We start from the raw sequence: 72,089 nt of genomic DNA, 5'->3' as shown, positions 1-72,089 counted from the left end.
CATGATGAGGGGGCTGGGGGCTTCCAGGAGCCTCGAGCCATCGCCTACATCTTGGGCGGCTCACAGGCCCTGGCTTCCCACCGCATCTTCAAGCAGTTTGCGCGCAAGGTGAATGCAGCGCTCCCCAAGCCCGAAGCAATTCGCCCTCTCAGGTGGTCCAAGTGCGCCAGCACCTTCAGCTCCTCAGACCATCTCAAGTGCGTGGCCATTGCTGGCGCACTACCTATGCTCTGCTCCCCCGTCATCAGCAACGTGATCGTCACCAAGACTCTCATCGATGGCGGAGCTAGGCTCAATGTGCTGTTCGTGCAGACGTTCGACAGGCTCCAAGTGCCATACTACCAGCTTCACCCAACCAAGCCATTTTCAGGAGTGACCGACGGTTCTACACACCCGATAGGGCAGGTTTGCCTCCCTGTCACCTTCGGCGAGCGCAGCAACTACCGCATCGAGCTCATCGACTTAGATGTCGCCAACATCCGCCTACCTTACAACGCCATCCTAGGGTATCCAACAATTGCCAAGTTCATGGCAGCTACGCACCACGACTACAACATGCTCAAGATGCCAGGAAGCTGCGGCATCATCACGGTCGCGTGCCATGAGAAGGATGCGGTGTGCTCCCTTGAGCGCGCCTTCCAGGCTGCAGCGGTCGAGAACCCTGGAGACAAGGGCGGCGCCCTCCCTCCTGAGGTCGCCCCCAAGACAAATAAGCTGCAGCTAGGACAGGGGTCTCGTGAAGGAGCATCGCTCAAGGTAGCCACACTGAGCCTTGGTCCCCAGACACGACACCTTCGCCCATCGCATAGGAAGGCGCGCCCGGCGCCCCTCTCAGGCTAGGCTCGGGGGCTCTCCTCGGGAGGGCCTCAGACCTAGCCATGGTCACGAGGGAGGCACTCAGGCACCATGTGGAGGCACTCTTTAGAGCACACTTCCTAGGAGAAGGCATCAGGTGGGAGGCGCCAGGTGGTCAGGAGTTCATCAGCAAGGCAATCGAGGAGATTCAAGAAGCAAGGGTTCTGCAAGGCGATCGTCGCCAGCCACGCAGCACAGCTCACTGCCCTCGCGAGGGTAAGGAGTTCCGCATCTGCATCGACATCCCCGGGCTCAACAGGGCCGCATCTCGGCAGCTCATGTGCCCGTCTCGTGTAGGACGATGCGAGGGTCCACCTCACAGCTATGTTCGCATGCCTTTTGGCCTGCCGAGCGCGGCTGTGGTGTTCCAGTGATGCATGGGAGACGCCCTAGCGGCTCATGAGGCTAGGCATTAGGCGATCTTGGTGGAGATGGAGGAGCACCTCCAGGAGCCTCCCAGGTCCTCTGAGCCTCCCGAGGCTCGGCACCAGAGCGGTTCGTGAGGAACGACTCCGACACGCGCGTTTTTTGGCTACTTCAATGATAAGTCTCCGTCGTATCTACTTTTGCAAACACTTTTGCCCCTGATTTGGACTCTAACTTGCTTGATTTGAATGGAACTAACCCGGACTAACGCTGTTTTTAGCAGAACTGCCATGGTGTTATTTTTGTGCAGAAATAAAAGTTCTCGGAATGATCTGAAAATCCATGGAGCAACTTTTTGGAATTAATAAAAAATATTGGCGAAAGAATCAACGTCAGGGGGCCCACAGCCTATACACGAGGGTGGGGGCGCGCCCCCCTAGGGCGCGCCCCCTACCTTGTGGGCCCCTTGGACCTCCACCGACCTCAACTCCAACTCCATATATTCACGTTCGCGGAGAAAAAAATCAGAGAGAAAGATTCATCGCGTTTTACGGTACGGAGCCACTGCCAAGCCCTAAACTCTCTCGAGAGGGCTGATCTGGAGTCCGTTCGGGGCTCCGGAGAGGGGGATTCGTCGCTGTCATCATCATCAACCATCCTCCATCACCAATTTCATGATGCTCACCGCCGTGCATGAGTAACTCCATCATAGGCTTGCTGGACGGTGATGGGTTGGATGAGATTTACCATGTAATCCTATTAGTTTTGTTAGGGTTTGATCCCTAGTATCCACTACGTTCCGAGATTGATGTTGCTATGATTTTGTTATGCTTAATGCTTGTCACTAGGGCCCGAGTGCCATGATTTCAGATCTGAACCTATTATGTTTTCATGAATATATGTGAGTTCTTGATCCTATTTTGCAAGTCTATAGTCACCTATTATGTGTTATGATCCGTTAACCCCGAAGTGACAATAATCGGGATACTTACCGGTGATAACCATAGTTTGAGGAGTTCATGTATTCACTAAGTGTTAATGCTTTGGTCTGGTACTCTATTAAAAGGAGGCCTTAATATCCCTTAGTTTCCAATAGGACCCCGCTGCCACGGGAGGGTAGGACAAAATATGTCATGCAAGTTCTTTTCCATAAGCACGTATGACTATATTCGGAATACATGCCTACATTACATTGATGAACTGGAGCTAGTTCTGTGTCACCCTATGTTATAACTATTACATGAGTAATTGCATCCGACATAATTATCCATCACTGATCCAATGCCTACGAGCTTTTCACATATTGCTCTTTGCTTTGTTACTTTACCGTTGCCACTGTTACAATTACTACAAAACTGCTGCTGTTACTTTTGCTACTGTTACCGTTACTTCCATACTACTTTGCTACTAAATACATTGCTGTAGATACTAAGTTATCCAGGTGTGGTTGAATTGACAACTCAACTGCTAATACTTGAGAATATTCTTTGGCTCCCCTTGTGTCGAATCAATAAATTTGGGTTGAATACTCTACCCTCGAAAACTGTTGCGATCCCCTATACTTGTGGGTTATCAAGACTACTTTCTGGCGCTGTTGCCGAGGAGTATAGTTCTATTCTTTGAGTCAATTGGGATTTATATCCGCTGATGACTATGAGGAACTTGAAAGACGAATGAACCAAGATTTACCCCTCAACTACGAGGGGAGGCAAGGAACAACCATCTAGCTCTGCACTTGATTCTCCTTCTTTTATAAGTAAGCTTGCGACACCTAAACCCGCTTCTTCTATGAATTCTGATATGTCACATGTTATTGATGATGCCACTTCTACTATGCACGATACTTATGATGAAACTACTTCTATGCTTGATACTACTGTGCCACTAGGTGAATTCCTTGATGAACAACTTACTAGGGCTAGAGAGAATGAAACTATTGAAACTGATATTATTGATGATAGTGATGATGAAGGTTCTCCCCCTAAATATGAACTGCCTGTTGTTCCTTAGGGTTATGTTATGGATGAAGAAACTGCTAGAGATTTTCTTGCTTGCAATAATAGATCTGATCTTAAGAAGTTATTAGCTAAAGTAAAACAGAAATCTCGAAATGCTAGAATGAAATATGACCCTGCTTTTGCTACTTCACCTATCTTTGTTACTGATAATGATTATGATTTCTCTGTCGATCCTGAGATAATTACTTTGGTTAATCTGATCCTTTCTATGGCTATGAATCTGAAACTATTGTGGCACACCTTACTAAATTAAATGATATAGCCACCCTGTTCACTAAAGATGAGAAATCTCGCTATTATTTTATCCTTACGATATTTCCATTCTCATTAAAGGGTGATGCTAAAACTTGGTTTAATTCTCTTGATCCTGGTTGTGTGTGTAGCCCCTAGGATATGATTTATTACTTCTCTGCTAAATAATTCCCCGCTCATAAGAAACAAGGTGCCTTGAGGGAAATATATAATTTTGTGCAAATTGAAGAAGAGAGTCTCCCACAAGCTTGAGGGAGGCTTCTCCAATTACTTAATGCTTTGCCTAATCATCGTCTTAAGAAAAATGAAATACTTGATATCTTTTATAATGGACTAACCGATGCTTCCAGAGACCACCTGGATAGTTGTGCTGGTTGTGTTTTCAGGGAAAGAAACTGTGGATCAAGCTGAATTGTTATTGAATAATATGTTGACTAATGAAAACAATTGGACACTTCCTGAGCCAATTCCTAAACCAACTCCAAAGAAAAGAGGTGTTCTATTTCTCAGTCCTAAAGATATGTAAGAGGCAAAGAAATCTATGAAAGAAAAAGGCATTAAAGCTGAAGATGTTAAGAATTTACCTCCTGTTGAAGAAATACATGGTCTCAATATACCACCTATTGAAGAAACACATGGTCTTGATAACCCGACACGGGCAGTAAAGGTAAATTCTCTCTATAGATATGGTAAAGTTGAAATCCCGTCTGCTAAGTTTGCTAGCCGATGCTTGGATGAATTTGATGACTTTATGGCTAGACAAGAGAACTTTAATGCCTATGTTGGTAGACAATTGAAAAGTAATGCTTATATGATTGGACACTTGAGTGATTATATGTCTAGAGTTAAGGGTGAACTTAAACTCATTAGTAAACATGCTTCCATGGTTACCACTCAAGTAGAGCAAGTGCTTAAGGCTCAAAATGATTTGCTCAGTGAATTAAATAATACACATGACTTTGCTACTAGAGTAGCAACTAGAACGGGTAAAATGACTCAGGAACCTTTGTACCCTGAGGGCCACCCTAAGAGAATTGAGAAAGATTCTCAGAGAAATAATGTAGATGCACCTAGTCCTTCTAAAAAGAAGAAAAAGAAAAATGATAGGACTTTGCATGCTTCTAGTGAACCTAATGTAGAAACACCTGAAAATCCCAATGATATTTCTATTTCTGATGCTGAGACACAATCTGGTGATGAACATGAACCTAGTGATAATGTTAATGATAATGTTCATGTTGATGCTCAACCTAGCAATAATAATGATGTAGAGATTAAACCTGATGTTGATCTTGATAACTCACAATCAAAGAATCAACATTATGATAAGAGAGACTTTGTTGCTAGGAAGCACGGTAAAGAAAGAGAACCATGGGTTCAGAAACCCATGCCTTTTCCTCCTAAACCATCCAAGAAAAAGGATGATGAGGATTTTGAACGCTTTGCTGAACTGATTGACCTATCTTTTTGCGTATGCATTTAACTGATATGCTTAAAGTGAATCCTTATTCTAAATACATGAAAGATATTATTACAAATAAAAAAAGATACCGGAAGCTGAAATTTCCACCATGCTTGCTAATTACACTTTTAAGGGTGGAATACCTAAGAAACTTGGAGATCCAGGAGTATCAACTATACCATGCTCCATTAAAAGAAACTATGTTAAACTTCTTTATTTGATCTTGGAGTTGGTGTTATGCCTCTCTCTTTATATCATAGACTTGAATTGAATAAGTTGACTCCTACTGAAATATCTTTGCAAATGGCTGATGAATCAACCGCTATACCTGTCGGTATTTGCGAGGATGTGCCTGTTGTGGTTGCAAATGTTACTATCTTAACAGACTTTGTTATTCTTGATATTCCCGAGGACGATAGTATGCCGATTACCCTCGGTAGACCCTTTTTGAATACTGTAGGGGCTGTTATTGATTGCAACAAAGGCAATGTTACTTTTCATGTTAATGGCAATGAGCATACGGTACACTTTCCGAGGAAACAACCTCAAGTTCACAGTATCAATTCTATTGGAAAAATTCCATCAATTATTACTGGAGGTTTTGAATTTCCTCTTCCTACTGTCAAGAAGAAATATGATATTCTTATTATTGGGGATGTACATATCCCCGTTGAGGTAACATAGTGTTATTCGAAATTTCTCCAGTTTCATGCGATTCGGAATGAGTTTGTTAACAAGACTTGATCAACCTTGTTAGTGGATTCCTTTTGATGAGCATGAGATGGATGAAGTTAGAAAGCACAACCTTCTATACCCTTCTTTTTCTTTCTGTTAACTAGATTAAATAAAGTAAAAATAGTGTTTTCTGTCTGTTTTCTGAATTATCCATGCAATAAAAAAATAGCCCGAAAATAAAAGTTCTCCAAATGCCCTGAAAATTTAGTATGATTTTTTTTGGAATATTTGAGAATATCTGGCACTGAGAATACAGCAGGGGGAGCCAGTACCTGGCCACGAGGGTCAGGGGCGCCTACCCCCTGGGTGCGCCCCCTGCCTCGTGGGCCCACAGTGGCCCCCTCCACTTATTCCTACACCCATGCTCTTCTTCTTCCTCCCAAAAAATTCCCTATCTAGCTCAAGCATGAGTTCTAGCTAATCTTGCTGCCATTTTCGATCTCCTTTCTCAAAGCTCCTTTCACAAAACTGCTTTGGGAATTGTTCTTTGGTATGTGACTCCTCCAATGGTACAATTAGTTTTTGTTCTAGTGCTTTATTCATTGCAAATTTATGCTGCCTAGGTGACCCTGTTCTTGGGCTTGCATGTCAAACTTATATGGCCCCAAGTAGTTCTAATGCAAGATATAGTCTCTAGGCACTTGTGGGAGTAGTTGCTATCGATTTTGTTGAGTTTGGTTCACTTTTATTTCGAGTTACTAAAATTTTCAGAAATTTTTCAGAGGAAGAAATATGTCTAGGAAAATGTACCAAGGTGGTTCTTCAAGGAACCAAGGACCTAGGCTCGCAATATGTGAGCAAGACGAGGAACCCACGAGGGAAGCTTACGTGCGGCCTTGTGAATGGCCGTCAAAGGAGTTTATGGTCAAAGCAGGCATCAAGGATGAATTTGATGCATATGTGCGTAATGGTGATGTAACACCCACAATGCGGCTATATCTCTCACGTGTCGAGGCACGACTTAGATGCATAATCGCATGGTGGTTTTGTCGCAAGAAGGGTCATCTTCACACAATCCCATGTAATGAACAAGAATGGGATAAAGAGTTGGCTTACAATCGCCACTTCACACAATGAATATATAATTCATACATCATTCAGAGCACACACATAGTCCGACTACGGACAAAGCCAAAAGAAAATAAGATAACCCAACTGCTAGATCCCCGATCGTCCCATTTGGGCTCCACTACTGATCAACGTGAAACGAAACATAGCAACGACCAAGGTCTTCATTGAGCTCCCATCTGAGCTCGGTTGCATCACCTGCACTGGTATCATCGGCACCTGCAACTGTTGTGATAGTATCTGGTGAGTCACGAGGACTTAGCAATCTCAAAACCCGCTAGATCAAGACTATTTAAGCTTATGGGTAGGAAGTGGTAATGAGGTGGAGTTGCAACAAGCACTAAGCAAATATGGTGGCTAACATACGCAAATAAGAGCGAGAAGAGAGGCAACGAAACGGTCGAGAAGCTAGAAGTGATCAAGAAGTGATCCTGAAACTACTTACGCACAATCATAACACAAAGACCGTGTTCACTTCCCGGACTCCACCGAAATTAGACCATCACGGCTACACACGCGGTTGATGCATTTTAATTAAGTCAAGTGTCAAGTTCTCTACAACCGGATATTAACAAATTCCCATCTGCCACATAACCGCGGGCACAGCTCTCGAAAGTTTATACCCTGCAGGGGTGTCCCAACTTAGCCCATCACAAGCTCTCACGGTCAACGAAGGATATTCCTTCTCCCGGGAAGACCCGATCAGTCTCCGAATCAAGGTTACAAGACATTTCGACAATGGTAAAACAAGACCAGCAAAGCCGCCCGATGTGTCGACAATCCCGATAGGAGTCGCACGTATCTCGTTCTCAGGACACACCGGATAGGTTAAGCTACGAGTAAAACCAGCCCTCAAGTTGCCCCGATGTGGCCTTGCAGGCTGCCCGGTTCGGACCAACACTTAGAGAAGCACTGGCCCGGGGGGGGGGGGTTAAAATAAAGATGACCCTCGGGTTGGACGACCCAAGGGAAGGGTAATAGGTTGTTAGGCAAATGTAAAACCAAGGTTGGGCCTTGCTGGAGGAGTTTTATTCAAAGCGAACTATCAAGGGGGTCCCATAAATCACCCAATCGCATAAGGAATGCAAAATCAAGGAACATAACACCGGTATGACGGAAACTAGGTCGGCAAGAGTGGAACAAAACACCAGGCATAAGGCCGAGCCTTCCATCCTTTACCAAGTATATACGTGCATTAATTAAATAAGAGATATTGTGATATCCCAACATAATCATGTTCCAACATGGAGCAATGTTCAACTTCACCTGCAACTAACAACGCTATAAGAGGGTCTGAGCAAAGCAGTAACATAGCCAAACAACGGTTTGCTAGGAAGGGTGAAAAGGTTAGAGGCTTGACATGGCAATATGGGAGGCATGATAAACAAGTGATAGGTAGCGCAACATAGCGATAGAACAAAGAAACTAGCAAGCAAAGATATAAGTGATATCGAGGGTAATGGTCATCTTGCCTGAGATCCCGCAAGGAAGAAGAACGAGTCCATGAAGAAGACAAATAGACGTAGTCGAACGAATCCTCACAACTCCGGAACGAAACCGAAGCTAACGAAAGAAGCAAACCGGAAAGAAGCAAACAACATGGTAAACACATAAGCATAATCATGGCATGATGCACAATCAAGTATGATGCATGTCTGGTTTAATGAGGCATGGCATGGCAAAGTGCAACAAACAATACTACAAGTTAAGTGGAGCTCAATATGCAACGAGTTGCATATTGACAGAACACCACATTCGAGTTATTTAGTTTGCTCTCGTTTAGGTACACAACAATATTAAATGTTGTCAAACATGGCAAGAGGTGGAACATAAGTAAACTAACTATTTAGTCAAGTTTAAATGAGGACAGAAATAACAAACAACAATTCCAGAAAACCCTCATGTCCATATTTCGAATTTGGTACTGTTCTTCCCTAAATCATATTTTATTGTTGTTAAACAGGAAAACAAAGTGCAACAAGTTAATCTATGCATTTTCCCACCCCATTTACATATTAAGTTTATTTAAAACCGAGCTACGGTTATTTAGTTATGAAATAAAACATTTTAGCATGGCATTTAAGCAAATTAAGTGCAAACAACATTTTAAACATTTGTAACATGGATTAAAGCAACATATTATGAAACTAGATGAAATTCTAAGCATTTTACATATTTAAACCATTTTAATCCGATGAACGGTTGTGGAGTTATTAAATGCATGAAGATGGAGGGTCAATCTGTAAATATGCAGTGAGACCTGGGATAATGCTAAATTCGTTCGGCAGAAAAACAGTGAACGAGCTGCACAAGACAGGAGAGTGGATGGAGGGGCTGCTCACCCGTGGGCTCGGCCTAGTTGGGGATGGCTCTGATTACTAATGATAACGACAGAGCAGGTCGGGTTCAGGATAACTTTCGGATGCGCGCGAGGGGTCTGAGAGAGGTCAACGAGGACAAAGGCCTGACAAAAGGTCAACAGATACAAAGGGAGAAACGACAACCACGAATGGCTACGAGTTTTATGGAAACATGCGGATGCAATGCACATGATGACATGAGATGAAATGCATGACATGAACAAAATGCAAAAAAAAAGACAAAAACCCAACCACGGAGAAAAAATATATCACATAGCAGGAAATGGCAAGAGTTGGAGTTACAATTATGGAAAGTTACATCCGGCGTGTTACAGCTGATCTTGAGGACTACCATTTGACTGATTCCTTTGTGAGATGGTTTAAATTTACATCTTCGCGTAATTCTCACAATGTCCTGTTTGATCTTTATGATAAATCATATACCATGGACCTAGAAGATTTTACTACTGCTTGTAAACTCCCGCAGTGGGGCAATGTTAATGAACCTCGTAAATCTGAATATAAAGACTTTCTTACTAGTATCACTGTGGGGGAATCTAGAGAAATAGCACAAGCTACCATAGGGAGCATTCATTTTCCTGCTATACAATATTTTGCTCTCTTCATAGGCAGATGCATTAACAGTAAAGATGAAGCTTGTCACATGTGTGCTCCAGATCTTAGCGTTCTCAAGAGTGTCGTATTAGGTGATAAACAATATAACTTGGGGGCAATTGTTGCACGTAGGTTGCATAATAATGGTTTAGATGGAGACTTGTTTGGAGGGATTTATGCAACCCGTGTGGCTAATTATCTTGGTATACCCGCACATGAAAATGATAGGGAGTTGCCACCCGCTTATTTAGATTATAATGCCATGGTTAATCATCATTTTCTTGAGAGGAATGAACAAATCCTCCACTATCGACTAATCTTTGACAGACGTCGCGCTGTACATATTACTCTCCCTCCTCATGCCTTCTTTTACTATCAGGCAAAAGGAAGATATGTTATCACCAGGGAGGAGGCGAACGAGTATGAGAGGAGAACGGAGGCAGCTCGCCTCTAGGCTGCAGCTCATGAGGCAATGGCTGCCACATCTCAATACGACCCCAGTTATAACTTCGGATATCCGCCAGGCCATCCATGGGCATAGACCAACTTAGGCCAAAAGCCTAAGCTTGGGGGAGTACGTATTTCTCACCGACATTACATTCATGTTCACACACTCATTCTAGTTGTCGGTGCTCATACTTTTTCATTGTACTATCCATGCTAGTTTATTTCTTTTTCTTGCTTCCTTCTTGTGTGTTTGAACAACCTTAAGAAAAACCAAAAAAATTAGTTAGTTTACTTTCCATGCTTGTAGTAGTAATAACTAAAAGAAAACCCAAAAAGATTTCTCGTTCTTCTTTTGCTTGTTGGGAGCTTTCCCGTGTAAATAGTTTTATTTCTTTTCTTTTGTTTGGGGGTCGAGAGGAGAAGACCAAAACGAAAATGTTGAGTGGCTCTCATATGCATTATTGTTGATTTAACCAAGAGCCCATATTGCCTTGTCTTCTCCCTTGAATTGAATGCTTGTAGATTCCAGCTCAGCCCAATGCACGTGCACTATTATTATTATCCACACCGTTCGGTCATGCAAGTGAAAGGCAATAATGACGATATATGATCAAATGATTGAGATGAGAGAAGCTGGTATGAACTCGACCTCTCTTGTTTCTGTAAATATGATTAGTTCATCGTTCCTAATTCAGCTTATTATGAATAAACATGTTTGCAATGACAATTAGAGATTATAGTTGCCTATGCCATGCTTAGTTATCCAGGAGTTTATAATGGTTTACCTTGCGTGCCAACATGCTATTAAAATGGTTGTGATGTGGTATGATAGGGTGGTATCCTCCTTTGAATGATTCGAGTGACTTGACTTGGCACATGTTCACACATGTAATTGAAACAAAATCAACATAGCCTTCACGATTTGTATGTTCATGGTGGATTATATCCTACTCATGCTTGCACTCAGTGTTGATTAATTTTATTGCATATTCATGACAGTTGTCGCTCTCTAGTTGGTCGCTTCCCAGTCTCTTTCTAGCCTGCACTTGTACTAAGCGGGAATACTACTTGTGCATCCAAACTCCATAAACCCCAAAGTTATTCCATATGAGTCCACCATACCTTCCTATATGCGGTATCTACCTGCCGTTCCAAGTAAATTTTTATGTGCCAAACTCCAAACCTTCAAATGAAATTGTTTTGTATGCTCGAACATCTCATGTATCAACTAGGGTTGTCTGTATCTTCCATGTTAGGCGGGTTATTCTCAAGAGGAGTGGACTCCACTCCTCATTCACTAGAAAATGGCTGGTCATTGAGATGCCCAGTCCCATGCTTAAATCAAATCAAAATAATTACAAACAAAACTCCCCCAGGATTGTTGTTAGTTGGAGGCACCCGTTGTTTCGGGCAAGCCATGGATTGATGCTTGTTGGTGGTGGGGGAGTATAAACTTTACCATTCTGTTTGGGGACCGCCTATAATGTGTGTAGCATTGAAGATGTCGAGATCTCTCAGTTATTATGTTGACAGTGAAAGTATACCACTCAAAATGTTATTTATCTCTATTACAAAATCGAGCTCTGGCACCTCTACAAATCCCTGCTTCCCTCTGTGAAGGGCCTATCTATTTATTTTTATGTTGAGTCATCACCCTCTTATTAAAAAGCACCCGCTGGAGAGCACCGCTGTCATTTGCATGTATTACTATTAATTTATATTGGGTATGACTATGATTGGATCTCTTTTACCATGAATTATAATGTTTAGTGAGTCCTTGATCTTTAAGGGTGCTCTGCATTTATGTTTTGCGGTCTCAAAAAGGGCTAGCGAGATACCATCTTGTTATATCATATTATGATTGTTTTGAGAAAGTGTTGTCATCCGAGATTTATTATTATTGCTCACTAGTTGATTATGCCATTGATATGAGTAAACATGAGACCTAAGTGTTATTGTGAATGTGGTTAGTTCATAATCTTTGCTGAAAACTTGAATGCTGGCTTTACATATTTGCAACAACAAGAGCAAACAGAGTTTGTAGAAGTTTTTATCACTTTTAGTATATCAACTGAATTGCTTGAGGAAAAGCAAAGGTTTAAGCTTGGGGGAGTTGATACGTCTCCGTCGTATCTACTTTTCCAAACACTTTTGCCCTTGTTTTGGACTCTAACTTGCATGATTTGAATGGAACTAACCCGGACTGACGCTGTTTTCAGCAGAACTGCCATGGTGTTATTTTTGTGCAGAAATAAAAGTTCTCAGAATGACCTGAAAATCCACGGAGCAAATTTTTGGAATTAATAAAAAATATTGGTGAAAGAATCAACGTCAAGGGGCCCACACCCTGTCCACGAGGGTGCCCCCCCTAGGGCGTGCCCCCTGCCTCGTGGGCCCCTTGGACCTCCACCGACCTCAACTCCAACTCCATATTTTCACTTTCACGGAGAAAAAATCACAGAGAAAGATTCATCGCGTTTTACGATATGGAGCCGCCACCAAGCCCTAAACTCTCTCGGGAGGGCTGATTTGGAGTCCGTTTGGGGCTCCGGAGAGGGGCATTCATCGCTATCGTCATCATCAAGCATCCTCCATCACCAATTTCATGATGCTCACTGTCGTGCGTGAGTAATTCCATCGTAGGCCTACTGGACGGTGATGGGTTGGATGAGATTTACCATGTAATCGAGTTAGTTTTTTTAGGGTTTGATCCCTAGTATCCACTATGTTCTGAGATTGATGTTGCTATGCTTTGCTATGCTTAATGCTTGTCACTAGGGCCCGAGTGCCATGATTTCAGATCTGAACCTATTATGTTTTTATGAATATATGTGAGTTCTTGATCCTATTTTGCAAGTCTATAGTCACCTATTATGTGTCATGATCCGTTAACCCCGAAGTGACAATAATCGAGATACTTACCAGTGATGACCGTAGTTTGAGGAGTTCATGTATTCACTAAGTGTTAATGCTTTGTCCCATTACTCTATTAAAAGGAGGCCTTAATATCCCTTAGTTTCCAATAGGACCCCGCTGCCACGGGAGGGTAGGACAAATGATGTCATGCGAGTTCTTTTCCATAAGCATGTATGACTATATTCGGAATACATGCCTACATTACATTGATGAACTGGAGATAGTTCTGTGTCACCCTATGTTATAACTATAACATGAGGATCCCATCCGACATAATTATCCATCACTGATCCAATGCCTACGAGCTTTTCACATATTGCTCTTTGCTTAGTTACTTTACCGTTGCCACTGTTACAATTACTACAAAACTGCTGCTGTTACTTTGGCTACTGTTACCGTTACTTCCATACTACTTTGCTACTAAATACTTTGCTGCAGATACTAAGTTATCCAGGTGTTGCTGAATTGACAACTCAACTGCTAATACTTGAGAATATTCTTTGGCTCCCCTTGTGTCGAATCAATAAATTTTGGTTGAATACTCTACCCTCAAAAACTGTTGCGTTCCCCTATACTTGTGGATTATCATTCGACACCTCTTCAGCGACGGTACCAGGTGACATCTCTCTAGTTCATTCAGTCTGGGGGCGCCCCTCGGGCTGCGTTATCCCCAGGCCGTGTGGGTCCGGCCCTACGACATCTATCATTTTGCATTCACCAGGACTATCTAACCATTTATGTGAGTTTACCAATGATCGTCACCCTATGACCGCCGCCTCACGCCCCCCATGTGTTCGCTAGCTTGTACCTCTCCCGCATCGCTGCATGACAACTCGCGTCGGCACAACACTTATGCTCGGGTCCGCCCCAGCAATGCTAACAAACAGAGGGATTGAGCTCCAGTTCATGACCCACCTCGCGCACACCACCTCGCCAGGTCCTCGGTGCCTCTGCCCTATGCCCTGGGCTGCAGGCCCGCTCCGTAGGGGTTCCCGGTCTTTCCTCTCATCTAACCTGCAGGTTCATCTGTGAGTGGGCCACGGGTCGGCTTGGACAACCACCATATGGCCTCGCGAGTCGCTTGCATGTTAAAGGGGGGCCTCCCGAGCATCGCATCTCGGGATTTCCTACTGGCTCTCTAGCCCTCACCCACTGGCCTTCACCATGGCATCGTGACCTGGCATACCAGCGGCGGCTGAGCTTGCTCGAGGAATGGGTCCCGAGGACGTAGGGCACCCAGGCGAGCGGGGTAGGAAGGTGGTCGCTGCAGGCCAAGCCCAATGGTATCGCCGCAGGCGCAGGAGCAAGCACCATCTTCCTGACGGACCAAGACACCAAAAGATAAGTCCCAGTTTGCTACGGCACCAGCTTTGCTCCCCGCACATCCCGCCTCGTAGTTCTATTTTTGTAGTTCCACTACCCCTTTCGATTCTCTAGGCAGCTGCTTGCACGCTAAGGGGGACCTTGTGAGCATCGCGTCTCATGAGCTCTTACCGGACCTCGGGCCACTCACCTCCTAGCCTTGACCATGGCATCGCGACCTGGCATACTAGCGACGGCTGAAGCCTGCCTGGGGACTGGGTCCTGTCGGCGTAGAGCGCCGCGCTGCCAAGGAAAAAGAAAAGGGAGGAACCATGCCAAACTGGGATACGTGAGTTCATCACAAAATCAAAAGAAGCAACGCTGATATTGAGTACATTCCGATCTTTAGAAACCCCACGGGGGCTAATCTTCATTCCGCGTAGGGAAAGCAGCTACTAAACCCTATGGCATCGCTGGCGATGCCAGGCGGCAGCCGCAGCCGCACTCCGGCCTCGGTGGGAGCTTGGCGGCACGTAGTTGTCGTCGCTCGACTCCGAGAATCACGAAGCGCCGAGGGGGACAGCAGCAGGCCCAGCGCCCGCTACGGCATCCCTCGGGCTGTCTCTTCCGAGGTAGCATTCCAGCCGTTTGCCCTCCTCATTAAGACCTTGAAGAACAGAGTGGCCGCGCCGTCGTACTCAAAGTGGATCGCCAGGGCTCCCTCTGCACGACATGCCTGGGCGACCTCGCCCCATCCTCGTGTCATGAAGACGTCTCCAGGGGCAGCACCTTGACTTCAGCTCTGGTGGCCAAGCTGTAGCACCCAGCGTGCTATAGCCACAGCTCAACCGGTCCCCTCGGATGCAGCTCGCTGGTGAAGAACCGCGGGAGTCGGATCCAGGTGTCGGGAGGCATCACCGCCCACACCACGAACTCGCACGAGCTACCCTCGGTGTGGGTTCATGGTGCGGTCGGTAGGGCAATGGCGACCATGCCATCATCGTCGGGCGCCACTCGATGGTGCACACCTTCATCCTGAGCACGGGCGTACATGTGGAGAGGGAAGCCAGGCGGAGGCCTCGACTTCCAAGGCCTGGTCACCTCTCGCCCCATGCCGGTGTCGTGAGGTAGGCGGAGGCACTTCTTCGACGAGAGAGGATCGGGCCCCTCCCTAGGGGCTTTCCCCTTCTCGGCCGCAGAGTACCTCCTGATCGGCGCCATGAAAGTAAGGTGGAGAAGAAAAGAAGCAGGTGAAGGCAAGACGGAGGAAAGACGGGCGAGGGGCTCTGCCTCTCCCTCACATTTATAGCTAAGGGAGGCCAACCGCCGACCTCCACAACCTCGCGCCAGCATGACCTTCTGCATGACGCGTCATCCCGTCAAGTCGAACGGTTGCCGAGGCAGCATGGGGAAGCGGAGTCGTCCACGTCCCATCAATCGCCACACGTCATCAAGGCCGCAGGCGGGTAGGGCCTGTGGCGCTCCACACTTTCCATTTGGCTTCGCCTGGAAGCCAAGTCTGAGCCCGCCTTGGGCCCGGGGGCTACTGCCGGCGTCTTGGATATGGGGGTATCCAGCCCTGCCTGCCTGTGGCCCACCACGTGGCTCCATCGACGGCCTGGTGCGGCCCAGCTTTAGCATCAACAACTTAAGACCCTCTCGAGGGGCCAAGCCTCGCGAGGCGGACGACGCCAAGACCCCCGAGGGAATCGACCTCCTCAGGTTGGCTCCTGAGGGGCGGAGAGTTCTATGCAAGGTTTACCTCACGAGGATCAGCTGACGTGAGCCATGACGACCACGGCCAAGCGGACGCCAGGCGGGCGCAGAGCGCAGGTTTCCTCTTCGGTGCAAAGGAGGCAGGCCACAAGCGCGGAGTCCCGAGGAATCAGCCAAAGGTTTCCATTCTGGTGCAACGAGACCAAGACCGCCAGGACGGCAGGACGAAGGTCATCGACGAGCCCACTGCATCATCATGACCAAAGGCTTTTCACAGGTGAAGACTAATTTTTTTCAGGATAAGTTGTACTACTTGTCCCCTTTCAAATTTGGCCGTTGTGGGATCCCTTCCCGCCAACATTTGGTAAGAGGACCAAGTCCACTATAAATAGTACTAGCCACCACCATAGAGGCAAGACAAGACGAACTAGCTCACACCACACCATCTCCCTTGAGCTCAAGAACACCTCACCTCCTGAGGCCAGTTCATCCACTGTATAAGTTCATCCTCAGCCCTCCGAGGCAATCCACCAAAATGCTGGAGTAGGGTATTACACCGCAAGGTGGCCCGAACCAGGATAAACTTTTGTGTCTCTTTGTCTCTTTGAGCTTGTCGCGCTAGGCTTAGGAGGATTGCGAGTAGGCAGGCTGGGTAGGTTGAAATCTCCGCACGCACCCCAGAGTTCGAACCTCTCAAGGGTTTGCGGAACCCGTAATCCGACACCCTTAGCTTCTCAAGATGTTGCTTTCTCTGAAGAAATTCATAAGAAAGGTTCTCATGATCGGCTAAGAGAGTTTCATGATGACCTTGAAGGTTATGGAACTTAGGCTGTAGTCATTGAAGATTATCAGCTAGAGTTTGAGTTCGATCCATTTCCTCACCCAACAGGTCATTGCTTTTGTCTAGCAAATTTCGAACCTTTTCAAAAGCCTTTTGTTGTTTAACAGCAATCTTAGCAAGTTTGGAATAGCTAGGTTTGGGATTTTCATCAGATTCATCCTCACTTGATTCAGAGGAGGGATATTTGAGTACCTTGGCTCCTTTTGTCATGAAGCAATAGGAGGGAGCAAAGTCATCGTTGCCATTCTCAGTAGTGTTGGAGTCCACATTTTGTTCACATTTGAAGATGGATTTGCTGACAAAAGTAGTAGCGAGAGCTAGGCTCACCACACCAGAGTCTGACTCCTCAGATGCCACCTCTTCCTCATTTTCCTCAGGTTTAGCTTTAGAGTCCATTTCCTTGCCAATGAATGCCTAAGCCTTTTTGGAATTGCTCTTCTTGTGAGATGAAGACTTTGAAGATTTCGACGATTAGGACTTAGAAGATTTCTTCTTTTTCTTCAAGTCGTCTGAACTATCATCCTTGTATTTCTTCTTCTTTGATTCCTTCTCCCATTGAGGACAATCAGTTATGTATTGACTAGGTTTCTTGCATTTGTGGCAAGTTCTCTTCTTGTAATCACGGGATGAGGAATCTGGTATCATGTTATCACCTCTTGAAGATTTTCCAAAACGGCCACGTCTAGAGAACTTCTCGAATTTCCTAACGAGCGTAGCTAGCTCCTAGCTCAGTTCCTCAGGAGCACCAAGGCTACTGTCATAATCTTCTCCTTCAGATGAGGAAACGGCCTTGGCTTTCAGAGCACGTGATCTTCCATAGCTTGTCGGTAGAGGCCTCTCTTCTCAGCTAGTTGAAATTCATGAGTGTTTAGTCTCTCAAGGATATCGGCGGGATCGAGTGACTTGTAGTCTCCACGTTCTTGAATCATCAGCGCCAGTGTGTCAAATGAGGAATCAAGAGATCTCAGAAATTTCTTCACCACCTCATGGTCGGTGATGTCAGTGGCACCAAGTGCTTGCAGCTCATTGGAGATGTCAGTGAGGCGATCGAAGGTTTGCTGAACATTTTCATTGTCGAGTCTTTTGAAGCGGTTGAAGAGATTGTGAAGAACATCAACTCGAGAGTCATGTTGAGTTGAGACTCCTGCGTTGACTTTGGACAACCTATCCCAGATAAGCTTTGAAGTCTCCAAAGCACTCTCTCTACCGTACTGTCCTTTGCTCAGATGGCCACATATGATATTCTTTGCTTGAGAGTCGAGTTGCTTGAATCTCTTCACATCAGCGGTGTTCATGGAAGGAGTGATGGAGGGAATGCCATTTTCCACAACGTACCAGAGATTGTTGTCAATTTCCTCAACATGCATGCGCATCTTATTATTCCAGTAGGGGTAGTCCGTCCAATTGAAGGTAGGACACCCTATCGGGACCTTGATCATGCCAGCAATCGACATAGCTAAAACTCCAGGTGGTTAAACCAAAATCACATAGAACAAGGGAGTACCTTGCTCTGATACCAATTGAAAGTGCTTTATATCAACTAGAGGGGGGTGAATAGGCGATTTTTATGAATTTGTCACTAAGGAAATACTACTTCAGGAATTTCCTAAGAAACGAACTACAAGCAGCGATATAAGTACTCAGGTGCATGCATAACAAAGCAGTAGTTAGTCATCATGATGAAATGAAACATACACAAAGTACAGGTAGCGTGAAAACGGGATAAGCAGGCTGAAGATACGCTGACTGAAGAATTGGGATTGAGGAAATTGATAAAGTCTTCAGTCAAAGTCTTCAAACAGTAACGATCAAGTTCATCAACACATGAATGAGGAAATGAAAGGGTTGAGGAAATAGAACTAGTAGCTTGGTGAAGACAATGATTTGGTAGACCTTTTCCAACTGTTGTGACAGTTTCATGTTTGGTTGGAGCAGCTAGGTATTTAAACTTGAGGACACACAATCCCAGACACACAATCCTCGCTGTATTCTCCTTGAGCTAAAGACACACAGACCTCTCCCACTAACTCGTGGTAAGTCTTCAGGTGACTTCCAAACCTTCACAGACTCGGTCACTCGATGATCCACAATTCCTCTTGGATGCTCTAGACCATGACGCCTAACCATTTGGAGGATGCACAATCCTCAAAGGTAACAAGAATCGGTTCCACAGGAACAATCTCTTCAGTGATGCTCAATCACTTTGGGTTGTAGGTGTTTGGATTTGGGTTTTCCTCATTTGATGATTTTCGCTCAAATTCCTCGGAGGATGGGATGCTCTCAATGAAAAGTGTCAGTTTCTCTCAGAGTAGCCAACCAGCTAGTGGTTGTAGGGGGCGGCTATTTATAGCAGGGGAGTAGCCCGACATGATAAGACATAAATGCCCTTCAATGATATGACCGTTAGGTAGATAGGGTATTTTGGACAGCTGGTGCATAGCACATCAACAGTCGGAAATTTGAGCTCTCAAATTCCTCAGGGCTATCATGTTCCTAACTTGTAGAAAATCCACACTTGCGAATTCCTAACTCCTCAATCAGAACTGTCGGTGTTCTGGGAACGGGGGTACCCCAACTTGCCTGCTTGCGGCCCAAGGCGTGGCTCCATCAGTGGCCTGGTACGGCCCAGCTTCAACAACAACGACTCAAGACCCTCGCGAGGCGGACTGCAGCAAGAGCTCCCTGGGGGCTGCCTCACTAGGCTGGCACCCAAGGAGCGGATATATCTATGCAAGGTGCACCTCGCAAGGTTCACATGACTTGAACCATGACGACTAAGGCCTGGCGGGCGCCAGCAAGCGCAGTGTACCAGATTTCCCCTTTGGTGCTAAGGGGGGCAAGCGCAGGCACGGAGTCCCAAGGAATCAGGCAAAGGTTTCCATATCGGTGCAACAAGACCAAGGACCACCAGGATGGCAGGACGGAGGTCATCGTGGATCCCGGGGTGGCGTCACCACCAGAGCCTTTGGCAGGCGAAAACTACTTTTGTCAGGATAACTTGTGCTAGTTGTCCCCCTTCAAACTTGGCCGTTGTGGGATCCCTTCCCACCTAGATTTTGAAAGAGGACCAAGGCCACTATAAATAGAACCTAGCCACCACTGTAGAATAGGAGGTTCATCTCACCGGCTCACTTGGGATAGATCATTCAGATCACCCTACCACCTCACCAGCTCATCGAGCCCAAGAACACCTCTCCTCCAGAGGCTGTTCGTCCACTGTACTAGTTCATCCATAGCCACAAGAGGCAATCCACCACCACACTTGAGTAGGGTATTACACCACACGATGGCCCGAACCAGTATAAACCCCCGTGTCCCTTGTTCTTTGAGTTCGTCGAGCTAGGATGTGGGATCAAAGATCGAGCGAGTTGGGGAGACAGTGTTCTTCGTGTGCACCCCAGAGTTCAAACCTCTCTATGGTCTGCGGAGCCCAGAATCGGACATTTGGCGTGCTTGGTAGGAGTGCGCCGAAGCTTTGCCTCTCCGCCCGCCTCGCTTTTACGGCCATTCCGCTCCGTCGACCAGCACCCATGGCGAGCACCGCTCCTTCGGCCAGACCGACGAGTGCGCACGGCGGAGCTGTGGGTCTCCGGGCCTTCACCCCCGCCTTGCGATTGGTACAGTGGCCACTCAAGTTCAAGACGGAGATGCCGCCTCGCTACTATGGCATGACGGATCCGGCAGGTTTCCTCTAGGCCTATGAGGAGGCCGTTTGGGTGGTCGGCGGCGATGACAAGATCATGGCCAACTAGCTTCCCATGGTCCTCAAAGGAGCACTGCACGCCTGGCTTCTCAATCTGCGAGAGTCATCCGTGGCTTCCTGGGAGGAGCTGTACGACATCTTCTTCTCGCACTTCGCCGCACCTGCGCCGCCCGCCATCGTAGCCCTCCTTGGCGGTTCGCAGGCGCCACCCTCGCATCGCTATGTCAAGCAGTTCTTCCGCCAAGCGGGTGCCCCTCGCATGCAGCAGGGGGCTCCTCCTGGATGGGCGGCGCCCAAGGCCGACCTCACCTTCGACTCAAGAGACCATCCGGTGACCACCGTGAGCTTAGGTGCGCTCCCGATGCTCTGCACCCCCACCATGTGCCACGTGGTGGTGACGAAGACCCTCATCAACGGCGGAGCCGGCCTCAACATGCTCTCTGTGGAGGCTTTCGGTCTGCTCAAAGTGCCACATGGCCGGCTCCGTCCCACCAAGCCATTTTCCGGTGTCGTCGGCGGCTCCACTAGCCCCCTGGGGCAGATCTGCCTCCCCGTCACCTTCAGCACCCGCAACAACTACCACACCGAGCTTATCGACTTTGACATCACACGCATCGGCCTCCCGTACAATTCCATCCTCGGGTACCCAGCTCTGGCCCAGTTCATGGCGGAAACTCACCTAGCCTACAACCTCATGAAGATGCCGGGGAGCAGTGGTGTCCTCACTATGGTTGGAGACACCAAGGAGGCCCTGGCGGCCCTCAAGCTTGCCTTCCGGGCCGCGGAGGCGGCACACCTACCGATGAAGCAGCTCCAGAGGTACTGGGGGCTGCGCCGGCAAAAAAGAAGCAGCTCTTCACTCAAGATTGAGCCCAGACGAAGCAGGTGCCAGTTGACGAGGATGGAACGTCAGGAGCCACTTTCACCATAGGCACCAGCCTTCCCCCAGATCAAGAAAAGTCACTGGCCAATTTCCTGCGCATGAACAAGGAGGTGTTCGCATGGGAGCCCAAGGACTTGGCAGGAGTCCCAAGGGGGGTGATCGAGCACCACCTCAACGTGTGCCCCAATTTACGCCCAGTGAAGCAGAAGGCACGACGGCAGTCCACAGAGAAGCAGTCCTTCATCGTACAGGAGACTCGTAAGCTACAAGAAGCTGGTGTCATCTGCGAGGTGCGGTACCCGAAATGGCTGGCGAATCCAGTCATCGTGCCCAAGAAAGGCGGGAAAGAACGTATGTGCGTCAACTTCACCAACCTCAACAAGGCCTGCCCTCAAGACCCGTTCCCGCTTCCACGCATTGACCAGATCGTTGACTCCACCGCCGAGTGTGACGTACTGTGTTTCCTAGATGCCTTCTCGGGTTACCACCAGATCAAGATGGCAGTGCAGGACGTCGAGGAGATGGCTTTCTTGACCCCATTGATACGTCTCCAATGTATCTACTTTTCCAAACACTTTTGCCCTTGTTTTGGACTCTAACTTGCATGATTTGAATGAAACTAACCCGGACTGACACTGTTTTCAGTAGAACTGCCATGATGTTGTTTTATGTGTAGAAAAGAAAAGTTCTCAGAATGTCCTAAAAATCCACGGAGGCCCTTTTTGGAATTAATAGAATTTCTGGGCGAAAGAAATACATCAGGGGGCCTAGGGCCTGTCCACGAGACAGGGGGCGCGCCCCCCTAGGGCGCGCCCCCCTATCTTGTGGCCCCCCTGGAGCTCCACCGACCTCAACTCCAACTCCATATATTCCGTCTCACAGAGAAAAAAAATCAGAGAGAAAGTTTCATCGCGTATTACGACACGGAGCCGCTGCCAGGCCCTAATCTCTCTCGGGAGGGCTGATCTGGAGTCCCTTCGGGGCTCCAAAGAGGAGGATTCGTCGCCGTCGTCATCATCAACCATCCTCCATCACCAATTTCATGATGCTCACCGCCGTGTGTGAGTAATTCCATCATAGTCTTGCTGGACGGTGATGGGTTGGATGAGATTTACCATGTAATCAAGTTAGTTTTGTTAGAGTTTGATCCCTAGTGTCCACTATGTTCTGAGATTATTGTTGTTATGACTTTGCTATGCTTAATGCTTGTCACTAGGGCCCGAGTGCCATAATTTCAGATCTGAACCTATTATGTTTTAATGAGTATATGTGTGTTCTTGATCCTATCTTGCAAGTCTATAGTCACCTATTATGTGTTATGATCCGACAACCCCGAAGTGACAATAATCGGGATACTTCTCGGTGATGACCGTAGTTTGAGGAGTTCATGTATTCACTATGTGTTAATGCTTTGGTCCGGTTCTCTATTAAAAGGAGGCCTTAATATCCCTTAGTTTCCACTAGGACCCCACTGCCACGGGAGGGTAGGACAAAAGATGGCATGCAAGTTCTTTTCCATAAGCACGTGTGACTACTTATGGAATACATGCCTACATTACATTGATGAATTGGAGCTAGATCTGTGTCACCCTATGTTATAGCTATTACATGAGGAATTGCATCCGGCATAATTATCCATCACTGATCCATTGCCTATGAGCTTTTCATATATTGTTCTCCGCTTATTTACTTTTCCGTTGCTACTGTTACAACTACTACAAAAACCCAAAAACATTTATCTTACTTTTGCTACTGTTACCATTACTATCATACTATTTTGCTACTAAATACTTTGCTGTACATACTAAGTTATCCAGGTGTGGTTGAATTGACAACTCAACTGCTAATACTCAAGAATATTCTTTGGCTCCCCTTGTGTCGAATCAATAAATTTGGGTTGTACTTCACCCTCAAAAGTTGTTGCGATCCCCTACACTTGTGGGTTATCAAGACTAATTTCTGGCGCCGTTGCCGGGGAGCATAGCTTTATTCTCTGAGTCACTTGGGTTTTATATCTGTTGATCACTATGAAGAACTTGAAAGACGCTAAAACCAAGATTTTGCCCTCAACTATGAGGGGAGTTAAGGAACTGCCATCTAGCTCTACACTAGATTCTCATTCCGTTATTAGTAGGCTTGCGACACCTAAACCTGCTACTGCTATGAATTCTGATATGTCGCATGTTATTGATGATGCCACTTCTGCTATGCATGATGAAACTACTTCTGTGCGTGATACTACTTTGCCATTAGGTGAATTTCTTGATGAACAACTTGCTAGAGTTAGGGGGAATGAAAATATTGAAGATGCTATTATTGATGATAGTGATGATGAAGGTTCTCCCAATGATTATGTATTTCCTGTTGTTCCTAAGGGTTATGTTATGAATGAAGAAGCTACTAGGGAAATCTTTGCTTGAAATGATAGATCTGATCTTAAGTAATTATTTGCTAAATGGAAGCAGCGGTCTCTTAATGCTAGAATGAAACCTGACCCTACTTTTGCTACTTCACCTATCTGTGTTACTGATAAGGATTATGAATTCTCTGTTGATCCTGAGATTATTACTTTAGTTGAATCTGATCCTTTTTATGGCCTTGAATCTGAAACTGTTGTGGCACATCTTACCAAGTTGAATGATATAGCTACCCTGTTTACTAATGATGAGAAGTCTCGCTATTTTTATATCCTTAAGATATTTCCGTTCTCATTAAAGGGTGATGCTAAGACTTGGTATAATTCTCTTGCTCCTGGTTGTGTGCGTAGTCCCAGGATATGATTTATTACTTCTCTGCTAAATATTTCCCTACTCATAAGAAACAAGCTGCCTTGCGGGAAATATATAATTTTGTGCAAATCAAAGAAGAGAGTCTCCCACAAGCTTGGGGGAGGCTTCTCCGGTTACTTAATGCTTTGCCTGATCATCCTCTTAAGAAAAATGAAATACTTGATATCTTTTATAATGGACTAACCGATGCTTCCAAGGACTACTTGGATAGTTGTGCTGGTTGTGTTTTCAGGGAAAGAACAGTCGATGAAGCTGAAATATTATTGAATAATATGTTGACTAATGAAAATAATTGGACTCTTCCTGAGCCAATTCCTGAAGCTATTCCTGAACCAATTGAGCCAGTTCCTGAGCCTATTCCTAAACCCACTCCGAAGAAGAGAGGTGTTTTATTTCTCAGTCCTGAAGATATGCAAGAGGCAAAGAAATCAATGAAAGAAAAAGGTATTAAAGCTGAAGATGTTAAGAATTTACCACCTATTGAAGAAATACATGGTCTTAATATACCTCCTGTTGAAGAACCACATTGTCTTGATAACCCAACACAAGTAGTAAAGGTAAATTCTCTCTGTAGATATGTTAAAGTTGAAATCCCCTCTACTAAATTTCATAGCCCATACTTAGATGAATTTGATGATTTTATGGCTAGACAAGAAAGTTTTAGTGCTTATGTTGGTAGAGAGTTAAAGAACAATGCTTTCGAGATAGAACGTGTAAGTGATAATCTGGCTAGAGTTAAAGATGAACTTCACCTCGTTAGCAAATATGCTTCTATGGTTGCTACTCAAGCTGAGCAAGTACTTAAAGCTCAAAATGATTTGCTTGAGGAATTAAATAATAAAAATGACTTTGCTGTTAGAGTGGCTACTAGAACTGGTAGAATGACTCAGGAACCTTTGTATCCTGAAGGCCACCTTAAGAGAATCGAGCAAGATTCTTAGAGAAATAATTTAAAGGCACCTAGTTCTTCTAAAAAGAAGAAAAAGAAAAATGATAGGACTTTGCATGCTTCTAGTGAACCCACTGTAGACACTACTGAGAATCCCAATGATATTTCTATTTCTGATGCTGAAACTCAATCAGGTGATGAACATGAACCTAGTGATAATGTTAATGATAATGTTCATGTTGCTGCTCAACCTAGCAAAAACAATGATGTAGAGATTGAACCTACTGTTGATCTTGATAACACACAATCAAAGAATCAGTGTTATGATAAGAGAGATTTTGTTGCTAGGAAGCACGATAAAGAAAGAGAACCATGGGTTCAGAAACCCATGCCCTTTCCTCCTAAACCATCCAAGTCAAAGGATGATGAGGATTTTGAGCGCTTTGCTGAAATGATTAGACCTATTTTCTTACGTATGCGCTTAACTGATATGCTAAAAGTAAATCCTTATGCTAAGTATATGAAGGATATCATTACAAATAAAAGAAAGATATCGCAAGCTGAACTTTCCACCATGTTTGCTAATTACACTTTTAAGGGTGGAATACCAAAGAAACTTGGAGATCTGGGTGTCCCAACTATACCATGCTCCATCAAAAGAAATTATGTTAGAACTGCTTTATGTGATCTTGGAGCCGGTGTTAGTGTTATGCCTCTCTCTTTATATCGTAAACTTGAATTGAACAAGTTGACACCTACTGAAATATCTTTGCAAATGACTGATAAATCAACTGCTATACCTGTCGGTATTTGTGAGGATGTGCCTGTTCTGGTTGCAAATGTCACTATCTTAACAGACTTTGTTATTCTTGATATTCCCGAGGACGATAGTATGTCTATTATCCTTGGTAGACCTTTTTTGAACATTGCAGGGGCTGTTATTGATTGCAACAAAGGCAATGTCACTTTTCATGTTAATGGTAATGAGCATACGGTACATTTTCCGAGGAAACAATCTCAAGTTCATAGCATCAATTCTATTGAAAAATATCCAACTATTATTTTTGGAGATTTTGAATTACCACTCCCTACTGTCAAGAAAAAGTATGATATTCTTATTGTTGGGGATTTTCATATCCCCGTTGAGATAACTTAGTGTTATTCGAAATTTCTCCGGTTCCGTGTTATTCAGAATGAGTTTGTTAACAAGACTTGATCAACCTTGTTAGTGGATTCATTTTGACGATCATGAGATGGATGAAATTAGAAGGCACAACCTTTTGTACCCTCTTTCTACTTTCTGTTATTTACATTAAATAAAGCAAAAATAGTATTATTCGTTTGTTTTCTGAATTATCCGTGCATTAAAAAATAGTCCAAAAATAAAAGTGCTCCAAATGCCCTGCAAATTTAGTATGATTTTTTCTGGAATATTTGAGGATTTAGGCACTGAAATCACTGCAGGAGGGGCAAGCACCAGTCCACGAGAGTGGAGGGCGCGCCTCCCCTATAGGGAGTGCCGCTGTCTCATGGGCCCCTGGTGGCCCCCCTCCACTTATGCCAGCACCCACACACTTCATCTTCTACCCAAAAAAATCCCCATCCATCTCAAGCACGAGTTCTTGCTCGTTTTGCTGCGATTTTCGATCTCCTTGCTCAAAGCTCCATTCACAAAACTGCTTTGGGAGATTGTTGCTTGGTATGTGAGTCCTCCATTGGTCCAATTAGCTTTTGTTCTAGTGCTTTATTCATTGCAAATTTTTTTTGCATAGGTGACCATGTTCTTGAGCTTGGATGTTAAATTTTTGAGATCCCAAGCAATTCCAATGCATGATATAGGCTCTAGGCACTTGTAGGAGTAGTTGCTATCAATCTTGTTTAGTTTTATGCACTTTTATCTTGAAGTTACTAAAAGATTCAGAAATTTTTAGAAAATGTTGAGGAAACTTTTGAGGGGCTCTTCTAGCCAAGGCTCTCAGGAAAAACAAGCCAAAGAGAAGGAAAAGGCCAAGTATAATCTTCCTCGCTTAGCGGAAGTACGGTCGTGTGAATGGCCATGCGAGGATTTCTTGAAAGAAGCTGGAATTCATGAAGATTTTTTTCTTTGATCGAGACTGCAGGCCTCGCCGATTTCATCAGCGACCGAATCGATCTATATCTCTTACTCACAAATACTTTCGTGCAAAATTTTTATTATTATCATAAGAAGTCACTACCTGTAGTATCATTTCGTTTATATGATGAATTCAGAGAAATGTCTTTAAGTAATTTTTGCACGGTGTGTAGGATACCTTATGAGGGAGAATTAGAGGAACCCCTTCGTGAAGATGTGGGTGGCTTTGTTAATACTATCGCTGTAGAGGAGCCAAAGAAGGGCTCTGAGGCAAAAGTCTCTAGCATACACTTTCCTGTTTTATGCTACTTTGCCATATTTGCTAGTAGATGCTTGATTGGTCGTGGAAATAGTGGAAACTTGCGCGTTCCTGATATTATCATTCTTCAACATGCCTTGCTTGGAGACAATACTTTTAGTATGTGTGCCGTCGTTGCTAAACGGCTAGCCCTGAATCGTACAAAAGGCCCCATATTTGGAGATATCCATGCTGCACGTCTTTCTAGACATTTTCAGTTACCCATTAGGCACCTTGAGAAGGGGGAGATAAAATTGCCTCCTCACATTTTAGATTACAAGAGCATGGTAGCACACAAGTTTATTGTTGACAACGAAGATAATGTGCTCTTGTATAAACTTAGATTCAATAAGAAACACGTTGAGATTATTATTTTACCTGCGCCTCTGTTGTTTGATTTGCTTGCAGAAAATTTTCTTGTCACACTGGAAGCAGTGAAAAATCATCGAGCCCAAGCTTTTACTCCAGAACCTGAACCTGAGCCGGAACCTGAGCTGGACCCTTATCGTGCATCATCTGTCAAGTGGGATCCAGAGATGACCAGCCAGTATTATCCTGATTACACCTCTCATTACACCGGAGAGAGTATCGGCGGTCCTTGGTACTAGACCAACTTAGGCCAAAAGCCTAAGCTTGGGGGAGTACGTATTTCTCGCCGACTTTACATTCATGTTCACACACTAGTCGTCGGTGCTCATACTCTTTCATTGTATTATCCATGCTAGTTTACATTCCTTTTTCTAGTTTTCTTCTTGTGTGTTTGATAAACCTTAAGAAAAACCAAAAAATTAGTTAGTTTAATTTCCATGCTTGTAGTAGGAATTAAAATGAAAACCCAAAAAGATTCCTAGTTCTTCTTATTTCTTGTTGGGAGCTTTCCCGTGTAAATAGTTTTATTTTCTTTTCTTTCCTTTGGGGGTCGAGAAGACCGTATTGAAAATGTTTAGTGGCTCTCACATGCATGATTGTTTATTTAATTTAGAGCCCATTTATCTTGTCTTCTCTTTTGAATTGAATGCTTGCAGATTCCAGCTTAGTCCAACGCACATGCACTCTTATTATTATACACATCGTTCGGTCGTGCAAGTGAAAGGCAATAATGACGATATATGATGCACTTATTGGGATGAGAAAAGCTGGTATGAACTCGACCTCTCTTGTTTTGTTAATATGATGAGTTCATCGTTTCCGAGTCAGCTATTATGAAGTAAACATATTTGCAATAACATTTAGAGATTATAGTTGCTTGTGCCATGCTTGATTAGCTATGAGTTATAATGGTTTACCTTGCATGCCTACATGCTATTAGAATGATTATGATGTGGTATGATGGGATGGTATCCTCCTTTAAATGAATTGAGTGACTCGACTTGGCACATGTTCACGCATGTAGTTGAAACAAATCAACATAGCCTTCATGACATTTATGTTCATGGTGGATTATATCCTACTCATGCTTGTATTCGGTGTGAATTAATTTTAATGCATGTTTATGACTGTTGTCGCTCTCTCAGTTGGTCGCTTCCCAGTATTTTGCTAGCCTTCACCTGTACTAAGCGGGAATACTGCTTGTGCATCCAAACTCCTTAAACCCCAAAGTTCTTCCATATGACTCCACTATACCTTCCTATATGCGGTATCTACCTGCCATTCCAAGTAAATTTGTATGTGCCAAACTCCAAACCTTCAAATGAAATTCTGTTTTGTATGCTCGAGCAGCTCATGTTACAACTAGGGCTGCCTATATCTTCCATGCTAGGTGGGTTATTCTCACGAGGAGTGGACTCTGCTCCTTATTCACGAGAAAGGGCCGGTAACCGGGATGCCCAGTCCCATGATTCAAAAAGATCAAATCAAATCAAAATAATTGAACAAAACTCCCCCAGGGCTGTTGTTAGTTGGAGGCACTCGTTGTTTCGAGCAAGCCATGGATTGATGCTTGTTGGTGGTTGGGGGAGTATAAACCTTTACCATTCTGTTTGGGAACTGCCTATAATGCATGTATTATGGAAGATACAGCCATGTCATAGTTGTTGCGTTGACAGTGAAAGTATGCCGCTCAAAATTTTATTCAATCTCTATTTTAAAATTGAGCTCTGGCACCTCTACAAATCCCTGCTTCCCTCTGCGAAGGGCCTATCTATTTAATTTTATGTTGAGTCATCACCCTTCTTATTAAAAGCACTCGCTGGAGATCACACTGTCATTTGCATTCATTATTGTTGGTTTATATTGGGTATGACTTGACTGGATCTCTTTTACCATGAATTACAATGTTTAGTCAGTCCTTGATCTTTAAAGGTGCTCTGCATTTATGTTTTGCGGTCTCAAAAAGGGCTAGCGAGATGCCATTTTGTTATATCATGTTATGATTATTTTGAGAAAGTGTTGTCATCCGAGTTTTATTATTATGGCTCGCTAGCTGATTATGCTATTAATATGAGTAATTGTGAGACCTAAGTGTTATTTTGAGTATGGTTAGTTCATAATATTTGCTGAAACATGAATGCTGGCTTTTCATGTTTACAACAACAAGAGCAAATAGAGTTTGTAAAAAATTTCTTTATCACTTTCAGTTTATCAACTGAATTGCTTGAGGAAAAGCAAAGGTTTAAGCTTGGGGAAGTTGATACGTCTCCAACGTATCTACTTTTCCAAACACTTTTGCCCTTGTTTTGGACTCTAACTTGCATGATTTGAATGAAACTAACACGCACTAATGCTGTTTTCAACAGAACTGCCATGATGTTGTTTTATGTGTAGAAAAGAAAAGTTCTCGGAATGTCCTGAAAATCCACGGAGGCACTTTTTGGAATTAATAAGAATTTCTGGGCGAAAGAAATACATCAGGGGGCCCAGGTCCTGTCCGCGAGACAGGGGGCACCCCCCCAGGGCGCGCCCCCCTATCTCGTGGGCCTCCTGGAGCTCCACCGACCTCAACTCCAACTCCATATATTCTGTCTCGCGGAGAAAAAAATCAGAGAAAGTTTCATCGCGTTTTACAACACGAAGCCGCGGCCAAGCCCTAATCTCTCTCGGGAGGGCTGATCTGGAGTCCGTTCGGGGCTCCGGAGAGGGGGATTCGTCGCTGTCGTCATCATCAACCATCCTCCATCACCAATTTCATGATGCTCACTGTCGGTGTCAAAACCGACGGATCTCGGGTAGGGGGTCCCGAACTGTGCGTCTAGGTGGATGGTAACAGGATACAAGGGACACGATGTTTTACCCAGGTTCGGGCCCTCTTGATGGAGGTAAAACCCTATGTCCTGCTTGATTAATATTGATGATGTGTGTTACAAGAGTAGATCTACCACGAGATCAAGGAGGCTAAACCCTAGAAGCTAGCCTATGGTATGATTGTTGTTCGTCCTACGGACTAAAGCCATCCATTTTATATAGACACCGAAGAGGGCTAGGGTTACACAGAGTCGGTTACAATGGTAGGAGATCTACATATCCGTATCGCCAAGCTAGCCTTCCACGCCAAGGAAAGTCCCATCCGGACACGGGACGAAGTCTTCAATCTTGTATCTTCATAGTCTAGGAGTCCGGCCGATGATGATAGTTCAGCTATCCGGACACCCCCTAGTCCAGGACTCCCTCAGTAGCCCCTGAACTAGGCTTCAATGACGACGAGTCCGGCGCGCATATTGTCTTCGGCATTGCAAGGCGGGTTCCTCCTCCGAATAATTTATAGAAGATTGTGAACACCAGGATAGTGTCCGGCTCTGCAAAATAAATTCCACGTACCACCGTAGAGAGAATAATATTACACATGTTCAATCTGCTAACGTATTTTGTGGCGTGACGTCACACCACTACCAAGCCTTTACTAGAATTGTTTTTATCGTACCACCTCAGCGCGTTTAGCGAAGCGGTTTCCTTGGCACGTCTTGTCGAAGCGGTGATCGTGTTCCCCTTATTCCGGGATTCTCATTAATACGGACATGGGTAACCCAACCGCGCCCGTTGCCGTGCCTCCTCCATCGAAGGCGGGTTCAAAATGGGCACGGGGACGGCTCTTGGTATTCTCCCTCTTTATAATGAGACCAAGGCCCGTTCTTTTTCTTCAATCCTCAATCGAATCCGCCTCTCGCCCCAAGTTCCAACACCCAGGGCTCCAGATTCGGGTACTTTCGACCTTCGACAATGTCCGGCTCCGACCTACGAGGCCAGTGGATGCCCTCTTCCGTCACGGAAGAGGACGTGCTAAAGCTGAGAGACGCCAGGTACTTGACCTACGAGATTTCATATAGGTTGCCTGCCCGAGGGCAAGTTATTCCTACTCCCGAGCCCGGCGAGAGCGTCGTGTTCGTGTCTCACCTCCGTCGGGGTTTAGGCTTCCCGATGGATCCCTTCGTGAGGGGGCTCATGTTTTACTATGGGCTGGAATTCCATGACTTGGCTCCGGAGTCCATCCTCCACATCTCATCATTCATTGTCGTCTGCGAAGCCTTCCTCCGCACTACCCCTCACTTCGGCTTGTGGCTCAAAACCTTCAACGTGGAGCCGAAGATGATTGAGGGGCGTCAGGCAGAGTGTGGCAGGGCGGTTATAAGCAAGAGGGCCAATGTTCCATGGCCCGAGGGCTCTTTTCAGGAGGAGCTCGGCTTGTGGCAACAGGAGTGGTTCTATATCACCGCTCCCAGGGGCAGCAGGCAGAGGCCACCACCCGTCTTCCGCTCGGGCCCTCCACAACAGCTGACGTCATGGGTCAACAAGGGGCTTAACTGGGGGCCGTCCAAAGACGTACCCCTGTTGCAAGACCAGATTCAAGGCCTCCAAGAAAGGGAGATTAATCTGGTCGTAGTGGCACAGGTTATGCTGATTTGGCGCCTTCTGCCCTGCAAACGTCGCCCCCTCCGCCTGTGGGAATTTAATCCGGAAGGGCCACGAGCTCTCCAACACTTCATAGGTTTGATACCCGCGGAGATGTACAAACTGTTCTTCGGATTGCAAGAGATGCGTCTGGACTTGACCGAGGACACTGGCCTAAGCTGAAATCGCCCAGATACTCAAGTAAGTAGCCCTGTGTCTGGACATATTGTCCATTTATTTATCATGGGTTTGCCGTTTAACCAGCTATCCCTTGGACAGGAGTGGATAGCGCAAGCAAAACTAATACGGTGTCCGTCCCCCCTCCCTGAGACCACGCCGGATCCCGTGTTAGCCAAAATGTTGGAGGTTGCGCCTTCAGAGGAGGGCGAAGGGGGGCACAGGGAAACTACCACCTCTGCCAAGGAGGCTTTCAGTAAGGGGGGAATCGAGAGTCCCTCCTTCCAGGGGGAGAAGAGGACCGCTTCCGAAGACCCGGAGGCCAAGGCCTCAAAGCGGGGAAAGAAATCTGCACCGGAAGGTCCTGTGCTGGGAAGAGCCCTGGCCGCACTGTCTCCTCAGAGGAATCAGCCCTCCAGCGAGCCGTAAGTAAAAGGGGGGATTTTGTAATAGGGGACACCCCTGCTTTATTTCTAAGGGTAACCGAAGTTTTCACCTTGTAGTTCGGATCTCAGCCCATCTTAGCAGAGCTCATCTTTGGGGGACCTTCGTCCGGAGATGATGGAGAGCAAAACGCCTCCATCTGCCGCCCCGTCGGGCGGGGCGGATGACCCTGAGGTGTCGTCGCGGAGGGTCTCCCCGAATCCGGCGGGGCCGGGGAGTTCGGCACCCATTGGAGTACGGCCGGTGGAGCTGCAGGATTTGCTCAAGAGGGCGTCTAACTCAGAAGATCACCGCACTTTAATGAGTACGGTGATTGAAAGGATCTCATCCGCCGAGAGCGGGTTGTATGAGGCCGTCGGAAGTTTGCTGACGGGGTTTGAGGTACGCAAAAAATGACATACCTTTTGACAGTTTTGCACATGGAGTGCGCCCTGTATAGATAGTAGCCCCTGAGACTTGGTATGCTGTCGAAAGCGACAGCGTGCCGAGGATCATGATCTCAGTTATAGAATGTCGCCTTTCCTATGCAGTTGGCGGAACGTTCGGTGGCCAGCCGGACTGATGGAGTTGCCGAGCTGAAGAGGCAACTCGATGTTGCGGATGCGGACATCGCGCTGGTCAATAAACGACTTAATGAGTCACAGGGTAGGTGGTTGCTCCGCGGTCGTCTAGTAGGGAGCTGATGCCCGTTCCTTACAATTTTTATGCTTGATGCAGATGGTGCCGCTGCTGTGGAAGACCTTCGAGCAGAGCTTGCTCGAGCCAAGGAGCAAGCCAGGAAAAGTGATGCGGCTGCCTCGAAGGCAGCGGAAGAGCTAATATCCGAAAAGGCTGCTCACTGCCGAAGCAGGGAGGAGATGGCCGGAATGGCCGTGAAATTAAAAGATGATGCCGACCGCTATGAGGTTCTTGAAAGAGAACGCCGAGCGGAGCAAGAGAACCTGAAGAAGGCCGCCGCTGAAGCCAAGGATGCCCGTAGTGCGATGTGGGCTATGAAGGAGGAACTGCATCAGGCCGGAGACATTGCGGCTGGAAAGCCCTTTATGCTACGTAGGAAGTTCACGGATCCAAAGTATGCTCAGCTGGGCCGATTGTGCGGTGCAAAGGATCCTTATCTGGATTTGGCGGCGAGTGCGGCGGACGCAGTCGTGCACTTCCGAAGCCAGAAGGATCACGAAATGGAAGAGCTTTTCTAGTCTCAATTCCATAGTCCGGAGCGTCCACTTCCGTTGAGTGATCGGCTGGTTGAGTGGGCTGAGCTGAATAGATTGTCCGGACTTGCCATGACGGATGTGGTCGCTCATCTGTGGCCGGAAAGGACCAAGCCTCAGAGTTATTTTGGCTTGTTGCAGCAATTCCTTGGGGCGGTGCCGCATATCAAGGCGATGAAGCGGTCGGCATGCATAGAAGGTGCACGGATGGCTCTCGCCCGTGTGAAGACATACTGGGCAGAGATGGATGCCACTGCTGTTGCATCCCGGGGTTCGGACAAAAGCCGATTACCCGCCGAGCACTATTTTGAGGAAGTCCTGCAGGGCGCTCGTTTAATAGAGTCGCAGTGCTCGAAAGATGTTATGTTTAAATTACATGTATGATTTCTGAGATCATGTTTATAATGCAACGGCTTTTGATACTTGTGCGTTCAAGTATTGAACTATCTCCTGTGTGGCCGTATATGTATGAATAACCTGAAAGATGGCAGTCTTTGGCTTCAGCCCCCACGCACATGGTGCGGGGGTGTTTGCAAAAAAAAGCATTTTTTCACACTTAATCCAACGTCTTGGTCCTTTAAAGGAGGTGATAGCATAGCAAACTAGGCAACCGGACTATAATGCTTTATCACTTTCACTTAGCCATAGGAGCTCGATGGTGGGGCTACTATATAGCCCCTAGAGGCACTGCGCTCTCCGAACTCGGGGCGCGTATGTGCCTGACCGGGAAGCGGTCCTTCGTCAAAGCGGAGGAATTCTAAACATTCCAATAGTCGATGAAGTGGTTGACTAGTCTCTCGCTATACCATGACAGTAAGTTTTCCGCTTTCTCTACTGAGGTGCTCGCCCGACCAAACTAGGGCACAATCGCAGTAGTTCTCCTGGTGCCGCGTTAGCCGATGGAGCGGAACGTAAGGCAGCAAAACACAGGAGCCGGGCAAACCCAATATTTGACCAAAGACATGATTCAGAGCTGATGCATATAAGGCCTAACTCGAGACGCCGAACACTCCCTGAGGTGTTCGGTCTTTATGATACCGGGCAGAACTATGCCCTAAGCCCCTAGTGTCCAGGTACAGGCGGGAACTTCTGACGCGGCCGATGCCAAAACGCCAGCCTCCTCCTCGGTTATGGTAGGAAACCAGGGGATGTGTATCAACAAGAGACAGTAAGAAAGGTTTACGCAGGGTCTTAATCTAAAAAGAATCCTTGCAACGGGTCCCTGCTGCACGTCTGTGCCTGTGTCTCCGTTGTGCTATATCCTGGATGGGTGTAGCATGTGCTTCATCTGTAAAAGAGAAGGACTTAGTTTGAAAGAAATATCGTGCAAAAGATGTATTTAAAATAAAGTATAATTTTGAAGATGAATAAAGTTGAGCTTTATTGGCTCTCATCTTTTATACGCGCGTCCCCTTGTAAAGGGGTATGCGGCTGGGAAGCCCCTTGTTTATTTACGCCGGACTCGCCTAACCGTGTCCGAGGTCTGAATGACCTGTTTTTAGGGGCTTTGACCTGCAAGGTCGGATTAGTGTGTGGCTGTCAAGGCAGTCTCACGTTCTCCGTGGTCGAGGAACACTCAGAGTTACTCTTTAATGAGATTATGCCGCGGGGACCGGGCATTTTAAGCGTAAGAGACGCGTAATGTGGTATTGCGTTAAAGCGGGCGAAAGCTTCGCGTCCCAGTAGTGCTTGAGGGCCACTGTTAAATGGGGCGATATGGAGAGTGAGATTTTCGCGACGGAGGTTGTCGGAAGAACCGAACACAACCTCTAGTGGTACAGAGCCTGTACAATTGGCTTAAAGGCCTGTAGTCGCTCCTTTGAAGGAAGTGCTGCTACGGTGAATTTTGGTAGGGTCTATCCCCATTCTGCAGACGGTGTCCTGGTATGGCAGGTGCCGCACTATGTTTTCGTGTTATCACATGAAGTGAGTTCACTGTTTTGACTTCGAGTGGGAAAGTCTTCTGTTTTCCGGTGTGCTGCTTGTGGGGTTCATCGTCGTCTTCGATTGGTGTGTCGAGCCCCTTGCGTTCGGTGTTAAGTCGGCCGGACTGCTTGAAGACCCAACAACCATTGTGGGTATGGTTTGCAGGCTTCCCGGGGGTACTATGTATTTGACATAGTCTATCCAGATTTTTGTTTAGGTTGGATAGCTCGTCACTGTTGTCCTTGAGGGGCAGTGTTTTATTGTTCGGCCGAGAGCTTTTGAATCCGGCGTTGACCGTCGTGCTATTTGGGCCATTTTCCTTATTCCGACGCTGATCTTTTGTGCGTCGTGATTTCCCATTTCCATCCCTGACTTCGGATGTACTCGGGTCGCTGGTGCTGCATCTAGCCAGCCAGCTGTCTTCCCCCGTGCAAAAGCGGGTCATGAGGCTTGTTAGTGCGGCCATTGTTCTTGGTTTTTCCTGGCCGAGGTGTCTGGCGAGCCATTCATCTCGGACATTGTGCTTAAAGGCTGCTAAGGCTTCAGCGTCTAGACAATCGACTATTTGGTTCTTTTTGGTGAGGAACCTGTTCCAGAATTTGCGTGCTGACTCTCCGGGCTGTTGAGTTATGTGACTTAAATCATCTACATCCGGAGGGCGGACATAAGTCCCTTGAAAATTTGCTCGAAACGCATCCTCGAGCTCTTCCCAACTTCCGATGGTATTTTCTGGGAGGCTTTTGAGCCAATGCCGAGCTGGCCCTTTGAGCTTGAGGGGTAGGTATTTTACGGCATGGAGATCGTCTCCTCTGGCCATATGTATGTGTAGGATATAATCCTCAATCCAGACTCCGGGGTCTGTTGTTCCGTCATATGCCTCTATGTTTACGGGTTTGAATCCCGCTGGAAATTCATGATCCAGTACCTCGTTGGTGAAACATAGTGGGTGTGCGGCGCCCCTGTATTTGGGTGTGCCCTTGTCTTCAAACGCTCGGCGGGTTGTGTTGCTTCCTGGAGTCTTCTTTTTTGGCCCATAGATAGACCTGACCGGGTCATCCTTTTTCCGAGGATCTTTACGCTGATCGTGTGCCGGCTTGTGTGCGGCGCCCCTTGCTGCTCTTAGCCTGTCGTCTGGTCGTCTATCCGGCCAGGCGGCTTCTTTCTTTTTTGACTGCGGGGGCTCTAAGGCCTCCTCGTCAAATTCGGGCAACAGCTTGCGCTTCGGGTAGCTCTTTGCCTGGTGACTAGCGCCATATTTATCTGCGGTATTGAGTACTTTGCTCCATCTCATTCTGAGTGCGTCCTCCGCTGTTTTGAGCTTTCGCTTTTGCTTCTTCAAACTTCTTGCAGTGGCGACGAGCCTTTTATGAAGGTTCTTATGCTCTGGTGATGTGTTCGGCGTGAGATCATCTAGGCTCTTGTTTTCGCCGGGGATGGGTCGCTTGTCCAGTTCATCATGTTCGGATGGTTGCTTGGTGGCATGTTCGCCGTCCACTGCTTTGCCCTGCTCTAGGGCCGGGTCCGTATGGGTGCCGTTTTTATCGAGGCGGGACTTCGGGCGGCGCTTGCGTCACCGTTTTGGTTGTTTGTTGGGGGAGTTGTCCTTCGCCACGTCCCGTTGTTCCTCATTATCGCTTCCTTTTGGTGTATCCACCATGTATACGTCGTGAGTTGGGGTGGCTTTCCAGTGCCCGATAGGCGCTGGTTCTTGGTCGTCTCTGGCATCGTCGTCCATACCGTCGATGTCTTCGGAGTCGAAGTCTAGCTTCACAGTTAGATCGTCGATAGTGGCTACTAAATGGGTGGTGGGTGGGCGTTGAATTTCTTCGTCGTCCGCATCCCAACCGTCCTGACCGCAGTCCAGCCAGGGCTCTCCTGATAACGAGAGATACTTTAGCGAACTCAAGATGTCGCCGAAAGGTGAGTGTTGAAGGATGTCCGCAGCGGTGAACTCCATGATCGGCGCCCAACCGGATTCGATTGGAGGGGGCGCGGGAGGCTCGGAGTCCGGGGAGGAGTCTAGCACCTCGGAGTCACGGGCTTCATGAGGGACAAGATCAGTGTTTGGCTCTATCGCCGTAGAGGTTGCAGCCCCCGAGGCAGCGTCTAGCCATCCGTCCTCGATCTGCGCAGCCGGCTCTGAATCGAAGATCGGAGCGGACTCGAGTGCGGCCTCCAGGATACTGTTCGGCTGCAGAGCTAAATCATGCTTGTCGTGACAGTGCGGCAAGCTCGGCTGTGGCTCGAATCCATCGAGGATCAAGTTCCCGCGGATGTCAGCCGTGAAGTTCAAACTTCCAAATCTGACCTGATGGCCACGGGCGTAGCTTTCGATCTGCTCCAGATGGCCAAGTGAATTGGCCCGCAGTGCAAAGCCGCCGAATACGAAGAACTGCCCGGGGAGGAAGGTCTCCCCCTGGACTGCATCGTTGTTGATGATCGAAGAAGCCATCGAGCCTATCAGTGACGACATAGAGGAACTCTCAATGAAAGCACCAATGTCGGTGTCAAAACCGGCGGATCTCGGGTAGGGGGTCCCGAACTGTGCATCTAGGCGGATGGTAACAGGAGACAAGGGACACGATGTTTTACCCAGGTTCGGGCCCTCTTGATGGAGGTAAAACCCTATGTCCTTCTTGATTAATATTGATGATGTGTGTTACAAGAGTAGATCTACCACGAGATCAAGGAGGCTAAACCCTAGAAGCTAGCCTATGGTATGATTGTTGTTTGTCCTACGGACTAAAGCCATCCGGTTTATATAGACACCGGAGAGGGCTAGGGTTACACAGAGTCGGTTACAATGGTAGGAGATCTACATATCCGTATTGCCAAGTTTGCCTTCCACGCCAAGGAAAGTCCCATCCGGACACGGGACGAAGTCTTCAATCTTGTATCTTCATAGTCTAGGACTCCGGCCGATGATGATAGTTCGGCTATCCGGACACCCCCTAGTCCAAGACTCCCTCACTCACCGCCGTGCATGAGTAATTCCATCACAGGCTTCCTGGACGGTGATGGGTTGGATGAGATTTACCATGTAATCAAGTTAGTTTTGTTAGGGTTTGATCCCTAGTATCCACTATGTTCTGAGATTGATGTTGCTATGACTTTGCTATGCTTAATGCTTGTCACTAGGGCCCAAGTGCCATGATTTCAGATGTGAACCTATTATGTTTTCATGAATATATGTGTGTTCTTGATCCTATCTTGCAAGTCTATAGTCACCTATTATGTGTTATGATTCGACAACCCCGAAGTGACAATAATCGGGATACTTCTCGGTGATGATCGTAGTTTGAGGAGTTCATGTATTGACTATGTGTTAATGCTTTGGTCCGGTTCTCTATTAAAAGGAGGCCTTAATATCCCTTAGTTTCCACTAGGACCCCGCTGCCACAGGAGGGTAGGACAAAAGATGTCATGCAAGTTCTTTTCCATAAACACGTGTGACTATTTATGGAATACATGCGTACATTACATTGATGAATTGGAGCTAGTATAGTGTCACCCTATGTTATAGCTATTACATGAGGAATCGCATCCGGCATATTTATCCATCACTGATCCATTGCCTACGAGCTTTTCATATATTGTTCTCCGCTTATTTACTTTTCCGTTGCTACTGTTACAACTACTACAAAAACCCAAAAACATTTATCTTACTTTTGCTACTATTACCATTACTATCATACTATTTTGCTACTAAATACTTTGCTGCAAATACTAAGTTATCCATGTGTGGTTGAATTGACAACTCAACTACTAATACTCAAGAATATTCTTTGGCTCCCCGTGTGTCGAATCAATAAATTTGGGTTGTACTTCACCCTTGAAAGCTGTTGCGATCCCCTACACTTGTGGGTTATCACCCATGCGGGGTGTACTGTTACACTTGCATGCCGTTCGGACTGCGCAATGCCGGAATGACCTTCCAGCGACTGATGCACATCGCTCTTGGCCGCAGCTCGGGAGGAACACTCAGGTCTACGTCGATGACATTGTGGTGAAATCTCGGGAGGCAAGGACCCTCATTCAGGATCTGGAGGAGACTTTCGCCAGCCTGCGCAAGGTGGACTTGCAGCTCAACCCAGAGAAGTGCGTGTTCGGCATCCCTTCTGGCAAGCTACTGGGTTTCCTTGTGTCACACTGGGGGATCGAGGCAAACCCAGAGAAGGTCAAGGCAATAGAAGACATGAGCCCTCCGCAGACTCTCAAGGAAATGCAGAGCTCGCAGGCTGCGTGACTTCACTGGGGCACTTCAATTCCAAGCTGGGGGAGTGCGCCCTCCCGTTCTTCAAGCTGATGAAAAATAAGGGCCCGTTCGAGTGGACTTCGGAGGCTGAGGTGGCGTTTCAAGACCTCAAAAGGTACCTCACCAGCCCACCAGTGATTGTGGCGCCGCATCCTCTTGAGCCCCTAGTGCTCTACCTGGCTGTCACGCCTCATCCAGCCAGCACGACACTCGTGACCCTCCGAGAAGGGCGTCGGGCCAACGATCAGCCAATCGGCGCCACAAAGCCAGTCGAGACGATGCAACCCCAAGACGGTTCCCAAAGAGCCACGGCGGCACCCGCAGACGATCAGGCTCCATAAGATGGCCCTCCTGAGGCTGTAGTTGCCCCGGCGGGCGATCGAGCTCCTGAGATCCACCGACCTCAGGAGACGCCCCAGCCTCGGGAGGCCTCGGACTCCATCGACGCCCCCGCCCTCGTCGAGCACCTGGTGTACATCGTCAGCATGGCACTACATGATGCGCGGGCGTGCTACCCCATGCCGCAGAAGCTGCTACTCACGCTCCTAGTCGCCTCGTGCAAGCTGCACCACTACTTCCAAGGCCACCCTATTAAGGTTGTTTCGGCTTACCCACAAGAGAGGGTGCTCCGGAGCCCCAACACTACGAGTGGAACATCGATTTGCAGGCGTTCCATCTGGAGTTCAACACCACCAGGGTCATCACGGGAGCCACCCTCGCCGACTTCGTGGCAGAATGGACCGATGCCCCAGAGCTCGAAGCAGGCGAAAACCAGTCCCTCTCCCCAGAAAGTGAAGCTCAGGATGGCTAGGTAATCTATTTCGACGGTGCCTTCATGCGCCAGGGTGCGGGGCCCGGGGCCATGCTCATCTTGCCGACCCAGGACAATCTCTACTATGCAGCGCAGCTCTGCTTCCAGTAGGGCGAGAAGGTCTCCAACAACATCGCGGAATACGAAGGTTTGATCGCTGGCCTCAAGGCTGCGGTGGCCTTGGGAGTGAAACGCCTCACAATGAGGGACGACTCATAGCTCCTCATCAACTTCTCCAACAAGGTATACGAGCCGAGGGACGAGGACATGGAGGCATACCTCGCGGAGGTACGCAAAACAGGGAAGCAATTCTTGGGCATGGAACAGCAGCATGTGCCCCGCGACACGAACAAGGAGGCCGACGACATTGCCAAGAGGGCATCCCGACGCCTGCCCCAGGAACCCAGTGTCTTCGAGAAGTGGCTCTTCAAGCCTTCGAAAACCCCTCCCGCTGCAGTGACAACTCAGCCTCAGGAGGAGCTTGCCACAACACCAACCTTGGGAGCCCCCGCCTGCGGTCCGACCACAGGGGTGCGTCTTCTCAAGCCTCAGGAAGGATGCTGGACGGAAGAGTTTAGGGCGTACCCTCTTCAGGGAACCCTGCCAGAGAAGGAGGAAGACGCAAAGCGGGTGGCGCCAGGCTACTGCATACTGCATTCGGGACAATGAGCGTTATCGAAGGCGTCCAAACGACGTTTCTTTATGATGCATTTCTAGGGAGCAGGGACGTGATCTGCTGGCGGACATACATGGCGGGGACTATGGGCATCACTCTTCATCACGCACGCTCGTGGAAAGGCCTTCCACAGCGGGTTCTACTGGCCCACACCACTCAACAACGCTGTTGAGCTGGTCAAGTCTTGCGAGGCTTGTCAGTTCCACGCCAAGCAGATGCACCAGCCCGCCCAAGGCCTCCAAACCGTTCCGCTCACGTGGCCGTTCATGGTCTGGGGGCTGGACATCTTGGGGCCATTTCCAAGGGAGCCTGGGGGCTACCCTTACCTCTACGTCGCCACCGACAAGTTCACCAAATGGTCAGAAGTGGAAGCTGTCTGTACCATCCCTGCTGGCTCAGCGGTCAAGTTCATCAAGGGACTCGTGAGCCGGTTCTGGGTCCCTAATCGTATCATCACCGACAACGGCTCGCAGTTCACTAGAAACCTCTTCAAAACATATTATGCTAACCTTGGAATGCAGATATGCTACACCTCAGTAGCGCACCCCAGAAGCAACGACCAAGCTCAATGCGCTAATGCGGAGGTCTTGAAAGACCTCAAGACAAGGACCTTCAAGAAGAAGCTCGAGGCTTGCGGCTGGGGCTGGCACGACGAGCTCCAGTCTGTGTTGTGGTCCATCCGCACTGCCGCCACTAAGCCGACGGGCAAGACTCCTTTCTTCCTCGTCTACAGAGTCGAAGCATTTCTCCCTCACGAGGTCAAGCATCGCTCCGCGCGGGTCTTGGCGTTTGACGAGGCACGTCAAGACGCTATGCGGGGGATGGACCTCGATCTGGGGGAGGAACGTTGCTGCCAAGCCTCACTCTGAGCGGTGAGGTACCAGTAGGCGCTGTGGCGGTACCACTACCATAACATCTGCTCTAGGACGCTCAAGGTGGGTGATCTCGTCCTGAGGCGAGTGCTCTCCAGGGAAGGGCTGCATAAGCTCTCACCCATGTGGGAGGGCCCATTCAGGATTTCTCGTGTCTCCAGGCCTGGTGCCATGCGCCTGGAGACGCAGGACGAGATCCCCATCTAGAACGCCTGGAACATCCAGCACCTCTGGAAGTTCTACCCATGAAGCAAGGCCCAGTGCCTGTGAAGGTCTCCACTCGTGAAACTCTCACGTAATAATGAGTGGGGTTGTACACGCCCCGGAGTCTCCTGAGTGCCGCCCACGGGCCTCGGGGGCTCCCTCCCACATCCTAGTGGCAGCACTTAGCTCCGCGCTGGTGAGAAGACTAGACTAGGTGCCGGACGCGACTGTTCATTTTCTTTCTGTAGTTGGTTTGCAACCTTTTTAATGAAATTTGAAGTTCTGGCATGTTTTGGTTGCTTGGTTGAGTCCCCCTTTTTTCTCTCTTTGCCCGCTTCGTCGACTTGCGACAGGGAGGTCGGTAGTTGCCCGACACCCCTCCTCGTGCGCCCCGCGCATGGGCTGGGCAGGTGTGTCCATGCGTTGGGCTTACCCACGCTGCGGGTACACCTCACCAAAGCCCTGTCGCCCCAGCGCTTCGAATTCCTTCATCTTCGTGAGGCACCCTCGAATGGGCCGTGATTGGCGTACCCTCTAAGTCTGTGCCCCTCGGGTACCGCGACACGGTGCACTAAGCCATGATTAGCCCATGCCTACAGGCCCATGCAATGAGGAAGAAGGCACCGGGTGGATTTCTAACAAATTCTACAACTCATGGTGCCTCTCGAGGTCAGCCGCTCCCGAGCTGACAATAAGGAGGCCTCACCAGACGTCAAAAAACGCGCCCTCACGAGAAGGGAAACTGCCCCGAGCATATCAAGCTAAGTCATCCCCCTACATTCATGCGGAGCACGAACACCATAGCATAACGCAAGAACAATCAACATCGTAGCATAAGAGGTGTAGATACCATAGTTCATTACATGCCCTAGCAGGGCCCTCTACTTTTTTCAAATGCAGGAGAAAGGGAAAGACAAAGCAAAGCGTCCCGCACAATCACGGCGGCCCTCGAGGCCCTGGCTCCAAGGGCTCCCCGGACTCAGCTTAGTCCAAGTCCTATTCACGCTTCACCGGAGCATGGCGACGAGATGATGCACCACCGTCTTCGAAGCGAGCACGATGGCGTGGCGGCTGGTCGTAGCCACCGCTGCTGGAGCTCTTGTTCGCGGAGGAGTTGCTGCTGCTAAACGAACCGCGGCCGCTACCGAGGGAGAGTTTGCCCTCATCCCCACCACGGCCGTTGAGAAGGCCGAGCACGTCGCCGCCGCCACTGTCTTTAGGGAAGCACCCTGCGTAGCAACCATCTTCCCCAAACACCCTCATGAAGAGGGTCGCGCGCCGTCGTACTTGAAGTGGAGGGTGCACTGCCTGCTCAGGCCGCGTGCGCGGGCAAACGTCTGCCAGCCGCGGGCCAGGGCCACATAGCCCGCGACGGAGACCTCCACCGTGACCCATGAGGCCTTGCTGCAACAACCGTTGGTGAGGGAGTCCTGGACTAGGGGGTGTCCGGATAGCCGAACTATCATCATCGGCCGGACTCCAAGACTATGAAGATACAAGATTGAAGACTTCGTCCCGTGTCTGGATGGGACTTTCCTTGGCATGGAAGGCAAGCTTGGCGATACGGATATGTAGATCTCCTACCATTGTAACCGACTCTGTGTAACCCTAGCCCTCTCCGGTGTCTATATAAACCGGATGGCTTTAGTCCGTAGGACGAATAACAATCATACCATAGGCTAGCTTCTAGGGTTTAGCCTCCTTGATCTCGTGGTAGATCTACTCTTGTAACACACATCATCAATATTAATCAAGCAGGACTTAGGGTTTTACCTCCATCAAGAGGGCCCGAACCTGGGTAAAACATCGTGTCCCTTATCTCCTGTTACCATCCGCCTAAATGCACAGTTCGGGACCCCCTACCCGAGATCCGCCGGTTTTGACACCGACATTGGTGCTTTCATTGAGAGTTCCTCTGTGTCGTCACCGATAGGCTTGATGGCTTCTTCGATCATCAACAACGACGCCGTCCAGGGTGAGACCTTCCTCCCCGGACAGTTCTTCGTATTCGGTGGCTTTGCACTGCGGGCCAATTCGCTTGGCCATCTGGAGCAGATCGAAAGCTACGCCCCTGGCCGTCAGGTCAGATTTGGAAGTTTGAATTTCACGGCTGACATCCGCGGGAACTTGATCCTCGATGGATTCGAGCCACAGCCGAGCGTGCCGCACTGTCACGACGAGCATGATTTAGCTCTGCAGCCAGATAGTATCCTGGAGGCCGCACTCGAGTCCGCTCCGATCTTCAATTCGGAGCCGGCTGCGCAGATTGAGGACGGATGGCTAGACACCGCCTCGGGGGCTGCAACCTCTACGGTGATAGAGCTGAACACTGATCTTGTCCCTCATGAAGCCCATGACTCCGAGGTGCCAGACTCCTCGCCGGACTCCGAGCCTCTTGCGCCCCCTCCAATCGAATCCGGTTGGGCGCCGATCATGGAGTTCACCGCTGCGGACATCTTTCAACACTCACCTTTCAGCGACATCTTGAGTTCGCTAAAGTATCTCTCGTTATCAGGAGAGCCTTGGCCGGACTGCGGTCAGGACGGTTGGGATGCGGATGACGAAGAAATTCAAAGCCCACCCACCACCCACTTAGTAGCCACTGTCGACGATCTAACCGACATGCTAGACTACGACTCCGAAGACATCGACGGTATGGACGACGATGTCGGAGACGACCAAGAACCAGCGCCTACCGGGCACTGGAAAGCCACCTCATCATATGACATATACATGGTGGATATCCCAAAGGATGGGAATGGCGAAGAAACAGCGGAGGAAGACCCCTCCAAGAAACAACCCAAGCACCAGCGTCAGCGGCGCCGCTCTAAATCCCGCCACAGCAAGAATGAAGATTCCGGCAGCAGAGATAATAACACCCCATACAGTGCTGAAGACAACCCACTCCAGCAAGATTCAGCACAGGAGGATGGAGACGCCAGCCCTCATGAGAGAGGGGCAGAAGAAGAGGTAGAGGATTATATGCCTCCCTCCGGAGACGAGGCAAGCCTCGACGACGACGAATTCGTCGTGCCTGAGGATCCAGTCGAACAAGAGCGTTTTAAACACAGGCTTATGGCCACGGCAAACAGCCTCAAGAAAAAGCAACAACAACTTAGAGCTGATCAAGATCTGCTAGCCGACAGATGGACTGAAGTCCTCGCGGCCGAAGAGCATGAGCTCGAACGCCCCTCCAAAAGCTACCCTAAATGCAAGCTGCTCCCCCGATTAGAGGAGGAGGCATATGAACCTGCATCACTAGTAGACAATACGGCTGACTGACCACCCCGTGGTCGCGACAGAGAGGCCTCTAGGCCCTTCACTAGAACCGTACCCTGGCATCGCTCGAAAAGCACAAGGCCACAGGGGAGCGCTCCGGACTTGCGAGATATATTGGAGGATAAGGCAAGACAATCAAGATCGATCTATGGATCGCGTGGGCGCCCCATGATACGTGACGACAACCGTCGCGCCGGACACAGTAAGTCCGGCCGGGCCGAACAAAATAGACAAAGCTCTTTTGAGCTCCGTCCTGATATCGCCCAGTACAGAGGCGCCGCACACCCACTATGCTTCACAGATGAAGTAATGGATCATCAAATCCCCGAAGGGTTTAAACCCGTGAATATTGAATCTTACGATGGCACAACAGACCCCGCGGTTTGGATCAAAGACTATCTCCTTCACATCCACATGGCCCGCGGTGATGATCTTCACGCCATCAAATATCTCCCACTCAAGCTTAAAGGACCAGCCCGACATTGGCTTAACAGCTTGCCAGCAGAGTCAATTGAGAGTTGTGAAGACCTGGAATCCGCATTCCTCGATAACTTCCAAGGCACGTATGTGGGATCACCAGACGCTGACGACCTAAGCCATATAATTCAGCAGCCAGACGAATCGGCCAGACAATTCTGGACACGGTTCTTAACCAAGAAAAACCAAATCGTCGACTGTCCGGATGCGGAGGCCCTCGCGGCCTTCAAACATAACATCCGCGATGAGTGGCTTGCCCGGCACCTGGGACAGGAAAAGCCGAAATCCATGGCAGCCCTCACATCACTCATGACCCGCTTCTACGCGGGTGAGGACAATTGGCTAGCACGCAGCAACAACCTCAGCAAAAATTCTGGCAGTCCGGATATCAAGGACCGTAATGGCAGGTCACGTCGCAACAAAAACAAATGTCGCATTAACGGCGATAATAGTGAAGATACGTCAGTCAATGCCGGATTCAAAGGCTCTAAACCCGGTCAGTGGAAAAAGCCATTCAAAAGAACTACTTTGGGTCCGTCCAATTTGGACCGAATACTCGACCGCTCGTGCCAGATACACGGCACCCCCGAAAAGCTAGCCAACCACACCAACAGGGACTGTAGGGTATTCAAGCAGGCAGACAAGTTAATTGCCAAAAACAATGACAAGGGGCTGCATAGCGATGACGAGGAAGAGACCAGACCGCCAAACAACAGAGGACAGAAGGGTTTCCCCCCACAGGTGCGGACGGTGAACATGATATACGGAACACACATACCCAAAAGGGAGCGGAAGCGTGCACTCAGGGATGTATACGCGATGGAGCCAGTTGCCCCGAAGTTCAATCCATGGTCCTCCTGCCCGATCACTTTTGACCGAAGGGACCACCCCACCAGCATCCGCCACGGCGGATTCGCCGCATTGGTTTTAGACCCAATCGTTGATGAATTTCACCTCACCAGAGTCCTGATGGACGGCGGCAGCAGCCTGAATCTGCTTTATCAGGATACAGTGCGCAAAATGGGCATAGACCCCTCAAGGATTAAACCTACCAAGACGACCTTTAAAGGCGTCATACCAGGTGTAGAAGCCAATTGTACAGGCTCAGTTACACTGGAAGTGGTGTTTGGATCCCCGGATAACTTCCAAAGCGAGGAGTTAATCTTCGACATAGTTCCGTTCCGCAGCGGCTATCATGCTCTGCTTGGACGTACCACGTTTGCAAAGTTCAACGTGGTGCCGCACTACGCATACCTCAAGCTCAAGATGCCAGGCCCTCGAGGAGTCATCACGGTCAACGGAAACACTGAACGCTCTCTCCGAACGGAGGAACATACAGCGGCTCTCGCGGCAGAAGTACAGTGCAGCCTCTTAAGGCAATTCTCGAGTCCGGCCGTTAAGAGACCGGACACGTCTAAACGTGCCCGGAGTAACCTACAACAAGATCACCTGGCACGTTCCGAGCACACGTAGCAGTGCGGCCCCAACCCCAGCCCCTGCAAAATGTCAAGACAGGTCCTTCGCGTACACCATTACACTTTGGAGTTACCATGGGCATGGGGAGAGGGGCACGACCACGATAGGCCCAGAATGCGGCTCAACCACACCAGGGGCTCTCAAGTGTGTCATTCTTTTTTTTCTTTTTCCTTTTTATTTTTACCCACATGACTCCGTTCGTCAGAGGCCCTGTCCGGCAGCAGACCTGCCGAACTCACGATGCAACAGCCAGGGAAGGAGAAAGGCTACAACGAATATCCAGGTGGTCTCCATTACAAGCATTAAATCTGTTGTATACACCATTCCGCAGCCTACCCCTGGAGGGGGACATGTTTAATAGTCCCATCCTTTGCTTATTGCACCATTTGTATTGTTCTGCATTCACAGCAGTTTTTCTTGAATAAGTAACGCAGCACCTTTTTGCGTCCAATTGCATTTCTTTCTTATACATATGTTCATTTATGACATGTTGCATCCGTACATTTTGGTACGGCTAAATACACCAGGGGCTTATGTTTCCCGCATCATGGTGTGATAAGTCCGAACACTTTCACAAGTGCGGCACCCTGAACTTATAGCATTATATGCATCGGCTCCGAATCATGTCTTGGGTCAATAGTTGGGTTTGCCCAGCTCCCATGTTTTGGTACCTTACGTTCCGTTGTATCGGCTAAGGTAGCACTAGGAGAACCACTGCGATTGCGCCCTAGTTGATCTAGGCGAGTGCCTCAGTGGAGAAAGCTAAAACTGACCGTCATGATGAGGCGAGAGCTGGTCGCTGTTCGAGAGGTTTTTTGCGAGTCCCTAAAGACTTATGCCGCTTAGAGCGAGGAGCCGGCTTTGTCCGGCCCAGGCGTGGATAGAGCCCCAAATTTGGCCTTCCGAATACTAGAGGCTTCGCCGAAATTTAAAATTATATAATTCTATGGCTAAGTGAGAGTGTTTAAGCACTATAAGTCCGGTTGCCTTGTTCATTGTGTTGAGCGCCTCCCTAGATGGACCCAAAAATGGGAACAAGAGTGCTCAAATTTATCCCGAACACCCCAGCACTCGTGGAATGGGGGCTGAAGCCGATGACTTGCCATCTCTCAGATTTGATAAACAGCCGCACAGAAGGTAATATTTTAAATTAACAAGCGTTGCTTAGCGCATATGAACTAAGTTTTCAACGCACAGGATAACAAAATGCGAGTCTACTCAAATGTTACATCTTTGGAGCACTCACCCGCAATAATGCGGGCACCCTTCAGGACACTCTTATAATACATCTCGGGTGTGCGATGCTCCTTGCTCTGCGGTGGCGCGTCCGTCACAAGCTTCTGAGCATCCATCTTGCCCCAGTGCACCTTTGCGCGGGCAAGGGCCCGACGGGCACCTTCAATACAGGCGGAGTGCTTGATGACTTCAACCCATGGACACGCATCCACCAGCCGCCGCACCAGGCCGAAGTAGCTCCCAGGCATGGCCTCCTTAGGCCATAGCCGAACTATGAGGCCCTTCATGGCCTGTTCGGCCACCTTGTGGAGCTCGACCAGCTGCTTCAGCTGGACGCTAAGGGGCACCGGATGTCCGGCCTCAGCATACTGAGACCAGAAGACCTTCTCCGTCGAGCTCCCCTCCTCGGCCCTGTAGAAAGCGGCAGCATCGGACACGCTGCAGGGCAGATCTGCGAACGCTCCTGGAGAGCTCCGAATTTGGGTAAGTGATAGGTAATTCACACTCACATGCTTACTTTGCATGAAAAATGCCTTACCTGCCGCTATTTTCTTCAACGCCTCGACTTCCTGGAGGGCCTTATAGGCTTCTGCCTTAGCGGCTTTGGCACTCTCAAGAGCCGTTGCAACCTCGGACTCTCGAGTCTTCGAGTCACGCTCCAAACTCTCGTGTTTTTCCACGAGAGCCTGGAGCTCTTGCCGTACCTCCGCCACCCGCGCCTCCTACCTCTCTCGCTCGGTGTGTTCCGCGGCTGCATTACGTTCGGCTGCGGACACCGCCTCCTTCAGGGTCGCCACCTCGCTTGTGGCCCCTGCAATACTCACGTTATCCTTGTCATTCTTCTTGCAACCAAAATCCTATTCTGTAAGGTACATTTTTAATAAGGTGTTACTCACCTTCATTGTCCTCGAGCTGCTTCTTGGCACGGCCGAGCTCGTTCTCGGACCGCTCGAGGCTTTGCTTCAAAGTATTGACCTCCGCAGTCAGTGCGGCAGAGGTCAGCAGCACAGCCTGCAATCCCATATTGACATATTTTTTATGACTCCTGCGTATATCTTTTTAGATCCTCAGTCCGGCTTTTCTTTCCGAACACCGAACCGAGCATCAGGGGCTACTGTCTATGCGGTACTATTTTACATATATCGAAATTCTTACCTCAAAGCCTGTTAGAAGGCTGCTGCAGGCTTCGGTCAGCCCGCTCTTGGCAAGCTGAACCTTCTGAATCACCGCACTCATAATAGTGCGGTGTTCCTCTTTGATGGAGGTGCCATTGAGCGCCTCCAGCAAGCTATCCGGCGCCTCCGGTTGGACGGAGGCTGCCGGCATCATGGTCTTGCCCTTCTTACGAAGGGGCCGCCCGCCGCACTCCGGAGCCACTATGGGTTCCAGGGCAGAGTCCGGTGAAAAGTCCGGGAGGTTGTTCTGCGACACCTCCGGGGCCTCCTCCTCCTGGTAGGTCCCTTCCCGGGATCCCACCTCGGCATCGTATGCATCACGGGGGGTGGAGGCGGTCGGAAGGGAATCCATATCCGACGCACCCAAGGACCCGCTCGACGAAGTGGGAAGATCATCCTTGGGCGGACTGCAGGGTTGTATGCGGCATTAGAAAGACACCATGTGGCGAAAAGAAAAATCATGAAGTTATTCGGGAGTCCGGATACTTACAATCTCGCCAGGGGCTTGGCCCTTGGGGGCCAATCCTCGTCGTCGTCGCCGGTGTTGGCAGAGCAGTCCGGGGGAAGAGTCCTTCCCTTCTTGGACCCTTCGGCCTCCCTCATTGGGGAGGCCTTCCTTTTCTTCCCTCCCCCCGCTGGGGGAGAGGCTTTCTTCTTCTCCTCCTCGCCTTTGTAGGAGGAGTCTGCCTCGGAGTCATCATCCGATAACACCTGAAAACGGGAACTCTTCCAAGTGCCCGTGGCCTTCTTCTTGGCCTTCTTCTCCGGCACCACGTGGGGTGTCGGAGCCAGCAGCCCCGTTAAGCGGGCGTCTGCTGGGTCCTCTAGTAATGGGGCCTGACAGATAGTCTGTTCAGCCTTCTCTAGCCAGTCCTATCAAAGGAGAGGGAGTTTAGATCCCGCATAGAGTCAAACTATGGAAAACAAGCATCCCGTAATGGGCAAAATCGCTTACCTCGTCAGCTGGACGCTGCGAGCTGAATCCGCGATCTTCGGTAGAGGATGCGGGGGCCTCGGCACCCTTAAACAGCACCCTCCAGACATCTTCGTATGTAGTGTCGAAGATCCCGCTCAAAGTCTAGTGATGCGCCGGATCGAACTCCCACATATTGAAGCCCCGTCGTTGGCACGGGAGAATCCGGCGTATGAGAATGACCTGGACTACGTTGACAAGCTTGAGCTTCTTGTCCACTAGCTTTTGGATGCAGGCTTGGAGTCCGGTCAGCTCCTCCGAATCACCCCATGTCCGGCCGCTCTCTTTCCAGGAGGTGAGCCGTGTGGGGATGCCAGATCTGAATTCGGGGGCCGCTGCCCATTCCAGGTCACGTGGCTCGGTGATGTAGAACCACCCCGATTGCCACCCCTTAATGGTTTCCACGAAAGTGCCCTCAAGCCAAGTAACGTGGGACATCTTGCCCACCATGGCGCCTCCGCACTCCGCTTGACTGCCCTTCACAACCTTCGGCTTGATACTGAAGGTCTTGAGCCACAAGCCGAAGTGGGGCTGGATGCAGAGGAAGGCCTCACACACGACGATGAATGCCGAGATGTTGAGGATGAAATTCGGGGCCAGATCATGGAAATCCAGGCCGTAGTAGAACATGAGCCCCCGGACAAAGGGATGGAGTAGGAATCCCAGTCCGCGGAGGAAATGGGGAAGAAATACTACCCTCTCATGGGGCCTGGGGGTGGGGATGAGCTCTCCCTCATTGGGGAGCCGGTGCGCGATGTTGCTGGACAAATATCCAGCGCTGCGCAGCTTCTGGATGTGCCCCTCCGTGACGGAGGAGGCCATCCACTTGCCTCCCGCTCCGGACATAGTTGGAGAAGGTTGAGGTGAGATGTGCGGACTTGGGCGCTGGAGCTCGAGTTCGCGGAGATGGATAAGCCAAGGAGGAAGAAGGCGCATGTAAAAGGGTTGGATCTTTATCCCCTTATATGGGCGGACAAAAACATGTGTCCCCACCGGCCTGATAAAACTCGCTTATCTCCCAAGCACCGCAATCAATGGCGCGGTTGGGTTACCCATGTCCGTATTGATGGGAATCCCAGAATAAGGGGAACACAATCTCTGCTTCAACACGACGTGCCGAGGAAACCGCTTCGCTAAACGCGCTGAGGTGGTACAATAAAAACAATTCGAGTAAATGCTTGGTAGTGGTGTGACGTCACGCCACCAAATATGTCAGCAGGTTGAACTTGTGTGAATATTATTCTCTCTCTATGGTGGTACGTGGAATTTATTTTGCAGAGCCGGACACTATCCTGGTGTTCACAATCTTTTATAAATTATTCGGAGGAGGAACCCGCCTTGCAATGCCGAAGACAATATGCGCACCGGACTCATCGTCATTGAAGCCTGGTTCAGGGGCTACTAAGGGAGTCCTAGACTAGGGGGTGTCCGGATAGCCGAACTATCATCATCAGCCAGACTCCAAGACTATGAATATACAAGATTGAAGACTTCGTCCCGTGTCCGGATGGGACTTTCCTTGGCGTGGAAGGCAAGCTTGGCGATACGGATATGTAGATCTCCTACCATTGTAACCGACTCTGTGTAACCCTAGCCCTCTTCGGTGTCTATATAAACCGGATGGCTTTAGTCCATAGGACGAATAACAATCATACCATAGGCTAGCTTCTAGGGTTTAGCCTCCTTGATCTCGTGGTAGATCTACTCTTGTAACACACATCATCAATATTAATCAAGCAGGACGTAGGGTTTTACCTCCATCAAGAGGGCCCGAACCTGGGTAAAACATCGTGTCCCTTGTCTCCTGTTACCATCCGCCTAGATGCATAGTTCGGGACCCCCTACCCGAGATCCACCGGTTTTGACACCGATAGTTGGCCTGCAGCCAGAGGCCATCAAGAACCCCGGTCGGTAACTCGCCGGCGAAGGTGCGCAGAAGCTGGAGCCAGGTGCCGGCCGGATCCTCCGACCATACGATGAACTCCGGGAGCACCTCCGCTGAATGGAAGCGCGGCCGGGGTGGCCGGGCGACCATGGCACGCCTTCCCTCAACGGAGAGGCTGCTCTGCCTCGGGCGGCCCCCGCCGCAGAAGGAGGCACCGCCGCGGCCGCCGAGGACAGCGCCGGCCCCCGAAGAAGTCTGCCCATGCCCCGAGGGGCCAAAGCTAGGGTCACTGCATGCTTGCGGGGGCGGCTCCGCCCCCCTCTTGGGCGGTGGCGAGCCAGGCCCCTCCCAAAGAGCCTTCCCCTTCTCCGCGGCTAATAACCTCCTTGTCGACGCCATCGGGGTTGGAGCGAGACGGCGAAGCAAGGAAGAAGAAGGAGGAACGGGCAGCAAGAAGAAGGAGATGAGCAACGGAGGCTCCGCTCCTCTCCTCATTTATAGCCAGAAGGAGGCCAACCATTGATCCCCACGATCGCATGTAATGATGATTTTTCCTCTGCATGCAGTAGGGTGTCGTCAAGTCGGACATTTGCTGATGCAGTGTGGGGAAGTGCTGATGCCCATGTCCAATCAGTCGCCACGTGGCAACCAAGGCCGCAGGTGGTTGGGGCCCGCGACGCTCCGCACTTGCCCTTTGGCTTCGCCTCGAAGCCAAGTCCGAGCGCGCCTTGGGACCGGGGGCTACTGTTGGCGTTCTGGGAATGGGGGTACCCAGACTTGCCTGCCTACGGCCCAAGGCGTGGCTCCATCAGTGGCCTGGTATGGCCCAACTTCAATAACAACAACTCAATACCCTCGCGAGGGCCAAGCCTTGCGAGGCGGACTGCAGCAAGACCTCCCTAGGGGCGGCCTCACTAGGTAGGCTCCCGAGGAGCGGAGATATCTATGCAAGGTGCACCTCGCGAGGTTCACGTGATGTGAGCCATGACGACTAAGGCTAGGCGGGCGCCAGCCAGCGCAGTGTGCCAAATTTCCCCTTTGGTGCTAAGGGGGGCAAACGCAGGCGCGGAGTCCTAAAGAATCAGGCAAAGGTTTCCATATCGGTGCAACAAGACCAAGGATAGCCAGGACAGCAGGACGGAGGTCATCGTGGAGCCCGGGGCGGCGTCACCACCAGAGCCTTTGGCAGGCAAAGACTACTTTTGTCAGGATAACTTGTACTAGTTGTCCCCCTTGAAACTTGGCTGTTGTGGGATCCCTTCCCGCCTAGATTTGGGAAGAGGACCAAGGCCACTATAAATAGGACCTAGCCACCACTATAGAATAGGCTGTTCATCTAACCAGCTCGCTTGGGATAGATCATTCAGATCACCCTACCACCACACCAACTCATCGAGCCCAAGAACACCTCTCCTCCGGAGGCTATTCGTCCACTATACTAGTTCATCCCTAGCTCACAAGAGGAAATCCACCACCACACTGGAGTAGGGTATTACACCACACAGTGGCCCGAACTAGTATAAACCCCCATGTCCCTTGTTCTTTGAGTTCGCCGAGCTAGGCTGTGGGATCGTAGATTGAGCGAGTTGGGGAGAGAGTGTTCTTCGTTTGCACCCCCAGAGTTCGAACCCCTCTAGGGTCCGCGGAGCCCGGAATCCGACAAGAACAAATTACTCAGAGAATAGAAGATCTTCTTCTCTGTCAATGAATAAATTGACTGAACTGTATGAGATTTCCAATGGCTTCACTCAAAAGTATTGCGTAGGTGTAGGCTTTGAGATGAGCATCACTTGGAAAGTGTTTCCTTAGTTTTACCTCGACCCCCTTTAACAGTATGGTGTTTCCTATGACTCAAGAAAGATAAAATGAAACTACGAAAACAAAAGTCTTCACGCTTCATAATCCTCACATCAATATCGAATTTTCAAGGTCACACCAATTTCCTAATTTTCAAAGTCTTCAAGAAAACCAAAGTCTTCAACTGAAGACATTCATTTTTAGGGGTTGACTTTCTTCGTAAATATCAAACTCCTCATAGACTTATAGAACATGTGTACACTCACAAACACATTAGTCACTTAATCTATAAGTCTTCAATACACCAAAATCACTAAGGGGCACTACATGCACTTACAAGTATGCTCTCTAGTTTTAAAGAGCCCACATTCTATTGAGGTCTTCAATTGGATTTAGGTCACCTGATTTTAACCGGGTCAACAATTTATCAAAGCTCACTTATTCAATTCTTTTATACATACACTATGCTTTCTAAGGCTACACAATTAATTGAGGTCCTCAATTTGGAAATGGGTCACTCGATTTTGAACAGGTCAACAATTTCTCAAGGAACTCTCCTGGTAAAAAATTTTAAGTCACTATTCAAAGATCGTGGATGTCACCTAGATGGGGGTGAATAGACACTTTAAAATAATTACGGTTTAGGCTTGAACAAATACGAAATAAAACTAGCGTTTAATTTGTCAAGCACAAAACCTAAAACAACTAGGTTCACTTATGTGCACCAACAACTTATGCTAAGCAAGATAAATCATGATCCACAAGTATAGGGGATCAATCGTATTCCTTTCGGTAAGTAAGAGTGTCAAACCCAACGAGGAGCAGAAGGAAATGACAAGTGGTTTTCAGAAAGGTATTTTTTGCAAGCACTAAAATAGTAGGTAACGAATAGTTTGATAGCGAGATAATTTGTAATGGAGAAGTAACGGTAACGGTAAATAAAGTGCAGCAAGGTAGCCCAATCAAGGACAGGCCAAAATGGTCTCTTATAATAAGCAAAGCGTTCTTGAGGGTACATGGGAATTTCACCATGTCACTTTCATCATATTGGTTTGATTCGTGTTTGCTACTTTGATAATTTTGATATGTGGGTGGACCGATGCTTAGGTGTTGTTCTTACTTGAACTAACCTCCTACTTATGATTAACCCCCTCACAAGCATGCGCAATTATGAGAAAAGTATTAAGATAAAATCTAACCATAGCATTAAACTTTTGGATCCAAATCGGCCCCTTACGAAGTAGCGCATGAACTAGGGTTTAAGCTTCTATCACTCTAGCAAGCCATCATCTAATAACTCCACAATGCATTCCCTTAGGCCCAAATATGGTGAAGTACCATGTAGTCGACGTTCACATGACACCATGAAAGCACAAGTGCTCCCTGGGTGATTTTGGTAATTAATGCCAACATATCTCTTGTTGGACTAATATTTTGATCTAGTATATTTCAGAAAGTTCAACACACGCATGCCATGGACAAGAGGATGTGGAACCCCTTCAAGAAGCTAAGGACAAAGATTGGCAAAAGCTCAGGACTCTTCATTTCTATTTTAGTGATCCAAGATCACATTGAGTCCATAGGAAAGCCAATACTATTAAAAGGGGATGAGGTGTTGATTAATGGTCCACTTGCTCAAAGTGCTAAGTGATATGCTCCAAAGCCCTCAACCACTTTCTCTTTTCCACATATGTCCTAAACCTAAAAGTCAAACTCGGCCCCATCGATTTGATCTATCCGGCGCCACTGAGTTCACTTGACATAACCATAGCCAGAAACCCTAATCAGTTCGGTCTCACTGATGGGATCTTGGTCTCATCGAGATGGGCTTGCAAAATCTCTGTTGCCTATTGCAATTATTTCGGTCTCACCAAGATATGCAGTAGGTCCCACCGAGTTTGCTTGACCAACTCTCTGTTTGCTTATTACCAAAATCGGTCTCATCGAGTTTGTGTAATCGGTCAAACCGAGTTTAGGTTTTACCCTAACCCTAGCACATCGGTCCCACTGAGTTGATCATATCGGTCCCATCGAAAATCCTAACGTTCACATTTTGAACCAGGTCGGTCTCACCGAGTTTTACTATACGGTCCCACCGACTTTGGTAAATTGTGTGTGACAGTTAGATTGTGTTGTAACAGTTAGATTGTGTGTGGAGGCTATAAATACCCCTCCACCCCCTTCTCCTTTTGTGAGACAACCATCAGAACATGCTTACACTTCCACTACTCATTTTTTGAGAGAGAACCACCTACTAATGTGTTGAGACCAAGATATTCCAATCCAACCACAAGAATCTTGATCTCTAGCCTTCCCCAAGTTGCTTTCCACTCGAATCATCTTTCCACCATATCCAAATCTGTGAGAGAGAGTTGAGTGTTGGGGAGACTATCATGTGAAGCACAAGAGCAAGGAGTTCATCATCAACACACCATCTATTACCTTTTGGAGAGTGGTGTATCCTAGATTGGTTAGGTGTCACTTGGGAGCCTCTATCAAGATTGTGGAGTTGAACAAAGGAGTTTGTAAGGGCAAGGAGATTGCCTACTTCGTGAAGATGTCCCCTAGTGAGGCAAGTCCTTCGTGGGTGATGGGCATGGTGGGATAGACAAGGTTGCTTCATCGTGGACCCTTCATGGGTGGAGCCGTCTGTGGACTCGCGCAACCGTTACCCTTCGTGGGTTGAAGTTTCCACCAACGTTGATGTATGATAGCACCACCTATCGGAACCACGCTAAAAATCTCCGTGTCGCCAATTGTGTTTGCACACTCCAATCCCATCCCTTTACTTTCTTGCAATTTGCATGCTTTACTTTCCGCTGCTCATATACTCTTGCCATGCTTGCTTGAACTGTATTCTGAATGTTTAAACTTGTGCTAAAACTCCACCATAACTTTAAGAACTTAAAAGCTGCTACTTTTCTTTGTTGAGGGTCTAATCACCCCCCTCTAGACACCTCTTATCGATCCTTTCAACTGGTATCAGAGCGTTGGTCTCCATTTACTTTCGTTTAATCACCTTTGGAGGAGGATGGATGAGTCTACGATGGGGAGTTTTAGACGTAGAGTGCCTATACTTGATGGAGAGTTCTTTCATGCTTGGAAAAATGAGATGCTTGAGATTTTCAATGAATGTCATTTGAACAAGTATATTACTAGCCCTTGTGCGCCCCTTGTACACCCCCTCCATCCTACCCCCGATGAGTCACTTGACATGATTCGCAATCTTAGGACCATTAACCTTATCATTAGAGGATTGCCTAGAAATTTGATTGGTTGCTTGCCTACTCTTGACTATGCTTACACCATACAGATATTTCTTAAGGTACGTTTTCCAAACTGTTCCTTGAAAATCTAGATGTGATTCTTCAAAAGTCCACTGCTTTAAATAAAATGAATCCTAATGATCCTAAGTTTGGTGATTGTTTATTTGAGCTTCGTGATCTTATGAGTGCCGAAGGAGATGTTGGATTCATTAGTAACATCATCTCGGAAGTCATTAGAATTCATAAAAGATGAACATTGCCATGGTCATACATCTAATGAATCACCCTCTCCAGGTAATGATCAATCATAAGACGATGTTGAACATGGATACTATGATGAGTATGATGATAGTGACTTTGATCTCGATGAGTCTATGAGACACTTTGGTCTTATGGTTAACCTTCGCGGCTACATGGATGGAGGAAAGTAATGGGTTCTTGATAGTGGATTTACCGATCACATGACCGAAGACAAGGATATGTTTTGTGAGCTTGCTGAAAATGATGGCCCTCGAAAGTATGTCACTTTTGGTGATAACTCAAAGGGTAAGATGGTTAGCCTTGGTAAGGTAGCCATCTCACATGACAGCTCCATCCAAAATGTGATGTTAGTTGAATCTCGTGGCTATAATTTACTTTCCGTATGTAGACTAGCCACTATTGCAGGATGCTGCTAACACGACACTACGATCAGAGACCCTTCGATGAAACTATGTGCGATGCAATAATCCCAAACGGTGGTGTAAAAGAACCGTCAAAAAAGGTGCGAAACATTTGCAATGGTGGAGCCATCAAACATGGTCCAGATTTTAGTTGCATGTGCGATGCAGGGAATACGGTTCAGTCCAATGAACTGTTTGAAATGAGGCGGAACAAAAGAAACGGGCATCCTGATGAAGGCGTCTACGATATACAGCATATGGTTCACTTGGATGAACTGTTTGTGATTAGGTAACACAAAAGAAACGGTCAGCCAGATCAAGGTGTGTGTGATTGAGGGCATACTCTTTAGAAGGATTAACTGTTTGCGATTAGGCAACAAAATAGAAACGGGTCAGCCAGATCAAAGTGTCTGCAACTGATGGCATACACTTCACATGGATGAATTGTTTGTGATTAGCCAGAACAAACTGAAACAGTTAGATAGATCAACATGTGTGAGCTAGATGGGCACATACATTCTAATTAAAAGAAGCATCCACGATGGTAATAACGAGCATGCACGGTTGTTGGAACAAGACGTGTGCTGACATTGCCTATTGCGGTGCACCCTATGGTGCAAACGCCACGTACACGGCCGAGAAGGCGTACGTGCCCACGTTACACCTTCCGGGAATAGTGCCGCACTTATAACCATCAGTAAATTTTGAGCATGCGTCCCGTCACATTCCAAATTGCAAACCTGTTCACACCGATCAAACCTTAAACGGTTTTCCCACTTAGGAGTGTATTCCTACTCAGTTATAAATACTACTACTCCAAGATGACTGCACATTCCTCCTCAACTCCTCATCCACAAAAACAAAGTCATTCATCATCGTTCCCTTTGTGTCTGCTATGGCCAGCGTGAGTTCTGGGCCGAGAGATTGCCACCAGGGAGATGCGAGCATGGAAGCGGAAGCATGAGAGATGTCCCGCCTCGCCACGAACGCAACCGGCATGTCCCGTCGCGCGGCTGTAGCAGCACAGAGGTCCCACCGCGCCGCTGAAGCAACACACAGGTCCCGCCATGCCGTCGATGCGGCAGACTGGTCCGGCCACGCCGCGGAAGTAGAAGAGATGTCCCACCGCACCAAGAATGTAGCAGGGATGTCCTCCCGCACGGGGGCAGCCTGGGAAAATGTCTCGCGGGTAGGCCAGGACTCTTACAGGCGCATGCATGCGATCGTCCATAGCCAGATGGATCAGATCTCCGGTTGGGCGAGGTTGCAGGATGACATGAAAGCCTCTTTTGCCGACGTCATCCGGCAACTAAATGAGAGCAATGCGAAGCTCTAGGCTGAGCGCGACCTGCTGAGGGCGAAGATCGTCGAAAGTGCGGAGAAGCAGGAGGAGACCATTGCCTTGTTGAAGAGGACCGACATCATCATCGAGAAACTTTTGGACGAGAATGCCATGCTGCGCATCGAGCGCAAAAAGCTGGTGGAGGAATCCGTGGATGGTCTCAAGCAGCATCTTGAGGACAAGAAAGAGCTCATCGCCGCTCGCCGCGGATACTAGTTCCCGCGGCCTGCAGCAACGTAGAGATCAGCGAGCCAGACTGTTGTCTTCCTTCTTCTTTTGCCCTTGTGTATTTCGGGCGTTGCCGCATGTGGCTTTTTTAATTATGTTCCTAAATATGTCAGTCAATTATTATCCACTGTCATCGTCCTTATATTGATCATGCTTGCTATAAGTCACAGTCGATGCTATATAGGTCCGTTAGATCTTACATCAAGATCCGTGCAAAACTTTCCTTTTAGATTTTCATTTTTCTCTCTTAAATCTCAGTCCAGTGAGACATATAGCCATGACATAGAACAGGGGCTCGGGTGCCATTAATGGAGACGTTGGGAGGGAGGTGCACGCCGGGTAGCGGTCAAAGGGCTCTCCTCTCGATGATCACAAACAGGGGTCTGATCGCATGCCTCCCGTACTCAAATAGCTACCCCGCACGGCACCTCCTAGCCAATAAAAAAGGGGACGCGTGGCGGCACGTAATTGGTAAGTAGAACACCCACGTTCAATAATACTTGTGTTTCCGATTTGTAACGTGACAACACTTGTTCCAAAATGACTATGTTGATTGTTAATGTGTGCGCCTTCGCAAATCAGACAGAAAAATTACCACAGCATGTTGGTGCCATGTCATGACACCATGCCATGTTTCATGATTTTCAGGTGTGTTTTGGATTTATAGGAATTAAAAAACCAAGTTCTCTATCTTTTCGGCCGAGCCACGACGCCAAGATGTTTGAATTTCAAACAACTTTGGTGCACTCAAGCCTTTGCTTGTAGTTAAAATTTGAATTATGCATAGTAAATATGCAGAAACTCAATTAATGTATAAAAAGGCCAAATGAACCCGAAATAATTCCAAAATTTAGCATGATACTTCTATTTGGTCTAATCTGCCTATGTAAAAAATTAAGGTGGGAGAAGGCAGTGTACATATTTCGTGTCGCACACGGAGGTGACACATTCCCTCTCGGAACCACGAGCCTTCTTGAGGGAAGCTCCGGTTTGCAAGAAGCTTACACCAAAGCTTGTCCTAATTCGGCCAAAAAATTACCGTAGCATGTTGGTACCATGTCATGACACCATGCCAAATTTCATGATTTTCAAGCGTGTTTTGGATTTACAGGAATTAAAAAACTAAGTTTCTTAATCTTTCCAGCCGAGCCATAATGCCAGATGTTTGAATTTCATTCCCATTCCTTGCACGGGACCTAGAAATTCACCCAAGGACACACATGTGAATTTTCAAGCAACTTTGGTGCACTAGAGCATGTGTTTGTAGTTCAAATTTGAATTACGCACATTAAATGCGCATAAACTCAATTAATGTACAAAAAAGGCCAAATGAACCCGGAATAATTTCAAAATTTAGCACAATGCAGTGTACGTATGTCGTTTCACACACGGAGGTGACATGTTCCCTCTCGTAACCACGAGCCTTCTTGAGGGAAGCTCCGATTTGCAAGAAGCTTACACCAAAGCTTGTCCTAATTTGGCCAAGAAAATTACCGCAGCATGTTGGTGCCATGTCATGACACCATGCCAAGTTTCATGATTTTCAGGCGTGTTTTGGATTTACAGGAATTAAAAAATCATGTTTCTCTATCTTTCCGGCCGAGCCACGACGCCCAGGTGTTTGAATTTCATTCCCATTTCTTGCAAATTCACCCAAGGACACACATGTGAATTTTCAAACAACTTTGGTGCACTGGAGCATGTGATTGTAGTTCAAATTTGAATTATGCACATTAAATGCGCAGAAACTCAATTAATGTATAAAAAGGCCAAACGAACCCAGAATAATTCCAAAATTTAGCACGATACTTCTATTTGCTCTAATCTGCCTGTGTAAAAAATTAAGGCGGGAGAAGGCAGTGTACGTATGTCGTTTCACACAAGGAGGTGACACGTTCCCTGTCGAAACCACGAGCTTTCTTGAGAGAAGCTCCGATTTGCAAGAAGCTTACAACAAAGCTTGTCCCCATTCGGCCAAAAAAATTACCGCAACATGTTGGTGCCATCTCATGAGACCATGCCAAGTTTCATGATTTTCAGGCGTGTTTTGGATTTACAGGAATGAAAAAATCAAGTTTCTCAATCTTTCCAGCCGAGCCACGACGCCCAGATGTTTGAATTTCATTCCCATTTCTTGCATGGGACCTAAAAATTCACCCAAGGACACACATGTGAATTTTCAAACAACTTCGGTGCACTTGAGCATGTGCTTGTAGTTCAAATTTGAATTATGCACATTAAATGGGAAGAAACTCAATTAATGTATAAAAAAGGCCAAACGAACCCGGAATAATTCCAAATTTTAGCATGATACATCTATTTGGTCTAATCTGCCTATGTAAAAAAATTAAGGCGGGAGAAGGCAGTGTACGTATGTCATTTCGCATACAGAGGTGACACGTTCCCTCTTGGAACCACGAGCCTTCTTGAGGGAAGCTCCGGTTTGCAAGAAGCTTACAACAAAGCTTGTCCCAATTCGGCCAAAAAAATTACCGCAGCATGTTGGTGCCATGTCATGAGACCATGCCAAGTTTCATGATTTTCAGGTGTGTTTTGGATTTACAGGAATTAAAAAATCAAGTTTCTCAATCTTTCCGGCCGAGCCACGATGCCCAGATGTTTGAATTTCATTCCCATTTCTTGCATGGGACCTAAAAATTCACCAAAGGACACACATGTGAATTTTCAAACAACTTTGGTGCACTAGAGCATGTGCTTGTAGTTCAAATTTGAATTATGCACATTAAATGGGAAGAAACTCAATTAATGTATAAAAAAGGCCAAACGAACCCGGAATAATTCCAAATTTTAGCATGATACATCTATTTGGTCTAATCTGCCTATGTAAAAAAATTAAGGCGGGAGAAGGCAGTGTACGTATGTCGTTTCGCATACGGCGGTGACACGTTCCCTCTTGGAACCACGAGCCTTCTTGAGGGAAGCTCTGGTTTGCAAGAAGCTTACACCAAAGCTTGTCCCTATTCAGCCAAAAAAATTACCTCAACATGTTGGTGGCATGTCATGACACCATGTCAAGTTTCATGATTTTCAGGCGTGTTTTAGATTTACAGGAATTAAAAAACCAAGTTTCACAATCTTTCCGGCCGAGCCGCAACGCCCAAATGTTTGAATTTCGTTCCCATTTCTTGCATGGGACCTATAAATTCACCCATGGACACACATGTGATTTTTCAACCAAATTTAGTGCACTGGAGCATGTGCTTGTAGTTCAAATTTGAATTACCCACATTAAATACCCAAAAAATCAATTAATGCATAAAAATGCCAAATGAACCCGGAATAATTCCAAATTTAAACACGACACTCATGTTCTCGTTGCATGTTCACTGTACGTAAATGTTCTAGCAATTCAAACACCATCATTTCCCTCCGTAACACCATTTTGTCTTTCAAAACATAGAAAAGTCAGGTATACCACAAATAGTTTACTAGAAAGAATCGTGTGGGATGCGATATAAAATATCTTGGTGCACCGTCTTGTCTGGCTTACGCAGGAAGCTTCGTGATCTACCGCCCCCGCTTTAACCACACTTGCGTGCCAGTTTCACGCAACACCGAGCGAAATTTTTTTGCCACCGCAGAAATATTTATCTCCCCGCCCACTTCCTCCTACCAAAAGCCACATTTCCACTATTCCTCCTTGCTTTCCAAGTTTAAACCTTCACTGCTGCTTACTGGCAGCTCAGCCTCCTCGCCGGCGACCCTTCTTCTTGCAGCGCTGCCTCCTTGTCAGCTACCCTTCTTCTTGCAACGCCGCCTCCTCGTCGACGACCCTTCTTCTTGCAGTGCCGCCTCCTCACCGACGACCCTTCTTCTTGCTGTGTGGCCTCCTTGCCGCCGACCCTTCTTCTTGCTGCACGGCCTCGTCAATATGGTCAGGTAATCCACACCCCACCCACACCAATTTCCTCCTTTCCCGTCCCACATGCCCCGACCGACGGTGCGACACCTTCCACCGAAATCACTGCACCCCTCCTCCAATTAAGCACCGCCCACAGCCATTTTGCGTGTAGTATAACATGGAGCTTAGTAGCATGCGGCCGCACGCACGCACGAGGTCGCTATGGATGCCATGCATGTCGACAGCCAGATCTTGGAGGATCACCTCATCTTCGAGGCCACCGTCGACACCGCCACGTGGTTTTCTACTTTAAAATACAGTTCGTGTTGTTTTCTCGAGGCCACCGCCAGTGCCTTCTAGTGATTTGTCCTCTGTAATGTTAATATGCAATCTGATGTTGGGTTAATAGTTTGGCCTCTGAAATGGAATGTTCAGTTAACACTTTGATCCAACAATTGCTACATTTCGTAGTATAATCTGATGTTCAGTTAACAGTTTGGTCCTCTGAATGTAATGCTTAGTTAACACTTTGGTCCAACAATTGCTACATTTCATAGTACTGTTCTCAAGCATTCTTTGTTTTGTTAACTGTCTTATCTTCTAGTACATGTTTCTATTCTGCAATGTCGTGCTCAGTTAACTATTTTGGTTCATTTGGTCTGTTGTCCATTTAACTATTTGGTTCAGTTCTGCAATTTGATTTCCATTTGTTGTGGGTACAATTTTGTATTGTTATGCATGTGAAACCAATCGAATTTGGCCGTACTCAATACATATTCTACTGATAGTATGGCAACTCTCAGTTAACCTGATCAAGATCTTCCTTATGTGTGTTGCAGGGAAACAATAGGAGACACTATGGTTTACCATCGAGGTTTGTTCAAGCAGGGTCCTTTGGCTAATAGCACATTATTCTGCAGTTGCAGGAATCATTCTAATATTTAGGTTTCTTACAATTTTGTCTTGAACATGTAGGTCCTGCTGTCATAGGCTTAGACCCACTGTTCGATCCATTTTGCATATGGGGAAATGAGATGTCCATGAATATCAGTCAAGTCAAGAAACTCAGAAAGATTGTTAGGATGAAGAAACTTGCGACGAATAACAACAAGATCTTTGTTTGCACAAGAAGAAGACATCAGTCAACTATAGGATGCTACCAACTCTTTTACCTTGTTTTTACCCCTCGCGCCATTTCAAAATTTACAACAACGATTTATGCATAGCTTTGTTTTCAGTACTTTTCAAAGCAGTTCACCGATGATTACCTCTCAAACCACCTTCATGGTCAAGAGGCGAGGAAGGTATTCATTCAACACCCATGGTACAATATTAATGTCTTGCTGAAGAGGACGAAAGTTGGGCGGTCAATTATCCATATCCACTGGCCTAAAGTTGCAAGGACATTCAACATCACTAAAGGCTCAATATTTGCCTTCCGCTTCTGTAGTTTCCCAGATGAGATTCATCTGTCTATTTACCGTGTATGATGCTACTTTCCAAAGGTTTTTGATGTTGCATGTGAAACTTGGTGCTGTTGTGTAATGGTGTAACTGAGTGCTAAAGCTATCTGATGTAATTCGATTATGAAATCCTGGTTGCTTTTATATGGATGTGAAATATCTGGCGTGTTTTATAAGAAATAGCAGTTTGATTAGTATATGGATTATCAATAATAGGCTAATTACCCTGCTTATTGGGTTTTTCTATTGCAGACGGTTACTCAGACAACACCGTGGGCGATGAACTCAAACAACCCGCATGGTTTCTAGAAAGTAGGTGTGTTCGATCAACTAACAATCACATATGGCTTCTGGCAGCGAACTATTTGCGTTAGGCCACCTTGCACAAATGTTTCCACACAAAGAACTGTGTGTGATATACATACCTACGGAAATGTTTTTCTAGGATTCACCGCGTGGGATGTACATACCTACGGAAATGATTTCCTGGGATTCACCGTGTGGGATGTACATACCTACGGAAATGATTTTCTGGGATTCACGGTGTGGGATGTACATACCTATGGAAATTATTGGGTTTTGATGCCTCACTCGATCGCACACGAGCTCATTTGGTGTCCCAGGAGGGCCTATCCCCGACGGTTTATGCGTCGTGTGGGAAGGATCCCCCTATCGCCCACACTCACTTGGCGACGGTTCCAAATGTCGTCACGGAAAGGGATTAAAAACTGTTTGTATAGCATGTCGCTGTACCAGTGAGCTGACTTTTGATTCAATGCCCTACTTACTGAAGTAGATTGCCAAGTGTTTCGAAGAGATAATCACAATATGGTCTTTACCGGTATACGTAGAGGTGATCTATACATTGTTGATTTCACTAAAAAGACTCAACCTAGAACTTGCTTAATTGCTAAATCTTCTAAAGGTTAGTTGTGGCAAAGAAGGTTAGGTCATGTGGGCATGTGAAATCTTGATAAGCTTATTAAAGGTGATCATATGCTTGGAGTGAAAGATGTTATATTTGACAAGGATATATTGTGTGTGTGTCAAGCAGGAAAGCAGGTTGGAGGAAGCCACCCCGTGAAAAACATCATGACCATGAGAAGACCGCTCGAGCTACTTCATATGGATCTCTTTGGTCCAAATGCCTATAAAGTCTCGGTGGAAATTCATTCGGAGTTGTTGAGAGGAAGAACCGGACTCTTATTGAGATGGCAAGAACGATGCTTGATGAGTACAAGACGCCAAAACACTTTTGGGTGGAAGCGGTTGAGACAGCTTGTCATGCAACAAATCATATATATCTTCACAAGCTACTCGGCAAGATGGCATACGAGCTTCTCACCGGTAACAAACCCCAGGTTGGATACTTTCAAGTATTCGGCTCAAAGTGCTATATCCTTGATAAGCATCATTGTTCTAAATTTGCTCCTAAATATCATGAGGGTTTCCAACTCGGTGAAATTGAGGAGGAAGTTTATGTTAAACAACCTCTCGGCTTTGTTAATCCTAAGAAACCTAATCATGTTTACAAACTTCACAAAGCTCTTTATGGTCTTAAACAAGCTCCTAGAGCGTGGTATAAATGCTTGACCAAGTTCCTTATTAAAAAAGGCTTTGTGATTGGAAAGATTGATTCTACTCTCTTTACTAAAAGGGTTAATGGAGAATTATTTGTGTGCCAAATTTATGTGGATGATATCATATTTAGTTCAACTAACCCTCATTTCAGTGAAAAGTTTGGAAGGCTAATGTCAGAGAAGTTTGAGATGTCTATGATGAATGAACTCAAGTTATTTCTTGGTTTGCAAATCAAGCAAACTAAGGAGGGTACATTTGTTTCCCAAACAAAGTATACCAAGGACTTATTCAAGAAGTTCAACATGCAAGAAAGCAAAGGTATGAAAACATCCATGCCTACTAGTGGACATCTTGACTTGACTAAGGATGGGAAACCGGTTGACCAAAAGGTTTATCGCTCTATGATTGGTTCATTGTTATGTCTATGTCACGCCCAATATGCGACCCTATCCAAAAGGAACTCGAAGGTCCCACCAACGATAGACCCGCATATTGAAACGCTTTTGCAAGGTGGATATCATTACATCAACATTACATAATAGATGGGGATACATACATAAGGCATACAATGCTATACAAATACAACATCATCTTACATAAGAGCACCATCCGACTACGGATGAAACACAAACAAAAACTCAAATGACATCCACCCTGCTAGCCCAGGCTGCCGACCTGGAACCTATCCCCTGATCGAAGAAGCAGAAGAAGAGCTCAACGCAAAGCAAGCATCGCTCTCGCATCATGATCATCACATAACCTGTACCTGCAACTGTTGTTGTAGTAAACTGTGAGCCACAAGGACTCAGCAATCCCATTACCATGGGTATCAAGACTAGCAAAGCTTGAAGGAAAGGAAGGGGTAAAGTGGTGAGGTTGCAGCAGCGACTAAGCATATATGGTGGCTAACATACGCAAATAAGAGCGAGAAGAGAGCAAAAGGAACGGTCGTGAAGCTAGCAATGATCAAGAAGTGATCATGAACTCCTACTTACATCAAACATAACCCAAAATCGTGTTCACTTCCCGGACTCCGCCGAAAAGAGACCATCACGGCTACACACGTGGTTGACGCATTTTAATTCGGATCTGGAGTCAATTTATCTACAACCAAACATTAACAAATTCCCATCTGCCCATAACCGCGGTCACGGCTTTCGAAAGTTTAAAACCCTGCAGGGGTTTCCCAACTTAGCCCATGATAAGCTCTCACGATCAACGAAGGATATACATTCTCCCAGGAAGACCCGATCAGACTCGGAATCCTGGTTTACAAGACATTTCGACAATGGTAAAACAAGACCAGCAAGACCGCCCGATATGCCGACAATCCCGATAGGAGCTGCACATATCTTGTTCTCAGGGCAACACCGGATGAGACAGGCTACGAGTAAAACCAGACCTCGAGTTTCCCCGAGGGGGCCCCGCAGGCGGCTCGGTTCGGACCAACACTTAGACAAGCATTGGCCCGGGGGGGAGGGGGCTAAAATAAAGATGACCCTTGGGTTGGCCGACCCAAGGGAAAGGTATAGGTGGTGGTGAGGCAAATGGTAAAACCAAGGTTGGGCCTTGCTGGAGGAGTTTTATTCAAAGCGAACTGTCAAGGGGGTCCCATAAATCACCCAACCGCGTAAGGAACGCAAAATCCGGGAACATAACACCGGTATGACGGAAACTAGGGCGGCAAGAGTGGAACAAAACACCAGGCATAAGGCCGAGTCTTCCACCCTTTACCAAGTATATAGATGCATTAATTAAATAAGAGATATTGTAATATCCCAAACATAATCCTGTCCACCATGGAGCAATCTTCAACTTCACCTACAACTAGCAACGCTATAAGAGGGCTGAGCAAAGCGATAACATGGCCAAGTAATGGTTTGCTAGGAAGGGTGTCAAAGGTTAGAGGTTCATGGCAATTAGGGAGGCTTGATAAACAGGTGATAGGTAACGCAGCAAAGCGATAGAACGAAGCAACTAGCATAGCAATGATAGTAGTGAGATCCAGGGTAGCGGTCATGTTGCCTGAAATCCCGCTAGGAAGAAGAATGAGTCCATGAAGAAGATGAAGCCACGAAGACGAACCAAGCGTAGACGAACGAATCCTCACGATCGCAATGAAACGGGAACTATCGGGAGAAGCACACAACATGGTAAACACACCACACATAAACAAGGCATGATGCACAACCAAGCATGATGTAAGACAAGACTACATGAAGCTACTCATGGCAAGAGATGATGCAAACAAGAGCAACACATGAAGGCAAGTTTAAATGAGGCCGGGAACAACATATAACAATTCCGGTAAGTCCTCATATGCATATTTCGAAATTGGTTCAGATCTGAATAAACCTTATGTTCAAGTTGTTAAACAGCAAGTTAAGATGCACCAAGATGATCTACACGAGATTCTAGTCAAGTTACATATGAGCAAAACAAGTTAAACATGGCATTGATGCAAAATGCACCCAAACATCAAGCAAACACCTCAAAACATGGATGCAACATGATAATATGAAACTTCATGCAAAAACAAGCAAGTTTCATATAAAGCACACTCAAAACGGAGCAACGGTTCAACACATACACTCTATACAAGTTATAGCAACAATCTGTCCAAAACAGCAACTAGGCATATTGCAGGCACCAAAACAACATGCTACAGGACCTGAACAAGAAAACAAAAGGCATGGCCATGATGTATAGGTAAAGCATAACAAAACATGAACACTGAGCTATCTCCAGAAACTACTAGAACATGCTCAAACACACATGGCAAGATTGCAAATGATAACAGTTTCAGACTTCGCAGAAATAACATCAGGTTGCAATGTTTAGAGCTATGAAACAACATGTTACATGAACTTATCATGGAAAACAAAGGCATGGCATGATACTACTAAATGCATAGAATAAAAGTCCCTTACTGATCATGAGCCAAAAAGGATCAGAAGATATGATGGCACCCATGTAAACATAGCAAGATATAATACAGATTCATACATGGCAGGAACAACAATAAGTAGGCATGTTGATGAGCTTGTACCACTCACCATAGAGCAATACATGGCATGGCAAGGCACCCAACAGTCATAAGACATGTTTATGAAGCTAAGCATGGCAATAGAAAGTTCATAGGGTGTATGGAACACTAGCAACAATCATGGCAACAACTGAACTTAATGTTAACAGGATGACAACAACATTATTAAGCAACTTTGGATCAAGTTTACAACAAGCTACAACAGGCTATAAATGCAATGAGGGGCGTTAATGGATAGAGCATGACATGTAGAAGAAAACACCCTTAGTGAACATCTCTAGATTATGCATAGAATGATTTGTAGAAGCAGGTTTACGTAGCATCACGAAATAACAGATTCAGCCTAGCAAAACAGTAACATCATGTACCCTACTTAACAAGTTCGATTCACTCACCACAAATCATTGCATGACAAGATAAGCATAGCATCAGCAAGAAGATATATTTATGAAATAAACCAAGGCAAGAACAAGTTAATAGCATGCAAGGATCAACTACAACAACCTTGGCAAAATTGAATAACATATAAACAATCTGCCAGGAAACATTTTGTAGGAAAAGTAGAGCACGAAAATGACATGCTAAACTACTCCATAATTGCGACCAGGGGCAGGGATGGATAGACCATAACCATATGTTCAAAACACCCTTACTGAAGTATCTCAAAATATTCATGGATCTCTCTGTAGCATCATGTTTACATGGAATCAAAATAACAACAGAACAGGGACTGAAATCAGCAACATCACGAAGCCTAGTTTGCATGCTTGTTCTAGTCACCACATTGATCACAAAAATACATGGTAAGCACCTCTGTAAAGAAGACATGGCATAGATCAAAACACATGTAGACATCAACCTCATAGGATGCACACATCAATCATGGCAAAAATGACAAATGCACACATTTTGTTAACAGACAGCAGACAACATCACATAGAACTCTTGCAACGAAGATTCAGGCATCAAGATGAACTCAAATGAACATGGTGCAATAAAAGGAAATGTAGAGCATCTCACAACAAACAATTTGACATATTACACGCACAAAACGGAGGAGTATGCACAGAGATATGATGCGATGAACAGGGCAACATTATGCAAAATATTTCGGGACTTAGGCAAAATTAGCACCTCGGGGAAAAGTCAACGCGGGCGAGGTGGCGGCGGATCTCGCCGGAATCTGGCCGGAGAAGGAAGGGGATGGCTGGAGACGGGCGGGGACGAGCTGGCCCGGCCGGATCCGGCCGGATCCTGCACGGCGGCGGCGGAGGGCGACGAGGGCCTCGCGGCGGCGGGCTGGGCGGAGCCGGCCG

This window comes from Triticum aestivum, chromosome 7B (genome assembly GCF_018294505.1).
Source record: "Triticum aestivum cultivar Chinese Spring chromosome 7B, IWGSC CS RefSeq v2.1, whole genome shotgun sequence".
Classification (NCBI taxonomy): domain Eukaryota; kingdom Viridiplantae; phylum Streptophyta; class Magnoliopsida; order Poales; family Poaceae; genus Triticum; species Triticum aestivum.
Note: the sequence above shows the minus strand (reverse complement) of the source record.